This window comes from Trachemys scripta, chromosome 12, assembly GCF_013100865.1.
Source record: "Trachemys scripta elegans isolate TJP31775 chromosome 12, CAS_Tse_1.0, whole genome shotgun sequence".
In the NCBI taxonomy this organism is placed as follows: domain Eukaryota; kingdom Metazoa; phylum Chordata; order Testudines; family Emydidae; genus Trachemys; species Trachemys scripta.
In genome coordinates, this window is record NC_048309.1 from 34,741,199 (window position 1) to 34,813,287 (window position 72,089).

The following is a 72,089-nucleotide window of genomic DNA, read 5'->3' on the forward strand; positions in this document are numbered from 1 at the left end:
GACTGACCATTATTTACATAAAATCAATAAAAATATTCAAATATTACCTATGCATAATATTTCAGTGTGTTTTGACTCTATGGGAAGTTACAGAACTCTGTGACAGGACAGAGTTAAGGTTAGTTGGGTGTCCTATTTATATAATTCTAGAAATTAGCATATCTGGATTTCTTGAACATTAATTTGGAAATTCTTGGGTTTCAATGCTTATTTTCTGTATAACTAAAATAGTCATCGGACCTAGGTGATAAGTAGCAGCAAACACAGATTTGTCATGAACAAATCCTCTCAAACCAATCTAATTTCCTCCTTTGACAGAGTTTCTGGCCTAATGGATATGGGGGAAGCAGTAAATGTGACATGTCTTGGTTTTATTAAGTCTCTTGAAAGAGTCTTTCATGACAGTCTCATAATCAAACTAGGGAAATAGAGTCTCAATGAAATTACTGTGTGCATAAATGGTTGAAAACTCTTTTCAAAGAATAGTTATCAATGATTTACCGTCAGACTGGGAGGACATATTCACTGGAGTCTGTCCTGGGGACCGGTGCTGTTCAATATTTCCATTAACGACTTGGATGAAGATGTGGTTATAAAATTTACAGATGATACTAAAATGGAAGGGGCTGCAAACACTTTGTAGGACAGGATTAGATTTCAAAATTATGTTGATAAATGGGATGAGTCTGAAATCAGGAAGATTAAATTCAATAAAGAAAAGTGCAAGGTGCCACACTTAGGAAGGAAAAATTGCAAGCACAAATACAGAATGGGGAATAGAAGGCTAGGCAGCAGTACTGCAGAAAAAAATCTCAGAGTTATAATGCATCACAAATGGAATAAGAGTCAACAGTGTGATGCTGAGGCAAAAAAGGGCATATGTCATGGTACAGAGTTGTGTAAGACACAGGAAGGACTTGTTCCACTCTACGCAGCACTGGTGAGACCTCAGCTGGAGTTTTGCACAAATTTCTGCACTTTAAGAAAGATGTGATCAAATTTGAGAAAATCTAGAAGACAGCAACAAAAATAACAAGAAGTTTGGAAAACATGACCGACGAGGAAAGCTTGAAAGAGCTGGGAATGTTTAGTCTAGAGAAGAGATGGCTGAATGGGGGCTGTGGTCATAGTCTTCAAATACGTAAACATTTGTTATAAAGAGGACAGTGTTAAATTGTTCACCATGTCCACTGAAGGTTGGATGAGAAGAAATTGGCTTAGTTTGGAGGAAAGGAGATTTAGGTGATATATTAGGGGGAAAAACTAAGGCTAGTTAAGCTCTGGAACAGGCACCAAAGGAGGCTTGGAATCCCCAGCTTTGGATGTTTCTAAAAACAGGTTAGACAAACACCTTATCAGGGATAATCTAGGTAGACTTAATCCTGCCTCAGCATGGTGGGGGAAGGGGAAGGAAATGGACTTCATGACCTCTTGAGGTCCCTTCCATTCCTACATTTCTATGTTTTCTATTAAAGGATTAGCGTTTCTCAAAAAATGGTGATTTTTTTCAGCTGGATACACCTGCATCAGGAATCAAATCTAGGAGGTCCAGATAGTAAAGCATAAGATTCTACTGCCTGGGCTAAGAACATCAAAGCAAGGCCATCTGTTGAGCAAGGCCATCACAACACATCAGCCTCGCCACAAAACCTAGCCTCCACTAGAGGGGGACAGAGCACCCCATCAAGTGAGCTGAGGAGGCGTTAGGTACCTAACTCACTTAGGTGATTGTGTAAATGCCACCAAGTGCCTATCTGCATCTTTAGGTGACTAAATACAATTGGAAATGTGCTCTAGCCCCTGAGCTCTGGAGCCAGATTATGTCTTCCTCAGTTCTATTCAGATGCTTATACCTCAATTATGATATCCATTGATCTTAGTATATTTGTCTGGGACTTGCAAAGAGGCCTGTGCACTCAACTCACACTGAAAGTCATTCATTTTAATGAGACTTGGCCATTAGTATCCCTCTAACAACTTTGATGTTCTCAGCTCACATGCTTTGCTTCTACAACCTCTACATACCATACTAGTGTTTGGTGTTTCTCATCCTCTCACAAGGAATTATTTCACTACACAAATACTTCTCACTGAAATTGAGTGGTTCTGCTTGTGAAAACATCTGCAAATCAGTTGCTTTTCTTTATGCTTTTCAACAAACTCTAGTCCTCACAATATTTTTGATTTCCATCTTTCCAGCATTGGTCTTGTTTGTTTTCTAACTTCAAATTCTCAGATGGTACAAGAATTATGTCCCAGATGGAAGGAAATTTCCCTGCTGACAGTTTGGTTGTTTCAGAGAGTGTAATTGTGATCAAAAGGTGGCTCATTTGCACACTATTCAAGGTTTGCTGAGCATCCAGTGTTCAGTCCTCTCTGAAATTTCCCCCACAGTGGACTTTATCCCATGCCATTGTTATATTTCAGATTCAAGAGGAAATCAGTTTATCCAGGTATGATATGGAACTGAATAGCTTATAATGATTCTCACTTCTTTATCTAGAGATGTAAAACCTCAGAGTGTTCCCAGATTATAAACATTTTCTTTCTTATAGTTCATATTGTTCATTTTATCACTCCTTTCTCAATCCCTCCATTTAATCTCTTTTCATTCTGTTTTCAATTGATTGGTTTACAGAGGATATGAGATGACTACTGACTCTTGGAAGCAGCAGAAGCGACACATGAGGTACTGGAATACTTGGGAGCTGCCGGAGCAGTGGGGGTGGAGGTGTGGAAATAAAGAGAGACTGGTCACTATATTTGGTGTTGGGAAGGAATTTTCCTCCACGTCAGTTTGGCAGATACCCTGGGCATTTTTCACCTTCCTCTGCAGCATGGGGCATGGGTCTCTTACAGTTTTAAACTCATAGGGTCCTAGAGCCCAAGCTCCAGCCCAACCCTAGACAGCTACATTGTAATAAATCAGCGCCTTAACCCAAGCCCCACAATCACGGGGTTTTAATTGTAGTGTAGATAGATCCAAAACATATGAGTCTATGCTGGGCTCTGCCTGTCCATGTCCCAGAACCAGCATCTGGACTCTGCTACCTATGACCCTGGCCTCTTGGATAAATCCCTTCTCCTGCCACCAGCTAATACAATTAGTCCTGTTGTTTAAGTCATAGGAGCTTGTTCAGCAATGCTCAGAGTTAAGTCCATTCTGATGATGTATGATGGGAGTTTATTATAGCTAAACATAACAGAAGTAATGCAAAAAAACCAACACTTATGTGAATGGACATTATTTAAGTTGCAAAGTGAAACACTAACTCAGCAGTGAGAAAACACCAGTTGCCTGTGGAATGTGAATTCTGGCCCTTTTGGTGTGTATGCATTATGACAGAGACTTTAATTGGATGATCACATAGCCTATGTCTTCACTTGGAGTAAGGGGTCTGATTCCCAGCTAATGCAGACATACTCATACTTGCCCTGCTTGAAGTAGCATGCTAAAATAGTAGTGCAGCTGTGGAAGCATGGCCATGGCAAGAAGCAGCGTGAGCCAGCTGCCATGAGTAGAAACCTACCCAGACCTCATGGGTGATACTTGGGGTGGCTAGCTTATGTTACAATCATAGGACTGGAAAGGACCTCAAGAGGTCATCTAATCCAGTCCCCTGCACTCATGGCAGGACTAACTATTATCTAGACAATCCCTGACAGGTGTTTGTCTAACCTGCTCTTAAAAATCTCCAATGATAGAGATTCCACAACCTCCCTAGGCAACTTATTCCAGTGCTTAACCACCCTGACAGTTAGAAAGTTCTTCCTAATGACCAACCTAAATCTCCCTTGCTGGTATTTAAGCCCATTGCTTCTTGTCCTATCCTCAGAGGTTAAGAAGAACAATTCTTCCTCCTCCTCCTTGTAACAACCTTTTACATACTTGAAAACTGTTATCATGTCCCCTCTCAGTCTTCTCTTTTCCAGACTAAACAAACCAGGTTTCTTTTTCAATCTTCCCTCACAGGTCATGTTTTCTAGACCTTTAATCATTTTTGTTGCTCTTCTCTGGATTTTCTCCAATTTGTCCACATATTTCCTGAAATGTGGCACCCAGAACTGGACACAATACTCCAGTTGAGGCCGTATCAGCATGGAGTAGAGGGGAAGAATTACTTCTCATGTCTTGCTTACAACACTCCTGCTAATACATCCCAGAATGATGTTCCCTTTTTTTACAACAGTTTTACACCATTGACTCATATTAACTTGTGGTCCATTATGACCACACTATGTCACTGCTTCCCACTACCTGGGCCACAACAGCTACACTACTAGTTTTAGCACACTAGCTCAAACAGAGCTAGCATGGGTCCAACAACACAAGCTGGGAATAGTGTCCCCAGCTCCAGATGCAGACGTGGCCATATTGCTTTCTTCCAAGAGATCCTAGCTTTGCTCAGTTCACAGTACAGATACACAAGGGACAAAATTATGGTAGCCTGGGCAACTGTACATGATCTGGCATTTCCTTGCTTTAAAGTTCTTAACTTTACAAGTGAATACAACTTTCTAACTATAGATATATAGATAACACATTACCCCTCTCTACCTTGATTTCCACAACTATAAAATGAGGAGGCTAACCCTCAGCAGCACTGGGAACATAACAACATTTGAATGGCCTACTAAGTCAGACCAGTATTCTCTCTTCTGACAGTGGCCAATGTCAGGTGGTTCAGAGGGAATGAACAGAACAGGTAATCATCAAGTGATCCATCCCCTGTCACCCATTCCCAGCTTCTAGTAAATGGAGGCCAGTGGCACAATCCCTGCCCACCCTGACTCAAACCCATTCATGGACCTATCCTCCATGAATGTATCTAGTTCATTTTGAACCCTTTTTTAGTCTTGGCCTTCACAACATCCTCTGGCAGAGAGTTCCACAGATAAACTGCGTTGTGTGAAGAAAGACTTCCTTCTGTTTGTTTTAAACCTGCTGCCTATTAATTTCATTTGGTGACCCATTTCACTGGGAAGGTTTAATTAATGACTTGCAAGCAATCTGAGACACTTGGGCAGAAGGTGTTCATAGAAATACAAACTGCAAGGATTGTTGCATCTAGCACGTCTTCCTCCTCTTCTCAGTGATGGAGAACCAGACAGAAGTGAGCGATTTTGTCCTCTTAGGCCTGACCACTCTCCAGGGGCTGAAGAACTTCCTCTTCCCTTTCTTCCTCCTGCTCTACATAGCCAATGTGTTGGGTAACAGGGCCATTATAGTCATGGTGATAGCCGAGTCCCAGCTCCACACCCCCATGTACTACATCCTGGGCAACCTCTCCAGCCTGGACATCTGCTTTTCCACGGTTGCTGTGCCCAAGATGCTGTCTGGTTTCCTGTCTGAGAAACAAATCATAACCTTTGCCAGCTGCTTGGCACAGCTCCACTTTTTCCACCTTCTTCGGCAGCAGTGAGGCCATGCTGCTGGCTGTCATGGCCTATGACCACTACGTAGCCATCTGCAAGCCACTGCGCTACAGGCTGGTCATGAGCCCACAGACCTGCCTGTTCCTGGCAGCAGCCACCTGGTCCACTGGCTTCCTGCATGCGCTGATGGCCACAGTGATGACCTCCCACCTGCATTTCTGTGGCTCCAACCTCGTCCACCAATTCTTCTGTGACATCAAGCCCCTGCTGAGCCTTGCCTGTGGCAGCACCCGCCTCAAGCTGACCCTGCTCAACATCGATGTCCTTGGTCTGAGTTCCTTCGTCCTCACGCTCTTCTCCTACATCTACATCATCTCCTTCCTCCTCCTTAAGGTCCACTCGTGGGAGAGTAGGAGAAAGGCCTTCTTCACCTGTGCATCCCACCTCACCATGGTGTTTCTTTTATATATGCCATCCATTAGCAATTACATGATTTTCTTTCCCAGTTTCCCCTGTGAAAGAGACATGATACCCACCCTCATGTACTGCATCATCACCCCAGTTCTGAACCCCCGATCTACACCCTGAAAAATAAGGAGGTGAAATTCACTCTGAAGGAATTCCTAAACAGAAGACTTTTACCTGAAAGGATTTGAGTTAAATGAAGGTTTCAGGGTATGTCTACACTACGGGATTAATCCGAATTTAGATAATTCGGATTTGAGATACAGGTTGTATAAAGTCGAAATGAGTGCGGCCACACTAGCACAGTAATTCGGTGGTGTGCGTCCAAGTACCGGGGCTAGCGTCGATTTCTGCACCGTTGCACTGTGGGTAGCAAATCCATAGCTATCCCATAGTTCCCGCAGTCTCCCGCGCCCATTGGGATTGTGGGTTAAGATCCCAGTGCCTGATGGGACAAAAAACATCGTCGCAGGTGGTTCTGGGTACAGTCTCACTTCCTCCCTCCCTCCCTCCCTGCATGAAAGCAACGGACGGCAGACAACCATTTTCGCGCCTTTTTTCCTGGGTGGGTGAACACTGCAGACTCCATACCACGGCAAGCATGGAGCCCGCTGAGGTCAAGACAGCACTCATGAATATTGCAAACACCTCGCGCGTTCTCGTGGAGTTTATGCTCAGCCAGGACCAGAAAAACGAGGAGAGGAGGCAGCGGCGGCGGCAGCATGATGAGGACATGGACACAGACACAGATACAGAATTCAGTGAAACCACAGGCCCCGGTGCTTTGGAGATCATGTTGTTAATGGGGCAGATTCTATCCATGGAACCCCGATTCTGGGCCCGGGAAACAAGCACAGACTGGTGGGACCGCATAGTGTTGCAGGTCTGGGACGATTCCCAGTGGCTGCGGAACTTTCGCATGCGTAAGGGCACTTTCATGGAACTTTGTGACTTGCTGTCCCCTGCCCTGAAACGCCAGAATACCAAGATGAGAGCAGCCCTCACAGTTGAGAAGCGCGTGGCAATAGCCCGGTGGAAGCTTGCAACGCCAGACAGCTACCGGTCAGTCGGGAATCAATTTGGAGTGGGCAAATCTACTGTGGGGGCTGCTGTGATGCAAGTAGCCAAAGCAATCACTCAGGTGCTGCTACGAAAGTTAGTGACTCTGGGAAATGTGCAGGCTATAGTGGATGGTTTTGCTGCAATGGGATTCCCTAACTGTGGTGGGGCAATAGACGGAACCCATATCCCTATCTTGGCACCGGAGCACCAAGCCACCGAGTACATAAACCGCAAGGGGTACTTTTCAATGGTGCTGCAAGCACTTGTGGATCACAAGGGACGTTTCACCAACATCAACGCGGGCTGGGCAGGAAGGGTTCATGACGCTCGCGTCTTCAGGAACACTACTCTGTTTAAAGGGCTGCAGCAAGGGACTTACTTTCCGGACCAGAAAATAACCGTTGGGGATGTTGAAATGCCCATAGTTATTCTTGGGGACCCAGCCTACCCCTTAATGCCATGGCTTATGAAGCCATACACAGGCAGCCTGGACAGGAGTCAGGAGCTGTTTAACTACAGGCTAAGCAAGTGCAGAATGGTGGTAGAATGTGCATTTGGCCGTTTAAAAGGCCGCTGGCGTTCATTATTGACTCGCTCTGACCTCAGCCAAAGAAATCTCCCCCTTGTTATTTCTGCTTGCTGTGTGCTCCACAATCTCTGTGAAAGTAAGGGGGAGACCTTTATGGCGGGGTGGGAGGCTGAGGCAAATCGCCTGGCTGCTGATTACGCGCAGCCAGACACCAGGGCGATTAGAAGATCACACCATGAAGCGCTGTGCATCAGAGAAGCTTTGAAAACCAGTTTCATGGCTGGCCAGGCTACCGTGTGAAATATCTGTTTGTTTCTCCTTCATGAAAACCCTCCCCCTTTACTGACTGATTTTCTGTAAGGAACCCACCCTGCCCCTTCCCCCAGCTTTCTTTCAAACCAAATAAAGTCACTATCATTTAAAAATCATTTATTCTTTATTAATAGATTAGAAAAAGAGGGAGGGAACCCGGGTGGTATTTGGGAGGAGGATTGCTGGGAAGGAAAAAGCCACAAAGAAAAGGTTAAAAAAATGACAGCCTTTTGCTTGGGCTGTCTACTGGGGTGGAATGGGAAGGTGTACGGAGCCTCCCCCCCCCGCGTTCTTACACGTCTGGGTGAGGAGGATACGGAACATGGGGAGGGGGGAGGGTGGAACAGGGGCTGAAGCGGCAGTCTGTTTTCCAGCAGCCGTTCCTGAACCTCCACCAGACGCCGGAGCAGCCCCAGCGTTGCATCCTTCATCCTCTGGTCTTCCTGCCGCCATCTCTCATCTCGATCGTCTCTCCTCTCCTCACGTTGGTCCCTCCTCTCCTCACGTTGGTCCCTCCTGTCCTCACGTTCACTGATTTCTTTCCTATACTTTGAAACTGTTTCCTTCCACTCATTCAGATGAGCTCTGTCACTCCTGCTGGATTGCATAATTTCAGAAAACATGTCCTCCCGCGTCTTCTTCTTACGACGCCTTATCTGTGATAACCTTCGGGATGGAGGAGGGAGGCTTGAGGAATTTGCAGCTGCTGTAGGGAGGGGAAAAAAGAGAGAATTGTTTTAAAAGCTACATTTTGCAGAACAATGCTTATACTCTTTCACGGTGACCAACACTGTTCACATTACATAGCACATGTGATTTCTGTGCAAGGTCGCATTTTGCCTCTTAATGCTGAGTGCCTGTGGCTTTGCTGCTAGAGATCAATCACAGGTCTGGGCAACAGAATTCGGCTTGCATGCGGCCATGGTAAGCTTCAGCGCCGTCCGTGCTTTCCAACATACCAAGCATAGCTTGTAGAGTGCTGCAGAAGCCTGGCCAATCTCAGCCAGTTGGGGGGGGGGCAGTGTGGTGGGGCTTGTCTGGGCCCCTTCAGGCAAGTAGAGTGCTGCGGTTTTTCTGTTAACATTCAGCAGCACCAGAAAACAAACTAACCCTGCAGGAAGATCCCTGCAGGCACCAAACTACCCACCCCCCGCCGCCGACCCCCCCCCTCGCCATGAATTCTCTGGGATGATCACGGTACCCTCCCCCCACCGCGTGGCTGGTAACAGGGAAGATCCCTGCAGGCACCAAACTACCCACCCCCCCGCCGCCGACCCCCCCCCTCGCCATGAATTCTCTGGGATGATCACAGTACCCTCCCCCCACCGCGTGGCTGGTAACAGGGAAGATCCCTGCTAGCCAAACGCGAAAAACTCAGGGCCAATTTCCCATCTGCGCTTGGCTAACTGCAGGGAAGGATTTATTTTCCGCCACAGGCAAACAGCCCAGTAGGAAGGGCCACCTCTGTCCCCTTAATTAAGTTCCCGTATTTCAACCAGGTTACCAGGAGTGATATCACTCTCCTGAGGATTACACAACAAGATAAAGAACGGATGTTGCTTGAATGCCAGCAAACACCGGGACCATACGCTGCCAGGCTTTGTCAGGCAATGATACCAGATTACTTGCTGCAAGCATGGCGTGGTCAAGTGTCCTACCATGGAGGAGGGAATAAGGATGCACTGCCCAGAAACCTTCTGGCAAGGCTTTCGGAGTACCTCCAGGAGAGCTTCATGGAGATGTCCCTGGAGGATTTCCGCTCCATCCCCATACACGTTAACAGACTTTTCCAGTAGCTACAGACTTTTCCAGTAGCTGAACTGACCGCGAATGCAAAGTCAGGCAAAGTAATCATTAAAAACTGTTTGCTTTTAAAACAAGTTTTATATTTTAAAAGGTAAACTCACCTGAGGTCCCTTCCATGGGGTCAGAGTCTTGGGTACTGGCTTGGGAGGCTTGGGAGGGTACTTCAGTCAGGGTGATAAAAAGATCCTGGCTGTTGGGGAGAATGGAGTGCTGTGTGCTCTCTGCAAGCTCATCCTCCTCCTCCTCCTCCTCCTCCTCTACCCCATCGGCAGAATCCTCAGGCGTCGAGACTATCCCCGACCCAGAATCCACGAACAAAGGTGGGGTAGTGGTGGCAGCCCCCCCTAGAATTGCATGCAGCTCGGCGTAGTAGCGGCATGTCCGTGGCTCTGACCCGGAGCGACCGTTTGCCTCCTTTGTTTTTTGATAGGCTTGTCTGAGCTCCTTGACCTTCACGCGGCACTGCTCAGAGTCCCTATTGTGGCCTCTCTCCATCATGCCCTTGGAAATTTTTTCAAAAGTTTTTGCATTTCGTCTTTTAGAACGAAGTTCTGCAAGCACTGAATCCTCTCCCCATACAGCGATCAGATCCAGTACCTCCCTCACGGTCCATGCTGGTGCTCTTTTTCGATTATCAGCCTGCATGGTTACCTGTGCTGATGAGGTATCTGTGGTCACCTGTGCTCTCCACGCTGGGCAAACAGGAAATGAAGTTCAAATGTTCGCGGGGCTTTTCCTGTCTACCTGGCCAGTGCATCCGAGTTCGGATTGCTGTCCAGAGCGGTCACAATGATGCACTGTGGGATAGCTCCCAGAGGCCAATACCATCGAATTGCGGCCACACTAACCCTAATTCGAATTGCTAAAATCGATTTTGGCGCTACTCCGCTCGTTGGGGTGGAGTACAGAAATCGATTTAAAGGGCCCTTTACATCGAATTAAATGGCGTCGTTGTGTGGACGGTTACAGGGTTAATTCGAATTAAAGCTGATAAATCCGAATTAAAGTCGTAGTGTAGACCAGGCCTTAGTCTGTGACTGAGCTATGGGCTTTAGGAACCTAGATCCTTTTTTGGATCTGTGATGCAGGCACATAAAGATACAGCAAGGCACAAACGGGATTTTCCAAAGAATCCAAGTAGGGTAGGAGCCTAACTGCCACTGAAGTCAGTTTACAGCTTTCAAGGTGGAACCTTCAGAACAACAGAGCATTCTTTTACAATTGAGCTAAAAGAGTGACTCCATTAGCTGGTTTCTGTTCTCATTCCTGATGATTTATATGCTGAAGTCAATGGGAGTTAGGCATCTAGATGCTTTGAAAATCCCATTAGGTACGTATCAGAGGGGTAGCTGTGTTAGTCTGAATCTGTAAAAAGCAACAGAGGGTCCTGTGGCACCTTTAAAACTAACAGAAGTATTGGGAGCATAAGCTTTTGTGGGTAAGAACCTCACTTCTTCAGATGCAAGGTACGTAAACACTTCTACAAACCTGGACCTTAGATACCAAGGGGATAGGCATGATAGCTGTGTATAACTAAGATAAATATTTTAACTATGGCTCATGGTGGTTAAATCCCTGAACATGGTCTTTCAATGGAATTATATGGCCAAAGGGCTAACATACTCCTTGAATGTACAAAGAGCTATGGAGTAAAAGCAGGAAGGTGGTTTTAGCTCAGTATATGACACTGTAGTGGGGCGGACTGCCCCACTCCCTGAGAGTGTGGGCTGCAGCAGGCCAATGCACCTGCACAGACAGGCAGCCAATTAAAAAAGGGCTTATTGGGAGCCAATCAGGGCCCAGACTGGAGGCAGCCAATCAGAGCCAGGTTCAGCCCTATAAAAAGGTTGCTCAGGAAGGAAGCAGTCAGTCTGTCCCAGGCCTTTGACAGGGGAAGGTCTGTCCCCAGAGTAGGGAGACTAGCACCGCAGACAATATAGTGCTGGCTAGGCTTGGGGAGCAGAAAGGAGCTCTATCCCGAGGCCTGCCAGGCTGCAGGCCCTGAAGGGAAAGGCCTAACGGGTGCAAGGGGCCGTAGGGGAAGTGGCCCAGGGAAGTGGACAGATGGAGGGGAGAGAAGGAGGACAGCGAGGCTGCCGCCAGAGGGTCCCTGGGCTGGGACCCAGAGTAGAGGGCGGGCCTGGGTCTTCCCCTTCCCCCCTTGCAGTACACCCAACAATCAGCCCTAGGGAGCGGCCATCATAGACTACGCCAGATCCCTGACAAGAGGGATTAGATTTTGGGGTGTTTGGTTGTACATGGTGGCTGGGGCGTAGAGAGACTGCTGATCAAACCCCCACCCCCCGGAAGGGGGTGTGGATGGACTGAGGGGCAATGCTGGAGGGCAGTGGTCCGGAAGAGAACACCGCGAGCTGGTGAGTGACGTGGGCTCAGATGCCAACCAAGGGCGAGACAACAGGCGGGACACCACCAAGAGAGGGTGCTCCACTGGACAGAGCTAATTCCCGGAGGCAACCAGCAGGAGGCGCCAGGTGGTGAGTCCCTAACACCATTGCAGACACCTTTGAAACCATGACTGGGATCCCGTGTGTAGTCTTGATATCCACATTTCAGAAAGAATATCAAAAAGTTAGAGAGGATTCAGGGAACAACCACATGAAGGATTCAATGTTTGGAGGTCAAAGAGTTCAATGGAGTTGGATCAGGCCCACGTTTAGGGAGAGTTAGCCAGTCTCCACACTGTGTGAAGACAGGACAGGATCTAATAAAAATAGAGCTGAAAGAAAAAAAAATGTCCATTGAAACATCTTTCTTTTCCCCAACAGAATATTGGGTATTTGATTAAATGCAATTCTTTAGGGGAAATTTCTCCACATTCCTAAGGAGCTTTGCTTTTTCACTGGGAAACTGAAAACCAAGCATATTCTATCTTTCAGTTGCTGAAAACCAAACAAGTTTAATGTCCAGATTTAAAGCTTTTGAAAACATCCATTTTTGTTCCAGATCTAGATAATATGTTAAAACTGAAACTGGTAAATTTTATGTAGCCATATCTCTGGGACAGATTCTAGCCTTCGGCTGAGATTTTTGAACAAGCCCAAAGGAGTAAGGCACCCCCTGTTACATTTCAATGAGCACCCTACTCCCTTAATCGCCTTTGCAAAACACAAACCCGGTTACTTTGATGTGAGTATGGAGCAATTTGATTGAAGCTGATGTATTGTCTCCCTACTCATCCTGGCATAAACAGAGACTTCTGATTTGATTAGCAGACTAGATTACCATTGCAATCTAGCAGGCATATATTCCATTCTGGAGCCTAAAACCCAATGAACAGCTTTAGGATTTATTTCAGTGTCCAGTTAGAGGCTGAGAAAGAAAGATCAAACCACTGCAATGGATTTGCTTTGTCCCATTAGCCAGGGACAAATGTACAGACCCATAGAACTCTCCACTGTACCACACCACCTCCTCTGAAACAGAGCTCTTTTACTTTTTTTTATTAACTATTTTCAATGGCTCTTTGTGCTCAAATATCCTGGTCAAGAACCTGAGCTCCTGTAAGCTAACAGAGGACCAGGCTGGGATTTTCAAAATACCTTAAAAAGTCCATTGAAATATTCAGAGCTAATTTATTTAAACTCTTTTGAAAAGTCCTTTCCAATTGACCTGTGAAAGATCAAACAGTCAGTTTTTGCCCAAGCCAGAACTTGAATGGAGATGGAGTCTGTGCAGAGTGCTTTATTCCCCAAACTAATCTTCTTTCTAGACAGATATCTGATCTCATCTTTTTAAAATAAAACATATAATAATAAATGGGAGTTAAGTACCTGAGCAAATTTGAGAATCTACCTAGACACTTAACTGCATCTTTAGAACCTTTCATAATTTTGCCCTTTAGAAACTAATCACATTCAAAATATTGGGATTAAGGAAATAAAGTCATGTAAGTGCTTCATGCAGATTCCAGTATTTTTCAACACAGTATTAAAACTTGTTACAATTAATAGGAGTTGGGCACGTTTGAAAACACAGCTAGACACCTATTTGCATCTTTAGAAACTTTAAAATTCTAGCCCTTAGCAATCTAACTGTGTTTGAAAGTCATTGGGTTTAGGAACCTAAGTGTACATCCACAGTGCAATGGAAACCTCACAAGGCCTCAATGAGAAGGCTCCAGCCCGAGCCCGAACCTTTTACATGGAAATGTTATCGTCCTGAAGTGCGAGCAATGTGATGCTGAGTAAGCTGACCTAGGACAGCCATGAGTCTTTTTTCACAGTGTAGATGTACCCTAAATCATTTACATGCTTTTGAAAGACCCTGGCACTTTGTAAATACTGAAATGTATAGCAACATCTCCACACTTATTTTTTACCTGATATTGAAATGATCTTTAGGATGAAGAGATGTTTTACCAGATATCATTAATGTCAATTAATAGTTTTATTTCAACATCCAGGAGTCCATTTAAAATCTTATGAACCTTCCGATCGTTTCATGATCACACATATATCAGACAAAAATATGACGTCCAGTACAATCTTCACAAATATAACATTTTATAGGAAGCCCTGACCACAAAATGAGAGAAGAAGCATTGAAACAACCTGAAAGGGTGCACAGACATTCAAGGTCATGGCAATGTAAAATATAGACTTTTCCCAATACACTCAGGAGTAAAGAAATACATGCAACATGGAACTAAAAATCTTGAATTCCACTGCATGGAATGCAGAGCACATGAAAGTTATGATTCTAGTTGGGTCTGTGACATTCTATACTTTGGGGGAGTGCCCTGTAACCCCCATATTCCTCGTTATTATAGAATTGCGATCTTGCATATAAAGCATGCCATGTAAGGCATCATGGGGAAGATTATGGTCTGCTGAAACCCACTGTTACATCTAATCTATCTACTATCTGTCATTAATGCATATGAAATAATGAAAATTGTGTTATATGGCTTTCACTAAAATATGCTGTGGGTTTGGGAAGTGCCCAGATACTAGTTATCTGGAGACAATGCCCGGGCAGGTGTCAAACAACCATCAACAGCCATTGTCCAGCAAGGGAGCTACAATACAGTGACACACTTGCACAAGGCCACAGCAGGGGAATGGCTCAACCTTGCCTGGTGACTCAGCAATGCCCACCAGACATGCCTGGACTTATGTTCTCCAAGCACCTGGGATGGAGGGTATAAAACAGAACACAGTGGACCCATGCTTGGCCTTTCTCCTTCCCACAAATATGCTGCAAGAAACAAGGACACTCAGAAGACTGAAGACTCAACAGAGGGGACTGGCCCAGCTTTCATGGGTTAAACCTGTGTACTATGAACTGTAATATCCAGTGGGGTGAGAAAAAATTAATTTAAATGTTAACCAGTCTAATAGGACTGAGAGTTTAGACTGCATGCATATATTTTATTTCCTTTTGATACCTAACTCTGACTTTTATCCTATCACTTATAATCACTTAAAATCTATCTTTGTAGTCAATACATTTGTTTAACTGTTTATCATTACCAGTGAGTTTGCCTGCAGTGTTTGGCAAGGATGTTTGCTCAGGTTTGCAAAGGCTGGTGTATATCCACTTTCCATTGATGAAGTGGTGAACCAATTAATACATTTGCAATGGTCATCTTGAGCAGTGCAAGACGGTATATTCCTCAGGTACAAGGCTGGAAGCTGGGGGGGATTTGGCTGGTATCTTTTTCTGTGTGATTGATGAGTGGCTCTGGGAGCATTCATACAATCTAGCTGGGTGTGAGGCTCCACATGCAGTTGTGCTGAGTGATAATAGTATCTGGAGGGGTTTGCTGCTTGTCACTAGCAAAGTGCTGTGAGAGACAGTGGAGGCTAGAGAGTTAAAGGAGCAGGCTGCACCCAGGGGATCCCGTCACAGGGTCACTAGCAAGTATCTATGTCATCAAGGCTAAATGCTGCCCTCCCAAAACAAAGTATATCCCCACATTCCCCAAGGAAACTCCCATTGGCATGAACTAGAGACAACCTAGATGTTAACTCCCTAGCAAATACTGCCAAATTGGTTCATTCCCATATCAGTCACTACTTCTGAGTTCCTGCGAGCACTAGACATTTACTGGTGACTTTTTTTCAAGGCCTCCTTGACTTCTTTGTTTCTCACGCTATATATAAGGGGATTGACCATTGGAGTCAGGACAGTGTAGCAGAGGGAGAATACTTTGTTGAGGTCTCACAGTGAGTCAGTGTCTGGTAACATGTAGACAATGATTAAGGTCCCATAGTAGATTGCAACCACAGCGAGGTGAGAGGAGCAGGTGGACAATGCTTTCCTCCACCCACTGTCTTAACCTCGTTTGAGGATCATGTTAGGGTTGAAGTGTGAGATGGATGCCCAGGCACCTGCCTGAGGCTGTAGGGGATATGACCAGAGGCAGGAGCTATGGGGACTTTTATAACAAAAATGTGGGTGCCTAATAAGTTTAGGCATCTACAGAGTTAGGTGGCAGGTGCGCAGTGGTTTAGTGGTTCTTAGTAGCACCTAAATCTGGGACTGATTTGCTTAGCTGTGGGCTTTAGGGACCTAGATACTTTTGTGCATCTGTGATGCAGACACGTAAAAATGCAAAAAGGCACAAGTGGGATTTTCCAAAGCATTCAGGCAGGGTAGGTGCCTAACTACCACTGACATCAGCTTCTAGCTTTCGAGGTGGAACCTCTGGAACTGCAGAGCATTCTTCTACAATTGAGCTAAAAGAGTGACTCCTTAGCTGGCTGCTGCTCTTATTACTGTTTTATATGCAGAAATCAGTGGATTCTGATGCTTTGAAAATCTCACTAGGTTCATAAATACTTCTAAAAATCTGAACCTTATCTATCAAGGGGACTGGCATGAGAGATGTGTATAACTAAGAGAAGTATTTTATCTATGGCTCATGGTGGTTAACCCCCTGAACATGGTCTCTCTGTGGAATGCTGTGGCCAAAAGAACTTACATGCTCCTTGGATGTAGAAAGAACTGTTGAGTAGCAGCTGGAAGGTGGTTTTAGCTCAGTATGACACTTTTGAAAGCATGACTGGGATACTGTGTGTAGTCTTGATATCCAAACTTCAGAAAGAATATCAAAAAGTTAGAGAGGGTTAAAGGAACAACCACAAGAAGGATTCAACATTTTGAAGGTCAAAGAGTTCAATGGAGTTGGATCAGGCCCAAGTTTAGGGAGAGGGAGAGTTTTCTTCAGCCTTAGTTAGTCTCCAAACTGTTTGAAGACAGGCCAGGATCTAATAAAAATAGAACTGGAAGAAAAAAATATCCATTGAAACATCTTTCTTTTTCCCAACAGAATATTGGGTATTTGACTAAATGCAATTCTTTAGGGGAAATTTCTCCACGTTCCTAAAAAAAATGTTCTGTCTTTAAATTGCTGAAAACCAAACAATTTTAGAGTCCAGATTTCAAGTTTTTGAAAACACCCATTTTTGTTCCAGGTCTAGATAATACATTAGAATTTAAACTGAGTAAATTTTTTATATCCCAAATCTCTGGGACGGATTCTGGGCTTCGGCTGAGATTATTCAAACAAGCCTAAAGGATTTAGGCACCCAAATCCTGTTACATTTCAATGAGACTTGGGCATCCTAGTCCCTTAATCTTTTTTGGAAAATGCAAACCCAGTTCCTTTGATTAGAGTATGGAGCAATTTGATTGAAGCTGATGTCATGGCTCCATACTAATCCTGACATAAATAACAATGACTTCTGATGTGATTAGCAGAATAGATTACTGTGGCAATCTAGCAGGCATCCATTCCATTCTGGAGCCTAAACCCCAATGGACAGCGTTGTCCTATTAGCCAGGGACAGTGGTGCAGACCCATAGAGCTTGTGCAACGTTTATAACATTTACGAACTAGCTGAGGATCTTGGTTAGAAATGGGAGTTTTCCTTCTCCTAGGTGCACAGCCTGCAACAGCTGATGAGCCCACCTTCCTGAGAGAGGCACAGAAAAGTGATTTGCCCAGGCTCACGCGGCAGCAGGACTAGAGCCCCCATGTTCTGAGACCCAACCTTATACCCTCTTCACTGTACCATACCCTCACCCCTGAAGCATCGTTATTTTACATTCTTTTATTTTCTATTTTAAATGGCTCTTAGCTGGTGCCCAAATATCCTGATCCAGAACCTGAACTCCTGCAAGCTAATAGAGCACCAGGCTGAGATTTTCAAACTATCTTAAAAATCCCATTAAAAATATTTGGAGCTAACTCCCTTCAGCTGTTTTGGAATTTCTCTTCCAAATGACCTGTGAAGGATCAAACAGTCGGATTGTGCCAAAGCCAGAAATCTCTGCACAGTGCTTTAATCACCAAACCAGTCTTCTTTCCAGACAGATATCTGGTCTCAGCTTTTTAAAATAAAACATACAATAATAAATGGGAGTTAAGTGCCTGGGTAAATTTGAGAATCTAACTAGACACTTATCTGCATCTTTAGAACATTTCATAATTTGACCCTTAGGAATCTGATCACTTTGAAAATGATTGGGATGAAGGAAATGAAGTCATGGACGTGTTTCAGATAGATCCTGGCACTTTTCAATAGAGTATGAAAACATATAACAATTAATGGGAGTCAGGCATATTTGAAACCCCAGCTAAACACCTATCTGCATACTTAGCAACTTTAAAATTCTGGCCCTTATGAATCCAACCATATTTGAAAGCTGTTGGGTTTAGGAAGCTAAGGATACAGCTACACTGCAACATTGAACCTCCAGCCTGAGCCCGAAACTTTTAAAGGGAAATTTTATACCCCTGCAGCCTGAGCCTCATGATCCTGAGTCAACTGACCTGGGCCATCCATGAATCTTTTCTCACAGTGTAGATGTACCCTATGTCACTTAGGTGTTTTTGAAAGATCCTGGCACTTTTCAAATGCAGAAATAAATAGCAATTTCTCAACACACATTTATCTTTTCACCTGACATTGAAATGATCTTTAGGATGAAGAGATGTTTCACCAGAAATCATTCATCTCAATAATTTTATTTCAACATCCAGGAATCCATTTAGGATCTTACAAACCTTCTGATCATTGCAATATTGCATATGTAACAAACAAAATATATGACATTCAGTACAAACTTCACAAATATAAAATTATATTGGAAGCCCTGACAAAAAGATGAGGGAAGAATATTTACACAATCTGAAAGAATTATGTGGAAAAATTGGAAAGAGTCCAGCAGAGGGCAACAAAAATGATTAGGGGGCTGGAGCATATGACTTATGAGGAGAGGCTGAGGGAACTGGGATTGTTTAGTCTGCAGAAGAGAAGAATGAGGGGGGATTTGATAGCTGCTTTCAACTACCTGAAAGGGGGGTCCAAAGAGGATGGATGTAGATTGTTTTCAGTGGTAGGAGATGACAGAACAAGGAGTAATGGCCTCAAGTTGCAGTGTGGGAGGCTTAGGTTGGATATTAGGAAAAACTTTTTCACTAGGAGGGTGGTGAAGCACTGGAATGGGTTACCTAGGGAAGTGGTGGAATCTCCTTCCTTAGAGGTTTTTAAGGTCAGGCGTGACCAAGCCCTAGCTGGGATGATTTAGCTGGGAATTGGTCCTGCTTTGAGCAGGGGGTTGGACTAGATGACCTCCTGAGGTCCCTTCCAACCCTGATATTCTATTCTATGAAAGCACCCACAGGGATTCCAGGACAGAACTATGTAAAGTATAGACTTTTCCCAATAAACTCAGAGTAAAGAAGTAGATGAAACATGTAACTAAAAATCTTTAATTCCACTGCATGGAATGCAGAGCACATCAGAGCTATTATTTCAGCTGGGGCATTAGGAAGTATCAGCTGTAATCAACTATAAATGCTGTCCTCCCAAAACACAGTATATCTTCACATTCCCCAAGAAAACTCCCATTGACATGAACTAGGCACAAACTAGATGCTAATTCCCTTAAAGTTCTGCCAGATTGATTCATTCCCATATCAATCACTCTGTTGGAGTCCCTGTGAACACTAGACATTTAATGATGACCTTTCTCAGGGCCTCCTTGACTTCTTTGTTTCTCAGGCTGTATAGAAGGGGATTGGCCATGGGAGTCATTACTATGTAGAAGACAGAGAACACTTTGTTGAGGTTTCTATGTGTGTCAGTGTCTGGTAACACATAGACAATGATTAGGGTCCCATAGTAGACTGTAACGACAATGAGGTGACAGGAGCAGGTGGAAAATGCCTTTCTCCAGCCACTGGTGGAAGGGATTGTCCAGATGGTGGAGAAGATAGCAACATAGGATGCCAAGGTTAATAGAAATGGGGGCAGGATATATATGGAAGAGAGTATAAAGGTCACCAGTTTTATCAGGCTGGTGGCACTGCAGGAAAGTTTAATCACTGGGGTGAATCACAAAGGAAATGGTCAATTTCATTGGGGCCACAGAAATGTAATTGTGACATTAAACATGTTATTATGGTTGTTGCTAGAAATCCACTCATCCAGGACACAGGTGCTAACTTGAGGCAAATTCTGCCATTCATAAGAGCTGTGTAGTGTAGTGGTTTGCATATTGCTAAATACCGGTCATAGGACATAAGTGCTAGGAGATAACATTCATTTCCGACAAGGAAAAAAAAGAAAAAAAAAGAGTGATGCACCCGCCAACAGAAATGGTTCTGTCCCCAGCATCCTGGGCAGGATGGTCGAGGTGTAGCAGGTCTCCAATCAGGACGAGTTCCCCAAGAAGAAGAATATGGGGGGGGTGAAGGTGCTGATCAGTCACAACTAGTGCAACAATGAGGAGGTTCCCAGCCATGGTTACAATGTAGACCACTAGAAACAGCAGGAAGAGAAGGGGCTGCAGGTCAGGGAGATTTGCAAATCCCAGAAGGATGAATTCTGTGATATGTTTTATTTTCTTCTTCTCCTTTCTCCAAGTACTTTATACAGGTTCCTCCTTCATCCATTTTCCATGAGATGTATCTAGTGATATATGAAAATGTAAGGAACATTAGAAGAGTTTGCTATACACTAAATTTCCATCCATTTGATTCTAGAAAAGATCAAACCTCACAAGGAAAGCACGATTTATAAGCTTTCCCAGAGCCATGACATGGCTATTATCCCAGACGTTAGACAAGATTTTGGAATAGTTTTTCCCTACTTGCCCACCACAAAATCAGCTAGATTGTTAATGTATCATTTTTCTGCCCCCAGCTTCTTTCATTCACAGTTACCTAAATCTAAAGGCCAGATGGGAGTGTACGTTGCATGCCACAGGGCTTCCTTTAAATAATTCCTTGTTGAACTAAAGCAGAAGGGACTACTGGCATGATCTAACCTGAGTCCTGTATGCGAGGAGCCATAACACTTCCCCACTTACTCTGAATTTACCCCCAATACCTTGTGGTTAAGTAAGCCATATGTGACAAACTGGGACATATCTGCATTATTTTGTATCAGTAAAGTGCATAGCTGTGTATTTTAAATAATGATGGATTGCTTGTGATGTGGGTGAGATCAAAAGGGGTTGTTAGAGGAACCAGACAGGAAAGGCAAAGCACACACACTATGACCATGTCAATATCCAGCAGGGATACACAGTTGTTTACCAAGGCTGAGAAAAAAGAGATTAAAAGAAACTGTCCAAGTAAAGGATTCCCTATGAGACACAGAGAAAGGGTCTTCAGGGATTCAACTATCCCTCAGACTCAGAAATGGGATCTGGAAGAACCTGAGCTATGGATAGAGGAGTTAAGCGCAGGTAAAACAAGAGACATTTAGGACTCTTTGTTGTTTGAAGAAGCTCTTCCTATGTCCTGCAAATACAGCACAGCATATCTGTGGATATCTGCTTTATATCCACAGATATCTGCACCTGCAGATGTGAATGCGGATATCTGAGGACCAGCTTTGCGGATCATGGATGGAAGCAGATCCAAATTTTATATCTAAAGCTGTGCAAATCTGCTGACATCTGCTTTGTATCCCTGAGTCATTTTTGCAGATGAGATGCCAATACACATTTTGTATCTGTGCAGGACTTGACCTGCAAGCTCATTCTGTCACTGGCTGAGGGAGGGAAATCTATAGCAAGACCAAACTCCAGTTAGAACTGCTAGGGTAACACAGCTGGCACCAAAGGGGTAGTAATCTGGTGATCCAGAGAATGGTTGGATCTCAGGATCCCACCCAAGAGAAGGGGAAGCTTGGGCTTCTCACTTCCAAGTGCCGTGCTGGGGAAACTGGAGGAAGTTCCAAGAAGGAGCAGCCTGCCCAGTGAAAGTGACTGCAAATCCTGCAGAAATGCAGCCAGTCATGATTTTGAAGACATCGAAGGTGGAGAATCCAGCCCCTCCTTTGGCACTTTATTCTACTTTATGAATAAACTTTATGAATTGTCATGTCATGTGTGCTTTATTTCTAAATTGAATACATCTGGCTTCAGCTTCCAGCCACTCGTTCTTGTTTTGTCATTCTCTGCTGGATTCAAGGGCCTTTTAGTAGTATTTGATATTTTCTCCCCAGGAAGCTACGAATCCACTGAAGTCAAGTCACCTCTCTAAAGTCTTTCTTATCAGTTGAATAGTTTGAGCTCCTTTACTCTCACTGGAAGAGATTTTCTCCAGCACCTCCCTGCACTGCCCCTCCCCCACATTTTTGTGTCACTTTTACACCCTCTCCAATTGTTCAACATCCTTTTGTAAATGCACACATAGACCAGTACTGGATGCAATTCAGTCTTACCAATGCCTAATAGAGGTCAGATCACCTCCATACTACTATTCATCTGTCCTCTATTTATACATTATAGGATCGCATTAGTCCTTTGCTCCACAGTATCGCACCTGGAGCTTAAGTTGTGTTACTTGTCCCCTCTGACCCCCAAGCGTGCTGTGATAGTGGTGAGGGTCACACACACGAGCTTCCCCAGAGAGGGACAAAAATGTGATGGCATCATGCTAGTGCCTGGGACTAGGCAGTGACAATGACCAACAGCACAGATGGGAAGATGACTCTGCTCAATGCACAAAGGGAATACCACGAACAAACTCCCCAGATCCCTCTCACTCTTATCATGTTAGTGACTCTCTAACAAACCCGGGGACACTTTCCATCCCCAACCCACAACATAAACCAGATCTTATGTTTGAATTTGCTGGGGTGGAACTGTGGGAGGATTCTGTGCTGCAGAAATCACAGCCACTCTCCGCGGGGTCTCAGTTCAATGATATTCGGAGCAGTGATGAGCCATAGCAAGGGGAGAATGCAGAATGATACATCGCTGTAAATGCACAAGGAAACTGTGTACTGGAGAGGCAGTTCAGCCTGTTCTGCTTCCCAATCTAACAGGTGTTTCTCCCTAAGATCCCTAGTATGTGACCCAGGATTGGTCGATTTACCATTAATCCTCACCATGAAGTGGCGACTTCTCCATTGATGGTGGCTAGGTGTTGGGATCGGGGTCCATATTCCACCATCGCTCTTCTCTCCTCAGTGTCTCAGACAATCCCATTCACTCTGCAAGACACCTATAGTTTGCAGCTGGGCTGCACTGCTCTTGCTTTCTCGCTTCATGCACACACTTGGATATATCACAACCAACCTTAGTGCTGCCTGCTCTGGATTCTTACTGGGGCTACAGGGAACAGCAACTCACCCTGGCTGTTATTGGTCTCTCATTTGAGACTGCTGATAATGATCATTAGTCGATAGCCCTCATGGAAGGTATTAAATCCTATTTTGTTTATTGGAACAACATAAACATCAAGGCCATTGCAATCCCCTCCGAAACCTCCAGGGAATCTCCGTTTTTGGAATACCCTGTGTGCACGTGGGCCAGGAGTCGAAGGCCTGGGCACATTTAGATATACACTTAGACACTTATCTGCATCTTTAGAACCTTTCAAAATCTGTCCCTTACAAATTCAAATAATTTTGAAAATCACTGGGACTTGGGAACTTTACTCTTTTAGGTGCTTTTTCCAAATTCAATTTTGAAATGCAGAATTAATTAGCAGTTTTCCCACACATATTTATTATTTTTTCACCTGACATTAAAGTATTCTTTAGGGTAAAGAGATGTCTCACCAGAAATATTTCACGTCAATTAATTGTTCTATTTCAATAACCAGGAATGCATTTAGGATCTTACACACCACTAATCATTTCATGACAACATGTATAACAAACAAAAATTGTGAAGACCAGTGCAATCTACCCAAATATAAAATTATAGGACACCTGATATCAAGGTGAGAGACTAAATACTTTAATAATCCAAATCCACCCGTAGGTATTCAAGAACACTGCAATGTAAAAACTAGACTTTTCACAACTCAGATCAAAGATGCAAACAAAACATGAAAGTAAAACCTTGAATTCCACTTGAATGCGAAGAATAGGAAAGTTAAGATTCCAGCTAGGGGAGAAGCAAGCTTCAACTCTTAAAAAGTGGGAATGCAGACATCCCCAAAATTAGCATGTCCTCATATTCGCCAAGAAAGCTCCCATTGTCATGAGCTAGGGACAGTCTAAATGCTAACTCCCTTTCTAGCTCTTCCAGATTCATTCATTGCCATATCAAACACTACTTCTCAATTTCTATAAGCTCCATACATTTGCTGATGACTTTTCTCAGGGCCGCCTTGACCTCTTTGTTTCTCAGGCTGTAGATGAGGGGATTGGCCAGGGGAGTTAGGACTGTGTAGAAGAGAGAGAACACTTTGTTGAGGTCTCTAAGTGTGTCAGTGTCTGGAAACATATAGACAATGATTAGAGTCCCATAGTAGATTGTCACCACAATGAGGTGAGAGGAGCAAGTGGAAAATGCCTTTCTCCTCCCAGTGGTGGATGGGATTCTCAGGATGGTGGAGATGATACAAATGTAGGATGCCAGGGTTAATAGAAACAGGGGCAGGGTATATATGAAAGAGAATATAAATGTCACCAGTATGATCAGGCTGGTATTACTGCAGGAGAGTTTAATCACTGGGGTAAAATCACAAAGGAAATGGTTAATTTCATTGGGGCCACAGAAATGTAACTGTGACATTAAACATGTGACTATGGTAATTATCATAAATCCACTCATCCAGGACACAGCTGCTAACTGCTGGCAGATTCTGCCATTCATAAGACCTGTGTAGTGTAGTGGTTTGCATATTGCTAAGTACCGGTCGTAGGACATAAGTGCTAAGAGATAACATTCAACTCCCACATAAAGACCAAGGAAATAAAATTGAGTGATACAGCCAGTAACAGAAATATTTCTGTCCCCAGTCAGGAGGCTGTCCAACACCCTGGGCAGGATGGTGGAGGTGAAGCTGGTCTCCAAGCAGGACAAGTTCCCCAGAAAGAAGTACATGGGGGTGTGAAGGTGCTGATCAGTCACAACTAGTGCAATGATGAGGATGTTCCCAGCCATGGTCACAATGTAGATCACTAGAAACAGCAGGAAGAGAAGGGGCTGCAGTTCAGCATGATTCCCAAATCCCAGGAGGATGAATTCTGTGATATATGTTTCATTTTCCCCTTCTCCTTTCTCCATGACATGCATGTAGATTGCCTCTTCCTCTGTTTCCCATGAGATTATCTAGTGACAGATAAAAAGTCGTGAGCATTGAAAAAGTTTACTGTGCAATCAAACACAGTAAATTCCCAGCCATTTGATTCTAGAAAAATTCGATGTGCATAAGAAGAGCGTGATTTATAAGCTTTCACAGAGCCAGACACTGCTTCTCTCCCCCCCACCCCCCGACTTTGTGCAAGGTTTTGGAATAGAGATTCCTCATTTTCCAGCTACACTGTTTATTTATCACTCTTCTGCCCCAAACTTCTTTCTTTCATATATGCATAGATGGAAAGGTCAGCCGGGACGGTATATTTTAGGCCTTAACATTTTCATGAATTCATTCCTTTTTGAACTAAAGCATATATTTTAGAAATATAGCCAGAAGACAATACTGTAATTATGGAGGCTGTGGTCCTGGATATCATGACCCATGGCACTTCTCCAGTTTACTCTGCATTGAGTTAAGCATATGTAACAAGCTTGGAAATATCTGCATTATTTTGTATCAATGCTCTGCATAGTTCTATGCGTTAATTTTATGATGGACTGGTTGCTAGGTGGTTAAGATTAAAATGGGTTCTTAGGGGAAGCAGACAGGAAAGGCAAAACAATAACCTAGATAAGGAATTTCCCAGCAAACACTTATATACAACAATACGATCATTTGGCAGCAAAGTTGTGCAGTTGTTTTACTAAGGCTGGGAAGAGGGAGATCAAAAGACACTGTCTAAGTAAAGGATTCAACATACGGCACAGAGAGAGGGTGTACAGGGATAAAAACTATCCCTCATACTCAGAAATGGGATCTGGAATAGGATGAGCTATGGACAGAGGAATTTAGTTTATGTAGGAAAAGAGGCAACAAGGAGTCTTTGTTGTTTCAACCCATTTTCTTCAATGCTGTGTTCCCTTTAGCAAATAAATACTACTTTGTTCTGAAGAAGCTGATCCTGTGTCTGTCCAAACTCATTCAGTCACACGCTCAGGGAGGAAAATCTATAGCAGGGCCAGACTAAAGTTAAACCTGCTGCAGTAACGCAACTGGAACTAAAAAGGTGGTAAACTGGGGATTAGAAGAATGGTTGGACCTCAAGATCTCACCCAAGAGAAGTGAAAGCACAGGCTTGTCACTTGAAGGGGTGGGCTCGGGGTAGTGGACAATGGTTCAAGAATGGAAAGCATAACCATGGAGCATGAGAGCAAATCCTCCAGAATGGCTGCCAGTCTTAATTTTTAAGATGTCAGGAGGTTGATAATCCACAACTTCCCTCGGCACTTTGTTCCAGTGGTTAACCACCTTCCCCATTCATAATGTCTGACTTATTCCTCAAATGATTTTTTCTGGTTCTTGTTTTGACTTTTTCTGCTGGATTAAAGAGCCCTTTAGCCCTGGTATTTTCTTCCCATGAAGGTGATCATCATCTGTAAGCAAGTCACCTCTCAATCTTCTTTCTGATAAGTCATGCCATTTCAGATCCCTCACTCTCACTGTAAGGCATTTTCTCCATCCCCACCCCCATATTATTATGACTTTTTCTTGCACTCTTTCCAGTTTTTCAATGTCCTTTTTAAAATGTGGACACAGAAAAAGACTGGATACCATTTGGTCTCAAATGCCTAATATGGGTTACATCACCACTCTACTTCTACTCACCACTTCTCAGTTTATACAGCACAGGATCCCATTAACCCTTTCTGTACCAGCATTGCACAGGGAGCTCCTGTTGAGTTCCTTGCCCACTCTGACCCCTAAACTTGCTGTGATGGTCGTGAGGGTCACACTCATGAGCTTCCCCAGCGAGGGACGTGAATGTGATGGTATCATGCTAGAGCCTGAGACTACGCAGTGACACTGACCAACAGCACAGATGGGAAGAAGACTCTGCCCTGTGCACAAAGGGAACTCCCCGAACAGACTTCACCGATCCCTCTCACTCTTATCCCCTAAATGACTCTCCAACAAACCCTGGAACATATTCCACCCCCAGCTGCATCTTGTAACCCAGCTTATGTGTGTGAGTCTGCTGGCAGGGAACTGTAGGCAAATTCTGTTCTGCATTACTCACAGCCACTGTCTGTAGTGTCTGGGTTCAGCCATATTAGACATATCAAGGGGAGAATAAGGAATGATACAGAGCGGTTAATGCACAAGCATATTGTTTACCAGAGAGACATTTAATGCTGCTCTTCTTCCCAATGGTACAGCCTTTTCTCCCTAAAATCCTCAGGATTTCACCCAGGAATTATCAGATTTACCTTTAATCCCCAGCATGAAATGGGACATCTCCATCAGTGGTGACTGGGTCTGAGGATCAGGACCTGGATTTCACCATTGTTCTGCGCCCTTCAGTGTCTCATGCACTCTCACTCTCTCTGCAAAGACACCGTCATTTTCCTACCGCTGCTCTTGCTTTCCTGTTGGATGCACTCTGCTGTGTATATTACACAGAACCTTAGTGCCGGCTGCTCTGGATTCTTACATGGTTTATAGGAGACAGCAGCCTCATCCTGGCTCTGGCTGCTGTTTGGATCTCCCTTAAGGCTGCTTAAACTTGTCATCATGGAAGAATTGAATCTGTGTTGCTTGTTAAAACAGGGTAAACATCAAGGCCACTGCAATCCCCATTGAAACCTCCAGGGTATCTCCTTTTTCTGTCTTGCCCTGTGTGCATATGTGCCAAGAGACACCTTGAATACTGGGGGTTGTTCATCTTACTAAGGGGGGATATGATAGAGGTCTATAAAATCATGACTGGTGTAGGAAAAGTGAATGGAGAAGTGTTATTTACCCTGTCACACAATTAAAAAAAAACCAGGGGTCACCTGATTAAATTAATAGACAGCTGGCTTAATACAAATCAAAGGAAGTACTTTTCCACCCAGCATACCTCTGGAATTCATTGTCATGGGATACTGTGATGGCCAGCAATGTAAGTGGGTTCAAAAAAGAACTGGATAAGCTCCTGGAGTACAGGTCCATAAATGGCTATTGGCCAAGATGGTCTGGCATGTAACCTCATGAAGGGGCAACCCTAAACCTCTGATGCCAGAAGCTGTGAGTGGAAGACAGCGGTGGATCATTGCAACTGCCCTGTTTTGTGCACTACCCCTGGAGCTCCGATATGGGCCACTTTTAGAGATATGATACTGGGCAAGCTGGACCATGGTCTAACCTAATATGGAAGCTCTTTTGTTCTGAGTCTAAAGCCCAGAACCGCAAAAAGGACTTAGGTTACAAACCCCAATTTTAGGCACCCAAGTTCCACATTTAAGCACCATGTGATCTAGAAAATTCCTCTTTGGCTTCTGCCCAACCCATAGGCTCCTAAGGAACCTACATTTCAGCCTCTGCACACGGGCACTGCTGACTCTAGTTGTCCTGACACCTACTCCATGCCTAAGCTCTAAAACAATTCTCAAGCTGGGGGAAGATATCTTGGCTTCGGGTCTAATCCAGTAGGCTTTCTCAGAGCACGGCTACCTACACACAAAGTGGAGGAGGAAGCAGCTGACCTGCCTTTTAATAACTTTTAGGCCAGCAGTGAGGGTACTCACCCATCTCTGGGAGATTCTGAATCAATCCCCCCCTCTGACCGATGAGGAGGGGCTCCCCATGTGTCAGCAGAGTATCTTAGCCACTGGACTAGATGATACCCTGAAGTGGGGTGCACTCTGTCTAGCCAGGTCTCCTACTGAAATTCTTTCACTTTAATTAAATATTAAATGGTCCAGAAAAAGAAGTGAGAACCATTCTAGGTCTTCTGAACAATGCAAAATACCGATATGAGAATCTGAGAAGAGAGGCCAATGCATAAGAATTCTGATTCGCATTTATAGTGAGGCCCCTTTATACATAAACAGAATCTTCTCCTATTTTAATGCCCCTTAACACCCCCAGAATGGTTTCAAGTGACCTGAGTGTAAATGAGAAACAGGCCCAACACTATAGTTGACTACTCGCTACATACATACTGGTGTGGTAGTTATATGGAATTTTGACAGGTACCTTCTAAATATTTTTGATGATAACTGGACAGGCCCCTCTACAAAGCATTTTGATGCAGAAACAAGCTCTTTTCAATGTAATTATATATTCTGTGTAAATGTATATGATGTATGTTGTGGGCTAAAACAAAAGTGCTTAAACAGCTCCATCAATGATTGTAGGGAACAAATGCTAGAGCTAGGGAGGGGGAAATCCCACCCCCCTGAGAAAATGAAAAATGTTTTGATTTTCAGATTTCTTGAGAAAAAGTCAAAACCAGACAGTTTCCATGAAAATTTTCATTTAGTCAAAAACCCAGCTTTCCATCACAAAGCAGGTTTAGTGGATTTTTTTTTGACCAGCTCTATTCATTAATCCTTTCGATATCATTATAACTGAAGCAGCTCAGCATGCTTCTTCGACATTCTACAACAGAGCAGCAGTGTTTCAGAAAGCTCCCGAATCTACCTCACACTCGGTGAAGAAGGGGAAAGTCAGGCAGAATGGCATCCAGAGCCTAGAATGAGCTAATCCACCTTGTCACACATGTACTTGCAACAAGCCAATGCCATGTGATCTGAGTCATATGTCTAGATTGATTTTGCCCAGCTTAGTGTTGGGTTTGCCTTACCCAGCTTCAGATGGCAATTCTGTGCCTCGGGGTCATGCTGTATTTCAGGCAGCCAATACCACACCTCCACACAGTCCCATTCCCCAAAACATCAGGCGCTACACCCCTAACATAGAATATGGGGACAGATATCCACCCCAAAATAACTTCCTGTAGACAGGTTCTCTAGATACCCAGTATGCTAGTCACACTGTATAGGAGTGCACTCTGAGAGTTATCCCTTTGAAATCAATGGAAGAACGGGTGTAGTAAGGCATTTCTGAACATCAGTAGAGTATTAACATCTGACCCTCATCTAATATGGTGGTGGGGGATATGACAGTATGTAGGACAGATTAGATGGATAGATACTGAACTGAAATGTCTTAATATTTACTCCGTGCTTTTAAGATCCATGGAGAAAAAGGTGCTTAATGAGTTAAATCACCAGCCCTCTGGACCATGATGTAATGTTAGCCCTGAGCTTACACTGGTAAATTTACAGGCACAAACTAAATTGATCATTCCAGGTTTAAATTGATACAAATGCTCACCCAGGGGACTAACTAAATCAGTTTAAAAATGCAGCTTTAGTTAAACTGTTTTAAAAACCATTTGTAGTTAAACTGCTGTAACTTCTGTATGGATTCAGCCACGCGGAATTAACGAACTCTTCTTTTTCTTTCCTTCTTTCTTTCTATCAAGAGTAGGACAAGAAGTAATCAGCTAAATTTGACACAAGGGAGATTTAGGTTAGGTTCACCTCTACCGCATTATAACACCACCCAATATAACACGAATTTGGATATAACGCGGTAAAGCAGCGCTCTGGGGGGGCGGGGCTGTGAACTCCAGGGGATCAAATCAAGTTCAATATAATGCGGTTTCACCTATAACACGGTAAGATTTTTTGGCTCCCAAGGACAGCATCATATCGAGGTAGAGGTGTATTAGGAAAAATCTTTCTAACTCTTAGGATAGTTAAAATCTGGAACTGGTTACCTAGGGAGGGTGTGGAATCCCCATCACTGGAGGTTTTTAGAACAGGTTGCACATACACCTGCCAGGGATGGTCTACGTTTGCTAAGTCCTGCCTCAGCTTTTGAATTTGCTCCCCACACTTATCAAAAACAACTCAGATCGGATAAACTTTAGGGCATGGTACAAATATATAGCAGTGAGGGGTTCAATCTTACCAGGAAGGCAGACAATCCCTGACCTTCTAATTCCTTCTGCTTTTCACAATTTAAATGGTTTCTGATACATTTAATTTAGGGCTGTCGATTACTCACAGTTAACTCACACGATTAACTCAAAAAATAATAATGATTAAAAAAACTAATCACAATTAATAACACTTTAATCAAGCTGTTAAATTGAAACTTGTTAAATATTTTAGATGTTTTTCTGCATTTTCAAATATAGTGATTTCAGTTACAACACAGAACACAAAGTGTTCTCTGCTCACTTTATATTATTATAATGTAAAATGATAAACAAAAGAAAAAGTATTTTTTCAATTCACATCATACAAGTACTGTAGTGCAATCTCTTTATCGAGAAAGTGTAACTTAGAAAAGTAGATTTTTTTTTGGTTACATAACTTCACTCAAAAACAAAACAATGTAAAACTTTAGAGCCTACAAGTCCACTCAGTCCTACTTCTTGTTCAGCCAATCGCTAAGAGAAACAAGATTGTTTATATTTACGGGAGATAATGTTGCCCACGTCTTATTTACAATGTCACCAGAAAGTGAGAACAGGCATTCACATGGGACTTTTGTAGCCGTCATTGCATGGTATTTACATGCCAAATATGCTAAACATTCATATGTCCCTTCATGCTTCAACCATCATTCCAGAGGACATGCTTCCATGCTGATGACACTTGTTAAAAAAATAATATGTTAATTAAATTTGTGACTGAATTCCTTGGGGGAGAATTGTATGTCTCCAGCTCTATTTTATCCGCATTCTAACACATATTTCATGTTATAGTAGTCTCGGATGATGACTCAGCACATGTTGTTTGTTTCACTGCAGATTTGATAAAACGCAAATATGGTACCTGTAGGAATGCATAGCTCCCGAATTGCCAGCCCACGGGCGCGGCAAACTGCTCCCATGGCAACGAGGCAGGAGTGACCTTCAATCCAGCGTTTGTGTTTGGGAAACTTATTTGGCTGATTTGATTGTTTCCTCGCAGCTGGCATTCACGCGCTCAAGAGATGGGTTCATTATCTTATGTGCATGTATACTGCCTGGCTTTTCTATGCGCAGGAATGTAACCACTAAGAAGTGTTGTAAACAAAGTAAGGAGAGAAATAAAAACCCCAGGAAAAGTTTTCCTGGAGGCTTTTTGCTTGAGGCTTTTAAAGCTCTCTGGCTACCACAAGCCTGGTGTTCTATTTCCTTTCCTGTGTCATCGCCACAGGTACCAATGTGAGATTTCTAAAGATAGCTACAGAACTGAACCCAAGGTTCAAGAATCTGAAGTGCCTTCCAAAATCTGAGAGGGACATAGTGTGGAGCATGCTTTTTTGAAGTCTTAAAAGAGTAACACTCTGATGCAGAAATTACAGAACCCGAACCACCAAAAAAAGAAAATCAACATTCTACTGTTGGCATCTGATGCAGATGATGAAAACGAACATGTGTCGGTCTGCACTGTTTGGATTTTTATCAAGCAGAATCAGCATGGGTGCATGTCCTTTGGAATGGTGGTTGAGGCATGAAGGCACATATGAATCTTTAGCGCAACTGGCATGTAAATATCTTGCAACACCATATTCAATAGTGCCATGGGAATGCCTGTTCTCACTTTCAGGTGATATTATGAACAAGAAGTGGGCAGCATTATCTCCTGCAAATATAAATAAACTTCTTTGTCTGAGCAATTGGCTGAACAAGAAATAGGACTCAGAGGACTTGTAGACTCTAAAGTTTTACATTGTTTTATTTTTGAATGCAGGTTTTTTTGTACATAATTCTACATTTGTAAGTTCAACTTTCATGACAAAGACATTGCACTATGGTACTTGTATTACGTGAATTGAAAAATACTATTTCTTTTGGTTTTTTACAGTGCAAATATTTGTAATAAAAATAAATATAAAGTGAGCACTGTACACTTTGTATTCTGTGTTGTAATTGAAATCAGTATATTTGGAAATGTAGAAACCATCCACAAATATTGAAATAAATGGTATTCTATTATTGTTTAACAGTACGATTAATTGCATGATTAATCACAATTAATTTTTAATCATGTTATTAATCATGATTACTTTTTTTAATCGCTTGAAAGCCCTAATTTAATTCAAATGAATTGGCTTTTTGCAGTAATGTTACTATAACCTAACCCAGAAATGACCAGATAATCACAGATTTCTCTTAAATGCTCATCTCTTAGTCCTCCTAGCTCCATAGGAAGATTCTCTAACCCACCGCCAGGTTATTAAAGATTTTTAGGCACTTAACTCCCCCACAAATTAGGGGGAATTAAGTGCCTAACTACCTGTTTACTTCTCATTCCCCGGGGGGGGCTGGTGAAAAGGGAGAATGGAACACCCACTGCATTACACTGATTTAACAGGCACATATAACTAATTCCCCAAATCACCATCACTTAAAAGTGATCATTAAAATCAGCTGTCTCAAGGCAGGCTGGGTTAGGAGGCACTATGCCTTGGTGTAATGTATGCAGTCAAGCAGAGCAGCAGAAAACAGGTGTCCCTCTGGGTGCATGGAGACATCTCGGCAGATGGAGGCAGACCCTGTGAAGGGACTGAGGGAAGCAGAGAGACAGTGAAAACCAGCTCCATCTCCCCAAGCCCAATCCGCTTCTGAGGAGCAGTTGCCACTTCACGGTCAGGATTAAAAGTAAGTGCTGCAATCCTTCAGACAAATCCTGATGCTCTGACTCATTTGCTCACTGTTTTCTCCAGTAAAACTCGCACTGAGCAGGATCAATGGGAGCTTTGCCTGAGTCTGAACTTCAGGATCTGTGCTTTTTTTTTTACTGTTGGGGTTATTGCTTAGCTAAATAGAGACATTTCATTTTTGCTATCCCCTACAGTGGGAGATAGGGGCTTTCAGTACATTTTAAGAGGCATTCATGGTGCATGGAAAATCCATGCAGATCAGGAAACAGCAGCCTCCTCTGTCACTATAGCACGCACATTAACAGCACAGTTCCTGCTCTGTCTCACAGCCGATTCTCCTCTTGATATGTATCAGAGCACCTCCTGATATTGCTGCACTGCAAGGCTGTAGAGAGGGGCTGGGAGCAGTGAGTTATGGCTACTCCATAGCAGCCGGGACACAGCAGAGACTTGGCTTGCAGTTCCAGTCCCCTATCAGATGGGCTGCAGTGTGCAACTGGAGGCAGAAGGATACTCAGGGTTTCCCTGGTCAGTCTGTGGGAAGCTGAGAGGGGCCAGGAAGGAATTTTCCCCTGGTTCAGATTGGCAGAGACCCTGGGAGGGGGGTTCACCTTCTCTGAAGCATGGGGCACTTGCAGGTTTGAACTAGTGTAAATGGTGGATTCTCTGTAACTTGCAATCTGTAAATCATGATTTGAGGATGTCAGTAACTCAGCCAGAGGTTATGGGTCTGTTACTGGAGTGGGTGGGTGAGGTTCTGTGTCCTGCAGTGTTCAAGAGGTCAAACTACATTATCATCATGGACCCTTCTGACCCTGAAGTCTATGAGTGAGCCGTGCATGTATCTGATGGGGATATTTCCTTTCTGCAGGGCTCCAGTCAGATTCAGGTTTGCCCTCTTTTCTGTGACACTGATCATCCTGGGGATAGATTGCAAACCATTTGCTCCCCAACCAGTGGGACAGGACGTCAGTGACTCTGGTTCTCAGTGCCGTAGGGCAGGGTCTCTCCTTTTCCCTTCACCCCTGCAGGAGCGTGGGAGGAGAGCAGAGAGGCAGCTAAGATGCACGGAGCTTTCCTTGAGCTAGGGAGAATGTAAGGAACAGACCCTCCCCTACTGCATGGATGTGGCAGAACATAGCAACATGAACCTGGAGCCCCCTCCTGCCCCCTCCCTCTCCGCCAGCTCCTGCTGCTTCCCCAGGCCCTGAAAGGAATGACTGAGCGACGAGAGACTAGTTCAGCCTGGGTGGTTTGCTGGGGTGTTTCCTTCTTCACCCCGCAGACACCTGTGCAGGGCCCTGGAGAATAAGGAGCCTGGTGGGAGAACGGGACAGAAGAGCAGCCAGTGTCCAGGGAGCACTGGACAGATACAAGGCACAGCGCACTACCCCCGTGGATGGGCAGAGGACACAGAACAAGGAATGGCTGCTAGGAGCACTTGGGGGGCAAAGTACATGTATCAGAGCTGCTTAAACAGGGAACATTGCTTTATTTAGGGGTGGGGTGAAAACAGCTGCAAATTTCAAAGTCCTTTTGGATCGCCCGTTTTCAGTGAGGAAGCTACTGAGCCCTGTTGAAAATCTGGCCCCAGTTTTGATTGCCTAGCCTGCTTTGGGGGAGGGATAGCTCAGTGGTTTGAGCATTGGCCTGCTAAACCCAGTGTTGTGAGTTCAATACTTGAGGGGGCCACTTAGGGATCTGGGGCAAAATCAGTACTTGGTCCTGCTAGTGAAGACAGGGGGCTGGACTCAATGACCTTTCAAGGTCCCTTCCAGTTCTAGGGGATAGGATATGTCTATGATCATCAGCCAAGAGTTCCTTTGAAAATCTATGGTTTTTGAAGGGCTTTTAAAAATGTATTCACTTCTAAATAAAGTAGCCCATGGGAATTCACTGACTGTGTCAACAAATTGCCTAAAAAAACCACTGGTGGCACAGGCAGGGGTTTGGCCTAACCACATGAGTATGTATCCATGGGGTTAGGTGGGATTGTGCCTGGGAGCTAGCCTGAGCAGCAGGGGTGCTGGAACAATTTGTATAGTGGGGGTGCTGAGAGCCATTGAACCAAGCTGTAAACCCTGTATATAATGGAAACCCCTTCAAGCCAGGGGGTGCGGTAGCACCCCCGCACCCCTAGTTCCAGCACCTATGCTGAGCAGACACCAGTCGGCATTAGCTGGAGCAGAAATAGCAGAGATTGGTCTATGCGAGCTATCACACCTTTGACACGAAGAAATTAGTAGCACGCAAACAAGGGGTTATCCATCCATGTGGATAAAAAGGATGCCCACAGTTACACTATCTAAGATTGAAAATTTACAAAGCTCTCATACTTCAGGAGACAGGCCAACAAGTAACAGGCTTGGGGTTAGAGAGAAATGTTCCATATATGTATGTTAGAGCACAATTGTCCATTTGGTGATCTTACACACTGATTTCCAGCATTTGCTCGTGGCTACTGTCAAACATAGGGTACAAGACTGGATGTAAGAGTGGGCTGGTTGGGTGTGAAAATTGCTATATTTCTTGTTTCTTACAAGTTTGCAACATATTAATTACTTGACTCTGTAAGAAAATATAAATCCTCATCTTAGTTTGCTCTTTGGATTTTTAAAGCTAATTGCTTGAATATTTATTCTGGTTTATTCATGCTGTATGTTCTAATTATTTTTCATAATTTCTTATTAAAGTAGCTATATTGCATGGAGAAAAGAAAATGTGGAAATCAAACGTCGATCACAGAATTCAATCTCCTGGATTTCAGGAATCTTCATGGATTGCAGATTCTTCTCTTCCTGCTGTTCCTAGTGATCTACACTGTTACTATGGCTGGGAACATCCTCATTGTTGTGCTAGTTGTGGCTGATCAGCATCTGCACACCCCCATGTACTTTTTCCTGGGGAACTTGTCCTGCTTGGAGACCTGCTACACCTCCACCATCCTGCCCAGGATGCTGGCCAGTCTCCTGACTGGGGACAGGACCATCTCATTTAGTGGTTGTATCATACAGCTTTATTCTTTTGGTTTCCTAGTGGTGACTGAATGTTTTCTCCTGGCAGCGATGTCTTATGATCGGTATTTAGCGATATGCAAACCCCTGCACTATTCAGCCCTTATGAATGGCAGGTTCTGTCTCCAGCTAGCAGCTGGGTCTTGGGTAAGTGGCTTTCTGGCTATTACCATAATTATATTTTTGATGTTGCAGTTAACGTTCTGTGGCCCCAATGAAATAGACCATTTCTTTTGTGATTTCATTCCACTTCTTAAACTGTCCTGCAGTGACACGCAACTGATTTCAATGGTAAGTTTATTCCTTTCCTTCTTTGATACATTTCCCCCTTTTCTACTAACGGTGGCATCCTACATATATATCATCACCACCATCCTGAGAATCCCTTCCACCACTGGGAGGCAAAAGGCCTTTTCCACCTGCTCATCCCACCTCATCGTGGTGACCGTTTTCTATGGAACCTTAGTCATTGTCTACATGCTACCAAAAAACAACACACTGAGAGACCTAAATAAAGTGTTCTCTGTCTTCTACACTGTCCTGACTCCTCTGCTCAACCCCCTCATTTACAGCCTGAGAAATAAGCATGTAAATATGGCCCTGAGAAAAGTTCTTAGTAAGTTTGCTGGATCCAGTTCACAGCAGGTGTAAACTATAGTCAATGAAACTGTGCTGATTTACTCCAGCTGGTTATCTGGTCCGGGGTGATCACCAGAATTTGGATGGGTATAATAAGATGAGGATTAATCAATCTGTTTTAAATGCTCTGATGGGGGCTGCATGTTGATGATTCCATACTTAAACCACATGATGCATCATAGGAGACTGTGAGCATATAGTGAGTTCTGAGGCAGCTCCTTCAACTTTAGTGCCTGTGTCTGGCATGTGAGGCCTTGAAAGTCTCTGGGGTGCAGGCTTCCTGGAATACAACTCATGTCCCATTGTCTCCCCCAAAGTGGAGAATCTGAATGGATCTAGGCTGTTCTCAGTTGTAGCAGATGACAGAACAAGGAGTAATGGTCTCAAGTTGCAGTGGGGGAGGTTTAGGTTGGATATTAGGAACAAACTTTTTCACTAGGAGAGTGGTGAAGCACTGGAATGGGTTACCTAGGGAGGTGGTGGGATCTCTTTCCTTAGAGGTTTTTAACTCAGGCTTGATGAAGCCCTGGCTGAGATGATTTAGTTGGGGATTGGTCCCACTTTGAGCAGGGGGGTGGACTAGATGACCTCCTGAGGTCTCTTCCAACCCTTATATTCTATGATTCTAAATCTGACCAAATTGCACAGGACAAGATCTATGCCAGGGCTGAGGATGCTGAATATATATAACTAGGTGAAAAGGTAATTGACCTGATGGATGTCCATAGTGTCTGTGTATGTAGCATTTTACAATTCTGTCCAATTTCCATAAAAATGAAAAAAAAAGTATCTAATTTGTTGTCTCTTTCTTTTAATGTACCTATGACAGTCTGTGAATTTACATGCATTCATTATCAGATAGGTGAGGAAATACCTTTTTATTGGGCCAACTTATGTTGGTGGAAGGAACAAGCTTTTGAGCTATACAGAGCTTTTCTTCAGGTTGTGCTATCAAGTCATTTTCAGATATCAGTTCTGGAAAAAAGTCAACAAGCAAAACAAACACACACAACCCAAACATAGTATCTTCCTTCTCATCTATATTATCAGATTCCAGGATTGTCACTCAGAAGCCTAGAATGTCTATTGAGTCAGTGTGAACGGATGGAAACAGCCGCAAGATTGGTAGAGAGCTCTTTTTGTTTGGAATATCACCACGTTCAGCCCTCACTGGTATTTATGGTTTGGTCTCATCCCATTTTTAAGTTCTTAGACATTTTCAGCTTTTTTTACACATAGGACTTCATGAGAGCTTAGGATTTCAACTACTAGTCTGTAAATAATCCATCCGTTCAAACCATTGTCTACTTCCACAAGCTTTTAGCCTGTGGTGTACTTGTCTAAATGGAAGGCTTTTGCTTAAATATCAAGAAGTGCCAACCTAGCTGTAAGTAAAATATAGGATCAAATGTCTCCTAACACCTATGAATTGTGCAAATAGATGTCATGGTCTTGATACAGGAGTGACTTGGTGGAATTCTCTGGCTTGTTCTATGCAGGGGGCTAGGTCATGCTGGTCTTTGATTCCCCTAAAATCAGTGGATGAAACCCTGATCTCATTGAAGTCAGTGCCATTGGCTTTAATGGGGACAAGTTTTTGCCCTGTGAATTTACCACCCACTGGCAGGAACATGCCCTATTGAACAAGGTGCAGGAGAATCCAAGCCAGGTGCAACTATGCTGTGCTGCCTTTGCAATGGTGTTTTCTGTGCAAATATTTTTGATTCAGTGCTTCCCAGTGAGGGATGGTCTGCAATGGTCCAGGCAGGAAGATGGCTCAAGATGTTTCCCTCATCAGCTTCCCCTTAAGGGTGGTTAAGGTAAAATGCCAGAACTATGGGCTCTGTTGACTCTGGGTTGGTCCCAGACAGTCTACAGAGCTGGTTTTATTAGGAGGGACCAAAGCCTAACAAGACTTGAAGAAGCCTCCAGGGTTTGAAAGGACAGCCTTTTTGAAAGGGGCACTGAAGGGGAAGAGCAGGGCTGTCTAAAGCACCTAGGCTTGCAATTACAGCATGGCATGACTTCAGGTAAAACAGACATGCATACAGGTTGCTTTCTGTTTTCAAATCCTTTCTAATCTAACACTTTGTTCCAACTGCTAAACAAATATACTCTATTTTAAGGAAGCTACTAGTCACAGGTTCCCAGAGGGAGGAAACTCAAGTGCCATGGGTATGTCTACCCTGCTGCCGGGTGTGTGCTTCACTACTTGTGCTCTAGTTAGCTCAATAAAAGTAGAAGTGAGGATTCCATCACAGTGGTTTCAGAGAAGGCTGCACAATGGAATACATACCTGGGGTGGGAGGTCAGGTGGACTTGTGCAGCCTATGCTATCCTGTCCTTGCTTGTACTTTTAGTGCATGAGCTGGAGCACAGCTAGTGCTGATATGTCTACACGAGCTGCCAGTCACATCCCTGGCTGACGGAACTTCAGAGGGTGAGAACTCTGAGATTCCACCCTGAGGCAGGTTAAAAAGACCTGAGAGGCAGCCAGCCCCATAACTATGGGCTGGTCTACACTGGGCGGGGGATCAATCCAAGATACACAACTTCAGCTACGCGAATCTTAACGAGACGCGATATATCGACTCCAGATAAATCGATTGCTACCCGCCTATATGGCTGGTAGTGAAGACGTACCCTAAGACAATGGGATTTTCCAAGTTACTCAATGGAGTTAGGAGCTGAACATTGGGTACCAAAGAGAGTTGGATGACTAACTGCCTTAAACTCAGTGGAAAATCCCAACCTTTGCACACAATGTAACTAGCACTATGTTTTCTAGTGCTGCAACTTTCTTCCTTTGTAATTGGTCTCCTGCCCTGCAGTGGGATGCACACAGGGGAAAACAGGAGGTGGATTCCTCAAAGCTTATGGTAAAGGTTCAACTGAGCCCAGACACAATAGGAGTAGTTCTTAGATGTCCCGGTGAGGTTTGGGGTTCCATTGTGCTGGTTCTTGAATACAAGTAAAAGTAAAAGGCCCTGTCTGAAAAGAGTAAGGTCTAAAGCTCCAATCTCAGCAGCTGATTCCATGTCAGAGGGTCCCTGCGGTTCCATGTACCCCACTAAGATCAATGGAGCGCTGATGGGAAGAGTTTGCAGTGGGGGACTGTTGTAAACACTCAGAGAGAACAGACCTCCTGGGGAACAGTGTGTCACTCTCTCTCCTACGCATACATGCTCATCTATCCCTCTTCCTATCCCCATTCCTCCTCACTTATCTAGCTCCATATATACCTACCTACCTGTTCCCCAACTACTTGTTTATCTAGCCCCATGTATACCTACCTACCTAACTGTTCCCCTATCAACTCATCTATCTAGCCCCATGCATATCTACCTACCTGTTCCCCTAGCTACTCATCTATTTAGTCCCATACATACTCCTCTATCTATTTATCCCCATACAAGTGTTATGTCTGCTCTTACTTTTTCAGTGTATCATCTACTAGGGTTGCTAGATTTTTTTTGTGTTTGACAGATAACTGGGTTTCTGATAAACTGGATGCTTCTGCAGAAATCCTTTATTATTTATTAATATCATCATAATTATTGTTTATTATTAGTGCCTCACAGGACCCAGACAGGTTCAGGACCATTTGTGCCAGGTCCTATTCAAACATAGAAAGAGACAAGCCCTGCCTTGAAGGTATTGGGGTATGTCTGCACTGCAGCTGGAAGCCAGCCTCCCAACCTGTGGAGACAGACTTGTGCTACCAGGGCTTGAGCTAGCACGCTAAAACTAGCAATGTGGTTGTTGCAGCAGTGGTGGAAGCTTGGGCTACTCACCCACACTTGGACCCACCCAAAGGAAAATTGGGATTTTGGGTAAAATAAAATAAAAATGTCTGTTTTCCTCAAAGAAAAGATTTTTCTCAAAAAAAGGGAAAAAAAACATCTCTTTTGTGCTGGGCTGAGCTGGGAGTGGAGATCAGCTTCTTGTCCACCGTTTTGCTCTTCTCAGCCTGGAATAGAAAAAGTCACTTAAGGTCTGAACAGTAAGTGTACCCTGTCATGCCAAAGGCTAGGGGAAAGAAATGTCCTAGGATCTGCACATAGCTTGGCATTGGAGCTTCTCCATCCAAAGGAAGATCTCTCTAAGGAGATGTTTATATCCTTAGATTGGCGTTTGGTTGCTCAGACTAATATCCCTACACCGTATGGGTGAAATTTTCAAAGCCATCTGTGGGATTGATCTATCAATCTGTCTGTCTGTCTGTCTGCATTAGGTACCTGTATAACCCTCATCACTGCAGTATCTGAGCACCTCACAATGCTTTGATGCACAAAGACGCGAGATAATGGAATTTCTCGGCTTGTCTGTCTGTTGGTCCACCTCTCTGCATGCAATGCAGTAATGTTTGAACACCACATCTGATCCAGTCCAAAACTTCAGGGGATGTTCTAGGCCTCAGTGGGCAGAATTGTAATGTTGTTGGATGAAAATTGGAAAGCACAAAAGGGGAAAATGGGGGATACACAGAGTCCTGACATCTGGTTACAAGACCCATCCTCTTTAACTAGGGCTTGGTCTACACTTAAAAAATAGATCGACTTAGCTTGGTCACTCAGGGTTGTGAAAAATTCTGAACCCTGAGTGGTGTAGCTAATTCAGTCTAACCCACAGTGTATGCACAGCTTGACTGATGGAATAAGTCTTCTGTTGACTTAGCTACTGCCTCTCAGAGAGGTGATTTAAGAACATCAATGGAAATCTTCTTGTCAATGTAGCAAGAACCTGAAGGGGGGTTCCAAAGAGGATGGATCTAGACTGTTCTCAGTGGTAGCAGATGACAGAAAAAGGAGCAATGGTCTCAAGTTGCAGTGGGGGAGTTTTAGGTTGGATATTAGGAACAAACTTTTTCATTAGGAGGGTGGTGAAGCACTGGAATGGGTTACCTAGGGAGGTGATGGAATCGCCTTCCTTAGAAATTTTTAAGGATCAGGCTTGACAAAGCCCTGGCTGGGATGATTTAGTTGGGGATTGGTCCTGCTTTGAGCAGGAGGTTGGACTAGATGACCTCCTGAAGTCCCTTCCAACCCTGATATTCTATGATTCTATAGCAGCCACTTCAGTAAATACTCAATGGAAGCCAATGGGAATTGGATTCAGTAAGAAGGAGGAGGGAATGTGACTGAATATGGAGTAAGGATGGCATGTGTAAGGACCTAAAGATCTTACACTATGGAAATTCAGATGGATGAAAGAGTAGATAGCCAGATAGATGCATTCAACCAGGGCCGATGCAACCATTTAGGTGATCTAGGTGGTCGCCTAGGGAGCTAGGATTTGGGGGGTGCTATTTTCTTCAGCAGTGACCACGGCGGCCGGATCTTCGGCCACCCCGGTCACTGCTGACATTTAGGCGGAGAGAGCTGGGGCAGTGGACCACGGGGAAGGCTGCCTGCAGCAAGCGGGGGGGCGTCATGCAGAGGAACTCCCCGCCCCAGCTGACCTCTGCCCCGCCTCCTCCCCGAGCTCACCGTGGCTGCTTCACTTGTCCCACCTCCCAGGCTTGCATGCTCGGGGAGGAGGCAGGACAGGGGTGAGCTGGGGCGGGGGAGGTGCCTCAGGGTGGGGGGTGGGGAGCTGGGGTGGGGGAGGTGCCTCAGGGCGGAGGGGGGAAGATGGCGCAGGGGGGCACCTCAGGGTGGGTGATCGGGGACGGGGGGGGGCGCAAGGTGGAAGTTTCGCCTAGGGCGCAAAACATCCTTCCACCGGCCCTGCATGCAACAGGAATAATAAAACCACATAATAATTTCACATAGACTCTGTGGAAAATTTATTGGTTCACCTCTTAATAGAAAATCATCAGTAATTTGAACTCCACCTTCACAGTCAATTTTCTTGCACATTTGTTATTTTAATCTAAAGCATTAATGGAGTGTCTGCCTTCCAAAGAAATCAATAAATTCTCTAACCCCTTTGCTTAAAGCCTTTTTAACTTCCTTGTTTCTCAGGCTGTAGATAAGTGGATTGGCCAAGGGAGTCAGGACAGTGTAGAAGAGAGAGAACAGTTTATTCAGGTCTCTCAGTGTGTGGGTTTTTGGTAACAGATAAACAAGAATCAGGGTCCCATAGAAGATGGTCACCACAATAAGGTGAGAAGAGCAGGTGGAAAATGCCTTGTGCCTCCTGGTTGCAGAAGGGATTCTCAGGATAGTGGTGATGATGCACATGTAGGAAGTCAGGGTTAATAGAAAGGGGCCCACTGCTATTAGGGAGGAGAGAATAAAAGCCAGAAGTTCTATCAGTTCAGTGTCACTGCAGGAAACATTTATCAATGGGGTCAAATCACAAAAGAAATGGTCAATTTCATTGGGGCCACAGAAAATCAAATGGGACAACAAAAATATAATTATGGAATTAATTACAAAGCAGATTATCCAGCAGCCAGTAATGAGAAGTAAGCAAAATCTGCCATTCATCATCATTGTATAATGCAGGGGTTTACATATTGCTAAATACCGATCATACGACATTGCTGCTAGGAGATAACATTCTGAACCTGCGAGGCAACCAAAGAAATAATATTGTACAAAACAGCCAGTAACAGAAATGGTTCTGTCCCTAGTCAGGAGACCAGCCAGCATTCTGGGCAGGATGGTGGAGGTGTAGCAGGTCTCCAAGCAGGACAAATTCCCCAAAAAGAAGTACATGGGGGTGTGAAGATTCTGATCAGTCACAATTAATGCAATGATGAGGATATTCCCAGCCATGGTCACAATGTAGATCACCAGGAACAGCAGGAAGAGAGGGGTCTGCAGTTCCTGGAGACTCCCGAATCCCAGTAGGATGAATTCTGTGATGGATGTTTGATTTCTCCATTTAGTGTTTACCATGGGTCTGATTTCCTAAGAACAAGGAAATGAAATGAAAAATGGAAGTGAATAATATAGGCAAAAATCTCAATTGCCATCCATACATTTTCACAGAACAAAGTGATTTTTTCTAAAGGGTAACTGTCGAAATTCTCTTGCCGTGTGTATTGTACTCCAGAATAAATATTGGTGAATCCTTGACAGAAACCTCATAATTAAGAAAGAAAGAAAGAAAACATGCCTTACTGAAACTCACTATCCAGATACACTTCAGGCTGGAAAGCTGGTTAATATTTCATAGCCCATCAACATTGTCATACACTTTCCCTGAAATATAGGTAATAACCACTGACTCATCGTTATCATCTTAAACTATGAGAACAGAGTATGTAGGTCCTGGCTCTCTTTCCCTTGTAATACGATGATGTTCATCTCTTACGTCAGCCTTTCATTTATATTGATGTGCATCGAGTCTGACTAGGACTTACAATACAGTAGTGGCTGGAGCATTGGAGTGGGCTGAAGAGTGCTGGATGCTTTTCACAGCTTCCCTGGTGACATTTTTTTAATTTGATTTTTTTTTCATCTTGAATATAGGATTTTTTCCTTTTAACTAGAGTAACACATTCTGAGGTCCCTATTCTGATTCACTCCAGAAATGAGTAAAAATGGCGTGTCTGTCCTGATGGAAATTCTGATGTTTCCTATTTCTTTTTTGTTCCTCTGTTGCGAAGAACAATCAAGATTTTGAAATTCACCATGTAATGAAAATTGCAAAATATTTAATTTTGGAATCATCAGCTGGACTTGATGGAAACATATATCAACCAGCTCTATTCATTTCTTACTCTTACTCAATTAAAAATTACATTTGAGCAAAAACAAAGTAAGGACTTCAGGATTTGAATAGGAGTCAGGTATGTAGGTGTGATGTTATCTGATTAAAATATGACCATATAGATCATTGTTGCAACCACTGTTATATATTTGCAGCAAATATTGTACAAAGATTGTTGAGTGAGGGGTCTATGAAAAGATTATGATTTGCTGGTTATGATTATGCTATCTCTATGCATGTATCATTTTTGTATTTGAAGTTATAAGTATTGGCTGTATACTTGGATTTCAAATGTGTGCTCCTGGGGTACCACCCACAAGGTAGCTAGCCAGCATATCTTGGAGGGACTATTCAAATTGAGTGGCTCATCGAAAGAACATTTAACTGACAATGGATCATGGGAGACACCCATCTCCACTTAATGGAATTTCCTGCTGTGACTGGCGAAATGCATGGACATGGGACTTTCCCACATGACTCCAAACTCCATCTTGTTGCTGTAATTTTCCAGTAAGAACAATGGAATGCCCTCCACATGGCAAAAGCTATAAAAGGCCATGGAAACCCCTAAATTTTGTCTTCAGTCCAGCTTCTTACCTCTGGAGGAACTTTGCTACTAACTGAATCTCAGAACAAAGGACTGGATGACCCATCCAAGCTGTGGATGTGTTCCAGAGACTTAGAATCATAGAATCATAGAATATCAGGGTTGGAAGGGACCTCAAGAGGTCATCTAGTCCAACCCCCTGGTCAAAGCAGGACCAATTCCCAACTAAATCATCCCAGCCAGGGCTTTGTCAATCTGGGCCTTAAAAACCTCCAAGGAAGGAGACTCCACCACCTCCCTAGGTAACGCATTCCAGTGTTTCACCACCCTCCTAGTGAAATAGTTTTTCCTAATATAGAACCAGGACCTCCCCCACTGCAACTTGAGGCCATTGCTCCTTGTTCTGTCATCTGCCACCACTGAGAACAGCCGAGCTCCATCCTCTTTGGAACCCCCCTTCAGGTAGTTGAAGGCTGCTATCAAATCTCCCCTCATTCTTCTCTTCTGGAGACTAAATAATCCCAGTTCCCTCAGCCTCTCCTCATAAGTCATGTGCTCCAGACCCCTAATCATTTTTGTTGCCCTCCGTTGGACTCTTTCCAATTTTTCCACATCCTTCTTGTAGTGTGGGGCCCAAAACTGGACACAGTATTCCAGATGAGGCCTCACCAATGTCGAATAAAGGGGAACGATCACGTTCCTCAATCTGCTGGCAATGCCCCTACTTATACAGCCCAAAATGCTGTTAGCCTTCCTGGCAACAAAAGCACACTGTTGACTCATATACAGCTTCTCGTCCACTGTGACCCCTAGGTCCTTTTCTGCAGAACTGCTACCTAGCCATTTGGTCCCTAGTCTGTAGCAGTGCATGGGATTCTTCCGTCCTAAGTGCAGGACTCTGCACTTGTCCTTGTTGAACCTCATCAGGTTTTTTTTGGCCCAATCCTCTAATTTATCTAGGTCCCTCTGTATCTGATCCCTACCCTCTAGTGTATCTACCACGCCTCCTAGTTTAGTGTCATCTGCAAACTTGCTGAGAGTGCAGTCCACACCGTCTTCCAGATCATTAATAAAGTTATTAAACAAAACCGGCCCCAGGACCAACCCTTGGGGCACTCCGCTTGAAACCGGCTGCCAACTAGACATGGAGCCATTGATCACTACCCGTTGAGCCCGACGATCTAGCCAGCTTTCTATCCACCTTACAGTCCATTCATCCAGCCCATACTTCTTTAACTTGGCGGCAAGAATACTGTGGGAGACCGTATCAAAAGCTTTGCTAAAGTCAAGGAATAACACATCCACTGCTTTCCCCTCATCCACAGAGCCAGTTATCTCATCATAGAAGGCAATTAGGTTAGTCAGGCACGACTTCCCCTTGGTGAATCCATGCTGACTGTTCCTGATCAGTTTCCTCTCCTCTAAGTGTTTCATAATTGATTCCTTGAGGACCTGATCCATGATTTTTCCAGGGACTGAGGTGAGACTGACTGGCCTGTAGTTCCCCAGATCCTCCTTCTTCCCTTTTTTAAAGATGGGCACTACATTAGCCTTTTTCCAGTCATCTGGGACCTCCCCTGATCGCCATGAGTTTTCAAAAATAATGGGTAATGGCTCTGCAATCTCACCCGCCAACTCCTTTAGCACCCTCGGACTTGACTTAAGCCAGCAGTTTATTCCACCACTGCTACAAGCCTGAACCAAGAATTTTGCCATTACTGTATATAATTGATTCCTTTAACCAATTTTAACTCTCACCATTCTTTCTTTCTTTCTTTCTTTCTTTCTTTCTTTCTTTCTATAAATAAACCTTTAGATTTTAGATACTAAAAGATTGGCATCAGCGTGATTTTTGGGTAAGATCTGAGTTATATATTGACCTGGGTGTGTGGCTGGTCCTTTGGGATCAGAAGAACCTATTATTTGATGAGACTGGTTGTAAAGAACCACTCATCTATGAATCCAGTGTTTTTGGTAGTGATATAAGGACTGGAATACCTGAGGAAACTGCCTTTATGTTTTCTTGTTAGCCAGTACAGTGAAACAGGAGTTTACTTTTGTGGCTGATTTGGTATATCTTATAAAAGAATAACCACCAGTTTTGGGTTGTGTTTGCCCTATTTTTCAGCAGTTCGTCCTGAATTTGGCATCCTCAGTTGTGACTCACTAAGGAATGGTTACAGTAGGTGCTTTTGAACTCATAGAAATGATCATAGAAATGTAGGACTGGAAGGGACCTCAAAAGGTCATCTAGTCCAGTCCCCTTCACTGAGGCACAACTAAGTATTACCTGTACCATTACTGACAGGTTTCTATCTAACCTGTTCTTAAACATCTCCAAGAACAGAGATTCTACAAACTCCCTAGGTAATTTGTTTCAGTGGTTAACCACTCAGACAGTTAGCAAGTTTTTCTTAATGTCCAACCTAAATCTCCCTTGCTGCAATTTAAGCCCATTGCTTCTTGTCCTATCATCAGTGATTAAGGAGAACAACTTATTAAACTCATCTTTATAACATCTTTTATGTACTTGAAGACTGTTATCATGTGTCCCCCTCCCCCGAGTCTTCTCTTCTCCAGACGAAACAAACCCAGGTTTGTTTGTTTTTCAATCCTTTCTTTGTAGGTGACTATTTGCATCTTTAGACACCAAAATAACTTGTCCAATAATGAGCAGTGACAAGTTTTTACTCTTTGTAATTCTGATTCACAGAACAGAAGGGAAAGTAATTTTCTTATGATTTTGTTTGTATTCCCTCTGGTCCCCAGATGTCTAACACGTAAGATCATAGAATCATAGAATAGCAGGGTTGGAAGGGACCTCAGGAGGTCACCTAGTCCAACCCCCTGCTGAAAGCAGGACCAACCCCAACTAAATCATCCCAACCAGGGCTTTGTCAAGCCTGACCTAAAAAACCTCTAAAGAAGGAGATTCCACCACCTCCCTAGGTAACCCATTCCAGTGCTTCACCACCCCACTAGTGAAAACGTTTTTCCTAATATCCAACCTAAAACTCCCCCACTGCAACTTGAGACCATTACTCCTTGTTCTGTCATCAGGTACCACTGAGAACAGTCTAGATCCATCCTCTTTGGAACCCCCTTTCAGGTAGTTGAAAGCAGCTATCAAATCCCCCCTCATTCTTCTCTTCTGGAGACTAAACAATCCCAGTTCCCTCAGCCTCTCCTCATAAATCATGTGTTCCAGCACCCTAATAATTTTTGTTGCTCTCCGCTGGACTCTTTCCAATTTTTCCACATTCTTCTTGTAGTGTGGGGCTCAAAACTGGACACAGTACTCCAGATGAGGCCTCACCAATGTTGACTAGAGGGGAATGATCACGCCCCTTGATCTGCTGGCAATGCCCCTACTTATACAGCCCAAAATGTCATTAGCCTTCTTGGCAACACGGGCACACTGTTGACTCATATCCAGCTTCTCGTCCACTGTAACCCCTAAGTCCTTTTCTGCAGAACTGATTCCTAGCCATTCGGTCCCTAGTCTGTAACAGTGAATGGGATTCTTTTGTCCTAAGTGGAAGACTCTGCACTTGTCCTTGTTGAACCTCATCAGGTTTCTTTTGGCCCAATCCTCTAATTTTACGATACTTATACTTTGCTTGTCCCATTAAACCTATTTCTTCCAGCTGTTTGCTGCATAAGTTATCAACGTTTTCTCTCCTTTGCATTTCCTTTGATTCAGCTCTGAATTTGCCCCACTGTATTCAACAATGTCAAAAATTAAGCAAAGTAAATTTGTCCACATGTAGCATAAACACTAAGGAGTAAAAAGAATTATTTAGAACACCAGTATAATGATGAGACTAAGGTGTTCAAGATACATCTTAGATTGGCCATACAATAACATTTTTGGAGAATGATGTCCACTTGGTCATGCTATAATCTCCTTCCAGTGACCGAGTCCCACAGTCTAATTACACATTGTGTGAGGAGGTATTGCCTTTTATGAGTTTTGAAATTTGCTACCTTTCAATTTCATTGAATGTTCTTTTGTTCATGTGCTGTGACACAGGGAGAACAGGAGTTCCGGATCTCCCTTCTCTAGACCATTCATAATTTACAATGGATGCCACTTAATAGCAATCCTAATAGTAACGACTTTTGTTTTAATGTTAATGGGATATGAATATTGGCAACAGGTATGCTGCTTACCAACAGTTTTTTTGGAGGAAAGGCCCCAGCTGCAGGCAGGTTTCTGAAGCTGCAGTCAGGGAAGACAAGGCCCAGAGCTTTGTTCCCTGGCTTTTGCTTATTTGCAACTCCCAGATAATAGCAACTTATTCCTGGGAAACAAGAGGTTGCTAATAAGCGGTATACACTGTATTTCGGGACTGAGTAAACACTGACTAAGGAATTCAGTATTTCACTCTATGATTTCTCAGTGGCTGTTCTCAGTGGTGGCAGATGACAGAACAAGGAGTAATGGTCTCAAGTTGCAGTGGGGAGGTCTAGGTTGGATATTAAGAAAAAAACTATTTCACTAGGAGGATGGTGAAGCACTGGAATGGGTTACCTAGGGAGGTGATGGAATCTCCACTCTTAGAGGTTTTTTTAAGGCCCAGCTTGACAAAGCCCTGGCTGGGATGATTTAGTAGGGGTTGGTCCTGCTTTGAGCAGGGGGTTGGACTAGATGACATCCTGAGATCTCTTCCAACCCTGATATTCTATGATTCCTCTATGATTCTATGATTTCACTGCAGCTAACAACCATGGAAAAGATTTATGTTACCTTAATTATCTGCTTGAATTTCTGATGCAACCTCTTCAGTCAGGATTTCAGTAACTGGGTTGTATTTCCCACATGCCAACCATTTTCCTGATATTCTTCATACAATTGTGAAAAGACATTCCTGAGATGATGCATTAATCTCTCTCTGCTACTCCATTCATTTTGTTGGATGCTCTTAGAAAACAACTAATGTTGTCTTCTCTTCATGTTTATATGCATTCTAGGATCATGGGGATTTTTCATTGATGTCACCAAGGAATTAATTCTATGTTTATATCAGAGTAAATGTAAACAACACCGTTAATTGATAATGGCCAAGCTCAGTAGACATCCCTATTCACAAAGGGAAAAAGTTAATTGTAAATTATTCATCATTATTCATAAATTATTCATTTACCAACATAGCAGTTAAAATATATATAGATGGAGAAGTTATGCATGCAAAACTATAGGGATTTTGTCATATTTTATTTTATGGTTACATTTTAAAATAGTTTATATTGATTAATAATTAATTGGTTTAACAAAGAGAAGGTTGAGGGGTGACTCGATTACAGCCTATACGTATCTACAAGGGGAATAAATATTTAATAATGGGCTCTTTATTCTAGCAGGGAAAGGTAAAACATAATCCAATGGGTGGAAGTTGAAGCTAGACAAATTGAGACTTGAAATACAAATACATTTTTCATGGTAAGAGTAATTAACCATTGGAACAATTTACCCAGGATAATGGTTGAGCCTTCATCAGTAACAATTTTTGGGAATGGTTGGAAGGACTTTGATCTACTGAGGGTCCATAAGATTGATGGGTCACCTCAGGTACGCTTTTAACCTGTGTATAGTAACATTTATTGTTTTCTCCCATAGGGAAGGTACCTGAAAGGGAGCAGAGATTCAGCTAGTTCCATGACTCAGTATCTCGGATTTCATTTTAAAATGTTTTAGACCAAAGGAAAAGATAAAGACATGAACTGCAGACTGTCTGAGGGAAGGAAAAAAAGTTCCTGTGCAACGAACTCCGACTGCTGCCCACCCCATCGTGTTTCTGTGAGATAGCCTGCAGCCCACTTTGGGACAGGGATTGGTGGACCAGGGAAGAGTGATCTCCACCATGCCCAAAGAGGAGTTGTGGTGGGTCCTGCACCAGTCACATAGATGCCACTGCTACCCGCAAAGGATGGGTAGGACCACAGTGCATGGGGCATGGCCAAACAAAGGAGTGGGCTCACGGGTGACCTCCATGTGTCGGTGTGTCCGGGGCTCTAGATTCCCTTAACCTGGACACAACCACAATGTGTTACAATGTAGATATTTCCAGAGTCAAATCTATGGACATGGAGACTGGTCTACTCTCTCCCTCATAGGTAAGCTCCCTTTAGGTTACAGGGGACAAAATGGGTTGGTATCTGAGCCACTTTCTTGTGGACTGGATTCCCAGTGGAGGCTGATAGGACCTAGAGACCCAACTTGCATTGCCATTCGATTAGAGCTGGGTACCTAACTCCCATAGGGTCCTTCAAAAATAGTAACCATACACCATGGTGAGCAGTATAGAGAAGGTCGATCGGGTGCTCCTATTTATTAGAGATGGTCAGAAAAAATAATTTTGTCATCAATAAAATGAAGAAAAATTGTTCATTTTAATTGGAATTTTTGTCAAAAAATGAAAAATGCAAAAAATGAAAACTGTTTTTTTTTCTCTCTGAAAACTGCCAAGAACTGACTATATACATTCTATCTATCTGGTTATGGTGACACTTGCCTCGGGTGCTCTTAATGGTAAGCCACGATGTTACCTCTCTGCCTCAGCAAGGGAGAGCTTTGCTGGACCCTCATCTCCCTGCCAAATCAGCAAACTATTTGAGATTCTGCCAGTCTTAATAGTGCCTTGCAGGTAATCTTCAGTGAGCCCCAGGTCCTCAGCTCCCACAGGGATTCTCTCTGCAATGTCTAGTTCCTGTCACTGGACAGACACAGATGGTATCATGTTTGCTGCCTGCAAAAAGACAGTACACCCACCGGCCTCTTGGCTCACTGAGGACATGCTGTTTAACTTAATACATGGCACTGAGATGGTTTATAGTAAAACTGAGCATGAGTTTATTAATATAGAACCTACATTTAAGTGATACTAAGCAAGGACAAAGAGACAGAAATTGTTACAAACAAAGCACAAGTAAAAACACTCATTCTAGTGTCTAAAACTTAACAGGATAAAATTCTGGTCTCAGGTGATTTCTCACTTCTAGTCAGTTCTCAGCCTCTTACACCCACATGGTTCAAGGTTCGACTTTTCACAGATTCCAAAAGCACTGGCTCCTTTTGTCCCTTAACATAACTAAGGGGGTTTCTCCCCTTTTTCTGATAGCCCCGCAAGCCTTTGAAATATATTCCTCCCAAGTGCACACCCCAGGAAGAGTTCTTCTGTCCCAGATGCCATGCCGTCTTTCTGCCTTCTTCTCCTGTTGACTCAGATGCAAAGGTAACTTCCATTGTCTCTGATCTCACCTTGCTCAATTGACCTCAGAGACAGGCAAACAGGCAGAAAAACATTTCTTTGTCTGGAACAAACTTCTTTGTTTGCTCTACTTGGATTGCTTGGTCTGAACGTATTTTAGGAACATATTTCCAGTGCACTTACATGACTCTTTACATGCTAACCATACATACATTGTGCAGTAATATTAATGACCATAATGTCACCACTTTTTATATGAGACCTTACAAGACACTGTTCAGCTAAATATTCTGACAACATAAAGGCAACCAACAATTTTCAGGTTTTCTGGTGGAAATTGGAATATTTCTGAGGAAAGTAGGCAGGATCAGAGAAAATTTCTTCAATCAAAATACTATTTTTCATTGAAAAAAAAATTAATGGAAAATTTTGGACCGACCAGCTATATACTCCTTTTCATAATGTCTAGACAAAAAAACTACATGAAGAGGGAGTTAAGTAGGAGAGCACAGATTGTTGACTTATTATAAGCTATATTAAAGTGATGGTATCATTATTGAAAAGCCAAGTGTTAGAAACACAGGAAATTCAGAATTAAGGTTAAATTGAAAAGAAACACAAATACGTTAAGGTCTGGAACTGCACAATTAGCACACCCAAGCAACCTTATTTCTGCTCTTAATGACACCAATCTATAGCCATTTGGTTGTGGTGAAGGCTTTCAGAGTTTGTGATCCCAGGTTATATTAAACTGACTTTTAAAAGAAATTATTCCCCCCCCCCCCAGTGCGGCATCATGGTAAAAAAGAGGGTGATAAAACCTGCTTTTGATGAAAACTCAAACTAGCCTTAACTAAGGGACCATGAAAGACGTATGCTGGGAATCAAGGGGACATTTAAGGAAACAATTTTAAAACATTTCTCTAAAATTCACTTTACTTTCAGAATTCATTGTAGGAAGTATTACTGAGGCAATGAACTTAGCAGGAATGAAAAAGGACTAAACATGTACATAGACAAGAATAGCATCAGTTACATGACAGCATTATTAAAAGAAAGTCAAAACCTAAACCTGCTCTTTTTTCCCCCAGTTTCCTGTTTTCTAAATTCAGTTTCATTTTTATTAAAAAATGTACATTTTAATTGAAAAATCATTTTAATCAAAACATTATTTTAAAATTTGACCAGCTGTATTGTGATGTATCTGGAGTTAGGCCCCTTTTAACAACAAGCTACTGGAGTAGATGGACCACTGGTCTGACCAAGGATGGCAAGTGTTATGTGCCTGTGTTTTCTCTCAGGAAAGCCCTAATTTTTCTGACATCTTTACTGAGTACGTTTTTAACTTCTTTATTTCTCAGGGTATATATGAAAGGATTGGCCATGGGGGTCAAGACAGTGTAGAAAAGAGAAAACACTTTGTTCAGGTCTCTCAGTGCATTGTTTTTTGGTAACAGATAAACAATGATTATGGTTCCATAGAACAATGTGACCACAATGAGGTGAGAGGAGCAGGTGGAAAAGGCCTTTTGCCTCCCGGTGGTGGAAGGGATTCGCAGGATGGTGGAGAGGATACATAAATAAGATGACAAGGTGAGTAGTAATGGTGGCAGAGAGAATATGGAAGAAAGTAGGAAAACCACAAGTTCCATGAGGTGGGTGTCGCTGCAGGAGAGCTTAATAACCGGAATTAGATCACAAAAGAAATGGTCAATCTTGTTGGGGCCACAGAAAACTAACCGTGACAACACATATAATATAATGGAATTACCCAACAAGCCACTTATCCAAGATGCAGCCACTAGCTGGAGGCAGAACCGGCGATTCATGAGGGCTGCGTAATGCAGTGGTCTGCATATTGCTAAATACCGATCATAAGACATGGCTGATAAGAGATAAGACTCCGAGCCCGCTAGGAGACCAAAAATATAATTTTGTATGAAACGCCCACAAACTGAAATAGCTCTGTTTCCAGTTAGGAGACTCTCCAGCATCCTAGGCAAGCTGTTTGAGGTGTAGCAGGTTTCTAAGAAGGACAAATTCCACAGAAACAAGTACATGGGAGTGTGTAGGTGATGATCAGTCAAAACAAGCAGAATGATGAGGATGTTTCCAGCCACGGTCAAAATGTAGATGACTAGAAACAGCAGGAAGAGAAGGAGACGCAACCGTGGAAGATTCCCAAATCCCAAGAGTATGAATTCTGAGATGTATGTTTGATTTTCCCATTCCGTGTTTGCCATGGATTGTGTCTGTAGGATAAATGAAGAAATTATAACCTTTGAAAATATAGTAAGAAAGGAATACAACCATTTGTGAGTCATACAGAGAGATAGGTACACAGTTAGACAGACAGTCTGGATTTGGGTAGGTTGAAACTTTTCCATAAAATGCTATTTTTCAATGGTAAACTGAGTTTTCAACTACATGAAAACTTCTGCAGAAAGTATCTGTTTTCCTTTACCCTTAAAACTAATATTTTTCAGCAGATAACTTTTTTTCAATTTTTCTATGAAAAGTTGCAATGTTCTACTGAACATTTCTATGAAACGATTCCCCCCCCCATTTTTGTCAAAATTTTCAGTGGAAAAATAAAATTTCTGATCAGTTCTAGATTTAAGTGAAGAAAGAAAGAAAGAAAATTTAGTGACATTGAGTGAGATTTTCAAAGTCTAACGCTGTTCCTATTAATGTAAATGGATAAAATTCCCACAGATTTCTGTGTGAGCAGAGTGATTTCAGTGCTGCATGTTTTTTGAAAATCCATTCTGAGCATGCGCGTGGCCATTAAAATTGGATCTCATCATGATAAATTAGATTACTTGTACAAGAAAAATAGTATTATTTTAGTAACAAATTCTTTGCCAGAGAAAATGAGCCAGAAGTAATTATTGACAAGAATATCATAAATTGGCAACTTTAATTTTATTAATCTTAAAGATTCACTATTACACGACCAAATAATTTGTGGTATATAAGACTCACACCTACTTTGGGATATTCAAGATGGGAGTTAGATTTAGAGGCCACGTGAAAATCCTCTTATAGTGTAAATTGATATGTCTCTAGCAATTCACACCAGCTGTGGTTCAGAGCCTGGAGAACTGAGGGAAATAGAGTTTTGAAAGAAGGAAGGATGGTCCAGTGGTTAGAGTGCTAGGTTTGAATTTATGAAACCTGCATTCAATTCCTCTTGGTGCCATGGATTTCCTTTGTAATTGGCAGCAAGGTATTTAGGTTCTTTTTACCTCATTTCTCCTTGGGCAAAAAATAGAGATAATAGAACATCCCTACCTCACAGGAGTGTTCTGAGGCTGAATACATGAAAAGATGGAGGTGCACAGATACTGTAACAAGGGCCAGAGAAGAACCTGAGATAGACAAGAATATAGAAAAGCTTACAACAACAAATAGCTCCTATTGAGTTAAGAGTGTCTAGGGGGAGAGAAGACAGGACTAGCTATGAATGTGAACTGTGAGAGGCCGGGTTGTATGAGGGAGAACAGCTTTTGTATCCTGTATGGGGCTTGTCAATTTTTTTCCATAAAAACTTTGTTTCCTAAAGAATGATTGGGTTTTCAGCTGACTAAGAAATTTCATGGGAAGTGTCTGCTTTGCTCAAAATGTTCATTTTTCCACTGAGAAACTGAAAGAACAGAAAACTGAACATTTCCATCCAAAATATTTGTATTTTGTCAGTTCTCAGCCAGAAATGTACAGTTTTCGGCTGAAAATGTACAGGTTTGGGGCAAGTTTTGGCTAACAACGGTTGAGTTGTCAGTTGCCAAAAAATAATGGTCAGTTTTTGGGTGTTAAATAGTTTTAGTTAAAAATTTCAGGAGAAACAAATGTTTTCTGACCAATTCCAATCCTGTTCTAAGAAGTAACTACGGTTTGTTTAATAAATCCAGTTCTTGCCGTTTGAATCATACCAGTTCAAGGGGACATTGAAACACTCAGTTTAAGGGATATATCTTTCTCCTACATACACACCACCAACATCACATTCCCTACTGCCATCACATTTAAACAGACCCAACCAATAATAAGTTCTAAACAAAGTGCTGGGAAATTTGAGGTCACCCCAGGTTTGTAAGGAATTATGCCTCCACAATCTATGAGAATTATTTAAGGGTGTCATCAAGCATGCAGACAAGGGGGAGTCAGTGGATATAGTGTACCTGGACTTTCAGAAAGCTTTTGAAAAGGTCCTTCACCAAAGACTCTTAAGCAACGTAAGCAGTCATGAATCAGTAACAGATTGAAAGACAGGAAATAAAGAGTAGGAATAGTCATTTTTCACAGTGGAGAGAGGTAAATTGCAGGGTCCCCCAAGGATCTTTACTGGGGCCAGTGGTATTCAACACATTCATACATTATCTGAAAAAATGGGTAAACAGTGAGGTGGCAAAATTTGTAGGTGGTACAAAATTACTCAAGATAGTTAAGTCCAAAGCTGACCGCGAAGATTTACAGAGGGGTCTCACTAAACTGGGTGATGTGGCAACAAAATGGCAGATGAAATTCAATATTGATAATTGGAAACTAATAAATTCATTAGGAAAAAAAAATAATCCCAACTATGCATACAAAATGATAGGGTCTAATTTATCTGTTACACTCAAAAACAAGATTGTGGAGTCATTGCAGATAGTTCTCTGAAAACATCTGCTCAGTGTGCAGCGGCATTCAAAAAAGTTAATGCAATATAAGGAACCATTATGAAAAGGATAAATAATAAAACAGAATGTATAATAATGCCACCACAGAAATCCATGGCACACCCATACCTTGAATACTGCATGCAATTCTGGTTGCCCCGTCTCAAAAAAGATATATTAGAATTGGAAAAAGATGCAGAGAAAGACAACAAAAATGATTAGGTGTATGGAACAGCTTTCATACAAGAAGAGGTTAAAAAGACTGGGGCTGTTCATCTTAGAAAACAGATAACTAAGGGGAAGATATGATAGAGGTCTATAAAAATTATGAATGGCGTGTAGAAATTGAAGGAGGGGAGTGTAATTTACTTCTTCACATAACACAAGAACTTGGGGGTCACCCAGGCAGAGGTTTAAACTAAACATAAGGATGTACTTCTTCACACTGTAAACCTGTGAAACTCATTGCCAGGGAATGTTGTAAAGACCCAAAATATTTTCTGGATTCAGAAAAGAATTAGATAAATGCCAGGAGGATAGATCCATCCATTGCTTAATAGCCAAAATGGTCAAGGACACAACCTCATGCTATGGGTGTCCCTGAACCACTGACTGCCAGAAGCTGGGACTTGATAATGGGGATGCATCACTTGTTAATTGCCCTGTTCTGTTCATTCCCCTCTAAAGCACCTGGCATTGGCCACTGTCAGAAGACCGGATACTGGGCTAGATGGACCATTTGTCTGACCCAGTACAGCCGTTCTTATGTTCTAACAGCAGTGGCAAAGAACTATGCTACCTGGATCGCCATTTGGAAGTTCTCATGCAACCTCCTCTCTCAGGGTTTCCATGACTGGGTTGTGATTTCTGCAGGATGTCTGCTCTCCTGATATTCTTCATAGATCTTGCTCCCTTGTTTAAAGAGACCCTGCATACTCCTAAGAAGATGCACTCACATGCCTGCACCTCTCCGTTGATTTTACTTTTTATCATTACAGAAAAATAGAAGTCTTCTGTTCTTCATCTTTATATCCGTTTTAGGAATAGGCAGTACCTTCTTTCATACCATTGATGAAAGGGACTTGACATCATTGTGACCAGGGAATTAATTATATATTTATGCTGGAGACAATATAAACAACACTGTTAATTGCTAATGGCCAGCCTTAAAGAATTGCTCTTTTGCCTAAGAGAAAATTTTGCTGATGGTTGAATTATTCCCCATCTACGGAAAGTGGTGGGGAGGGGGAAAAGGGGGTGAAAGAAATGTATAGTCAACAGACTTTAAATATGCAGAAGTTTGTGTAATCTTTCTCAAAATTGTTATTTCCATTGGTCTTAGGTCACCAACCAGACATTATCATCAGAGCTGGTCTAGATTTTTTTTTCATTGAAAAAATTGGTTTCATTGACGATTAAAGGAGTTTTTGAATCGGTTCTTCAGAATCTTTGAAAACAACAAAAATGAAAATGGAATAAAACAAACAAAACAAAACCCACAATAAACAAAACCTGTTTGCTTCAAAAATTATCATTTTCTCACCACATTACAAGTTCCCACCATCTCTTTATACCTCTCTTTCAACTTACAAAAGTTAGAAAATTGTAACTATTGGTATGTTTATACTGTAAAGAAAAACCCACTTCAATTGACTTGGGCTTATAGAACTTGGGCTGCGGGGCTAAATAGAGCAGTGTAAATGTTCTCTCTCAGGCTGGAGTGTGGGACTGAAAACCTGACTGTGGGAAGGGTCTGGGATCCCAGGCTCCAGCCTAAGCCCAAACATCTACACTGCTATTTTTAGTCCAGTAGCTCAAGCCCCGGAACCCCAAGTCAGTTGACCCAGGCTCTGAAACGCGCTGCCGCAGGGATTTTTTCTGCTGTGTGGACGTACAGTAAGTGACGTGCCCAAGGTCAGACAGGAAGTCTGTGGCAGAACAAGGAATTTTACTTGGGTTTACCAACTCATAGCTAATACCTTAGCTACCCCTCCAAACCCTATAGCGGCTGCATGATGGATTATTCCATTTGCACGTAACAGACTTGAGTCTGAGGGTAATTAACCATCAGAACATAGTTAACCACTTACCAGTAGATGTGGTGTATTTTCCATCTCTTCAAATCAAGAGTGGGTGTCTCTTTCTAAAACATATGCTTTAGCTTAACTACAAGTTATGGACTCACTGGGTCAAATTCTCTGGCCTGTTCTATGTAGGAGATCAGACTAGATGATAATAAGGGTCCACTCTGACATTCAAGTCCATGAGATTATTAAGCCATTCAGTGAATTAGTGCAAATAACAAATCAGGATTGGCCCACGAATAACTCATCAAGAGAAATGAAGTTCTAAATTCATTGGAAAATTCATTTTAAAAAAATCAGCCATATCTGTCATTATTGCCCATTAGTTTATTCTCATTATCACCTGCGCAGTCTATCTCTTAATAGACACGTCAGTGGACTATTAATAATGAATATAGAAAGATAAAGAAATTGATATTCGTGATCTCATAATGGTTTTATGTTTTATGAACATTGAAGGAAAACTTTTCTTTTCTTTTCTTTTCTTTTCTTTTCTTTTCTTTTCTTTTCTTTTCTTTCACTGGAATAACTATTTGCAGAAGAAATTGACTCTACATCTAAGCAAAATTACCTGTATTTTCCTCTGTGTTGCATACAGCACTGAGCACATTGGCAGATGTCTATAAAGAATAGTATTAGGAATAAAATAAATAAAAAGACAATTTTTCATTTTGGCTGAGATTCTGAAATGACCTTAAAGAGTTAGGTGCCCAAATCTCACTGAAATTCAATGAAACTGAAATTGAAATGTAATTGGAGTTTGTTCTCTAAATTTCTTAGGTTACTTCAAAATTCCCAGACTATATTTATAATTCAAATGAGCTTTAGCTGAAAAGCTAAGACAACTCTATCTATCTAATATAACAGAGCAGGAGATGCTGCCAGTACAAAGTAAAAATGCAAAATGTGAATGATGTAGGAATGTATTTATGCTTTCTCTTTAAACTAGTAGGAGACCTTACCTTTCTTTATGAAGATGTGGGTTGCTTTAGGATACAAAATACATTATTGTAACTCCCAGGCCATTCAGCAAGAAAGACTAAGTAATCAAAATCATCTCAATCATTATAAAGTAGCTGGATAAAAGCCACTCAGCTCTGTGTTATTTTTATGTCTGCTACTAAAGATACTAAGTGTTAATGTAATGCAAAAAATAAATAATAATGTTAATACCAGAATAGAAAGATAAGTAGGCAGCAGTCTGTGTGACAGATAATATAAAACAGAGCAGGGAAATAATGCAACAGTTGATACACAAGCTTATCTGTTTCAATAGAATGTAAAAAAAAAATTGATGCCGATTAACAGAGTTTCATGGCAAATAGGTCTTGTCAAACAATCTTTCTTAGACAAAATTAAAAGTCTGGTTCATAAATGTAACTATGTGGACATAATATGCTTAGAGTTCTGGAAGGTTTTTCACTTAGTACCAGACAATCTGATTAATATATTAGAAGTATGCAAATCAATCTCACCCATATTAAATAGACTAAAATATGTTTGACATATAGCTCTCGAAATATAGTTGTTAATGGGGAAGTACTAACCAGTGGATGTGTTTTAGTGTTTTCCCTTAGGGATTGGTTCTCAGCCCAACACCATCCACTATCTTTACCAATGACCTGCAGGAAAATAAAAAATTGTTGCTGACACAGTTTTCAAATAATGCAGTTTCGGCGAGTGGGGAGTAATGATGAGGTTAGGTCACTCGTACAGAGTAATCTGGGTTGCATGGTAAGGTAGGCTCACTTGATGCTCACAATGTTCCACATGCATTTTAATACAGTCAAATGCGAGGTTGTACATTTAGGAACCAGGAATGGAGGACTTGCATAGAGGACATGGGGCTGTATCTTGGAACACAAGGGGGACTTTGAAATGGACCAAGTGGTCATAGTAGACAAACAACCAAACATGAATTCCCAGTGAGATGCTGTGGCAAAAAGGGCTCACATGATACTTGGATGTTTAAACAGCAAAAGAGATTAAATTCATCTTAATGGTTTCTCAAAGGTGAACCAAAATGACCAGGCCCATGCTAGGGGACAATACACAGTTTGTACGTCTCGGATTCAGGGTATAACTGCTTCATTGTAACTTAAGGGAATTAACTCTGATTCACCAAACTTGAATAAATTTATTGAGATTTTTTCTCAAGGTCTCCTTAACCTCTCTGTTTCTCAGGCTGTAGATGAGGGGATTGACCAGGGGATTCAGGACTGTGTAGAAGAGAGAGAACATTTTGTTCAGGGCTCTCAGTTTATATGTTTTTGGGAGGACATACACAATCATAAGAGACCCGTAGAAGGATGTACAATGAGGTGAGAGAAGCAGGTGGAAAATGCTTTTTGCTTTCTGGTGGTAGTTGGAATTCTCAGGATGGTGGCTACAATAAAGATGTAGGATGCTAGTGTTAAGAGGAATGGGGGGAAGGTATCTACGGAAGCAAGAATGAAAGCCATAAGTTCCACCAAATACGTATCACTGCAAGAGAGTTTTAACAATGCAGTGAATTCACAAAAGAAGTGGTCAACTTCATTGTGGCCACAGAAAGTTAACTGTGATATCAAATATGTGAACATGCCAACAATCACAAAAGAACTGATCCAAGACCCAGCTGCTAGTTGGAGGCAAAACCTGCCGTTCATAAGGGTTCCATAGTGCAGTGGTTTACATATTGCTAAATACCGATCGTAAGACATCTCTGACAAGAGATAACATTCTGCAGCTAACAACCCACCAAAAGAATAATATTGTACAAAACAGCTATTAACAGAAATGGTTGTGTCCCCAGTCCGGAGAATGGCCAGCATTCTGGGCAGGATGGTCGAGGCATAGCAGGTCTCCAAGCAGGACAAGTTCCCCAGGAAGAAGTACATGGGGGTGTGAAGTTGCTGATCAGCTACAACTAGAGCAATAATGAGGATGTTCCCAGCCATGGTTGCAATATAAATCACTAGAAACAACAGGAAGAGAAGGGTCTGTAATTTAGGGAGATCCCTGAATCCCAGTAGGATGAATTCTGTGATGGCCATTTAATTTCCCCATTCTGTGTTTGCCATGGATTCTATCAGAGGAAAAGAAAATAAACTGCAACGTCAGGGGGAGAACATCAAGTCATTTTTTCAGTGTAATCCCTCAATCTCATTCCAGAAATACTCAGTCCCCCACCTCCCCTGCTGGTTATGTTTTCAAGATCCCAAACAATGGCGCAACACTGACCCTCTTCGTCAGATCATATATATTCTAGTTTCCCACTTTTTCCAAGGTAATTCTCTCTCTATCCAACCCATGGAAAATTATAAATGTTGAAAAAATGCTTGAATTCCTTTTACCTACATACAATGTTGCTTGCCTAGTAACCCACTTACTGTTATTCGTATTGCTACTAGAGTATAGTATAATATACGATGCACACAGCTGCTCTTCCCATATAAGAGTTACCAACAGACTAATGTCTGCACTTAATTATTACTTAGTCCCTGCAGATTTCTATTTTGGCAATCTAGAGTTCTTAGATTCATAGATTATAAGGCCAGAAGGGGCTATTGTGACCACGTAGCCCGACATGCCTTATAGGCAGCAGTGTGTGTGTGTGCGTGTGTGTGTGTGTGTGTGTGTGAGAGAGAGAGAGAGAGAGAGAGAGATTTTAGACATTTCCTTTTTTTTTCCCCCATCACATTTTTTTTCTTCTTCTTTAGACATTAACATTTGTCTCTCTATAGGATGGTCAAGACTTTTTTTTTTGGATGTTCTTCTTGATACATCTTAAAGGAAGGGGGTGGAGTCTCCTTCCTTGGAGGTTTTTAAGGCCCGGCTTGACAAAGCCCTGGCTGGGATGATTTAGCTGGGAATTGGTCCTGCTTTGAGCAGGGGGTTGGACTAGATGACCTCTTGAGGTCCCTTCCAACTCTGATATTCTATGATTCTATGATTCTATGATCTGATTTCCAAAAAGTGCAACTTCAAGTTGTTTCAATCTGGGCTTCTTAAAACTTAGACATCCCAAAATTACTAGACACTTGAATATTTTCCCAATAGCCCACTCACTGTTGTTGGTGCTACTATGAAGCTGCTCTCCCCATGCCTGAAAGTAATTCTGTCACTTCCAGTGTGAATGAGAATAGAATGGAATCACTCCTGAGTTACACTGATTGGAGAGAAAAGAGAAGCAGACACGACAATTTAAATATGTTTTGAATTATTTTAGCTAAGGTTTTAGCTCAGTGTTCATTTGAAAATTATTTTGACAGTCTAAACTAATGTGAGAAATAAGAGAGAGAGATAACATAAGAACTGCCATACTGGGTGAGACCAAAGGTGCATTTTGCCAGTGCTTCAGAGGGAATGTACAGAACAGGTAATCATCAAATGATCCATTCCCTGTCACCCATTCCCAGCTTCTGGCAAAAAAAGATGTATGGGAATAGATAGATAGATTAGATTAGATAGGTGGGTGTGTATGGGGATAGATAGATAGATAGATAGATAGATAGATAGATAGATAGATAGATAGATAGATAGATAGATAGATAGATAGATAGATGTTCCAGAATTCTCTCTCCCATTCCTTTCTGGCATGATAAGCTTCTTTTAATGTAGTGTCTCATAATAACTTTTCATTCTTCTGCATTTTAGCCTAATCTATGGGATTACTCAGCTAAATTAACTATTCCCATTAATTGATGTTTGCAGAAATTTGAGAGAGGAAACATTGTAAAATATAGATAGAATCATAGAATATCAGGGTTGGAAGGGACCTCAGGAGGTCATCTAGTCCAATCCCCTGCTGAAAGCAGGACCAATCCCCAACTAAATCATCCCAGCCAGGGCTTTCTCAAGCCTGACCTTAAAAACCTCTAAGGAAGGCGATTCCACCACCTCCCTAGGTAACCCATTCCAGTGCTTCACCACCCTCCTAGTGAAAAAGTTTTTCCTAATATCCAACCTAAACCTCCTGCACTGTAACTTGAGATCATTACTCCTTGTTCTGTCATCTACCATCACTGAGAACAGCCGAACTCCATCCTCTTTAGAACCCCCTTCAGGTAGTTGAAAGCAGCTATCCAATCCCCCCTCATTCTTCTCTTCTGCAGACTAAATAAGCCCAGTTCCCTCAGCCTCTCCTCATAAGTCATGTGCTCCAGCCCCCTAATCATTTTTGTTGCCTTCCGCTGGACTCTTTCCAAGTTTTCCACATCCTTCTGGTAGTGTGGGGCCCAAAACTGGACACAGTACTCCAGATGAGGCCTCACCAATGCCGAATATTCCTAGCATTGTAAAGGGAAGTCTTGCATTCGATAAGGGACTGCTAAGATCAATTAATACATTATTTCTATTCTCACGATCCATGATTTAATTTAAATAAAAAGAGTGGACATGTTGTTTTACCTCTTAATCTGTTCTGCACAAGGCTAAATTTTTAATGTGATGTTTCTCCTCAGTGACTCAGAGACCTCAATCTTTAATTCAGCTTCTGTCCTCATCCGCTTCATGCACTTCAACTGTCTCAGAAAATCTCATTATGCTTTTCTGCTTGGTCCTTTCAGTCTTGTACCCTGCTCCAAAGAGTGACAGACTCTTTCATCATTTATCCTTTGCTGTGTCTCCCCTGACTTTTCCACTGAGGAGCACTTTAAATTACTCACATGGCAATACAAATAACATGCTATTTCTCAAAAGCGGTACAAATGCCAGTGGGGATAGTGTCAAACTGCTTCCCTCCAAGGAAATCTCCTTCCTTACCAGGCTCATGTGATGAGATCACAGGTGACTATGAAATAAAGACTCCAGAGTCTAAGGAGAGAAGCCCGCAGGAAAACTATTACGCAGACTTTTCACGCAGTTGCAAGAAAAGGAGACTGGAGAAAACAGAGTGGAGTCCATCCCCCATATCTGCAGGGTGGGTGCAGAAGGATGGAAGTCATTGGGTGGGATTTTCAGAGACCACTGACTTTGCAGTGGAGTTATGCTCCTAAATCACACAGGTACTTTTGAAAATCCCACACAATTTTCAGAAACCTAAGGGAGTTAGGCACTCAACTCTCATTGCCTTTTGATGGAATTTAGCTGCCTAACTCCCTAAGGCTCATTTCAAACTCTCAGTCTTCAGTCCTAGACTTCTATGGAGACACAAGTGTAACTTAGTGACTTTACTTTTTTTCTTTGTCTAGGCTCTCATCTGCCCATCATCACAGTGGCATCTGGGAGCTTTGCACTCATTCATGGATTTATTCTCCCAGCACTTAAGTGCAGCTGGGAAGCATCATTATATGCACGAAGAACCGAGGCAAAGAGAGTTTAAGCAGCATCTACAATGGGTTGGAGGCAATGGAACCTAGGTCACTTGTGTCTCACTCTCTTGCTTTAACTTTAAATTCATCACTCCTCTGCTTTGACTGAGGGTTTGAGCCCTCCCTCCCCAATTTGCCTTGGGTTTACATTGTGGTGGTGATCGTGTGTGAGTGCACATGCATCAGGGGGAGGGAGGGGTTGTCTGATTGGTTTCCCAAGTGCTTTTAAAATGAGGAAAGAACAGCCTTAGCCAGGTTGGCTCTTCACCATCTGTCCTGCTGGAAGGTTCTCAGATGAGGTCTTCAGAACCACACACATGCCATTCTCACCTCTAGATTGGCCAACTGCAATGAGCACTGCACAGGCCTGCCCCTGCAATCCACTCAAAATAGCATCCACAATGCAAGGGAATCCTTACCTCCCTCCGTGTGGGTAGTGGGTACAATATTCATAGGTATCTAATTGACCTAAGAGCCGAAATCCTATTGACTTTCACTTGGATGTAATCATCTAAGTCATTTAGGGCCAGATTGTCCAAGGTAATCAGGCACCCAAAAATACAGATGTTTAAAGTCTGTTGGGATTTTCAAAAATGCCAAGCAGGTTAGGTTTGCTTTCAATGGGAGTTAGGCAGCAAAGCTGATTAGGTGCTTTTGAAAATCCTATTAGACTCCTATCTGCCTGCTTAGGCACCCAAACAGCATTCACAATCCAACACTTTTAGTCCCTTTTGAAATTTTTCTCTAATGTCAATAACTTGATCCTGGTCTGTAACCTTTGAAAATATGTTGTTTTGTTTGTTTGTTTTTAATATTTTCTTTTCACTGTTTTAAACTTCAACATAGAATGTAAATAAATGGTTTTATACATCAAGAAAGCTGTGCATCAAGACTGTATGAGAGTGAAAGTCAATAGGACTTGTGCTCCTAACTCACTTAGGTGCTTTTGAAAATGCCACCTTTAATTTAAACTCATTTTGTTGAAGGTAGGCACTTTCAATACCTGTGGGTATAACTGCAGATAGATTCTAGAATCCTGGGCATCATACAGTCCTGTGCAGGATTATTTCTTGTTGGACTGCCATTACTGGTTTCTCCAGTTTACCATTAACAGCCTATTCCGTAGCTGAAGATATCTCACTATCAGTAATGTTCTCAGTAGAATTGGCTGAAATTTTCAGACAGAAATATTTTCAGACTGGAAAATGTGGTTTCATTAAAATTGCAATTTCACCAGGGGAAATGTCAATTTGGATTGTTATTTTCTATCAGGAAGCAATTGTTGCATCTGTCCACTGAAGGTAGGACAAGAAGGAGTGGGCTTAATCTGCAGCAAAGGAAATTTAGGTTAGATATAAGCAAAAACTTTCTAGCTCTAAGGGTATTTACGTTCTGCAATTGGCTTTCAAGGGACTTTGTGGAATCCTCATCATTGAAGGTTATTAACAGCAGGTTGGACACGCAGCTGACAGGGACGGTCTAGGTACACTTGGTACTGTTGGTCTGGACTTGATGATTTCTTGAGGCCCCTTCCAGCCCTACATTTCTGTGATTGGCTGAACTTTAAAACATTTTTTTTAAATCAAACTTTGGAAATTAAATTTCTAAATGTCTGTTTGAAACACAAATTTTTGTTCTGAGCTGACATTTTCATAGATTCATAGATTCATAGATTCTAGGACTGGAAGGGACCTCGAGAGGTCATCGAGTCCAGTCCCCTGCCCGCAAGGCAGGACCAAATACTGTCTAGACCATCCCTGATAGACATTTATCTAACCTACTCTTAAATATCTCCAGAGATGGAGATTCCACAACCTCCCTAGGCAATTTATTCCAGTGTTTAACCACCCTGACAGTTAGGAACTTTTTCCTAATGTCCAACCTAGACCTCCCTTGCTGCAGTTTAAACCCATTGCTTCTGGTTCTATCCTTAGAGGCTAAGGTGAACAAGTTTTCTCCCTCCTCCTTATGACACCCTTTTAAATACCTGAAAACTGCTATCATGTCCCCTCTCAGTCTTCTCTTTTCCAAACTAAACAAACCCAATTCTTTCAGCCTTCCTTCATAGGTCATGTTCTCAAGACCTTTAATCATTCTTGTTGCTCTTCTCTGGACCCTTTCCAATTTCTCCACATCTTTTTTAAAATGCGGTGCCCAGAACTGGACACAATACTCCAGCTGAGGCCTAAACAGAGCAGAGTAGAGCGGAAGAATGACTTCTCGTGTCTTGCTCACAACACACCTGTTAATACATCCCAGAATCATGTTTGCTTTTTTTGCAACAGCATCACACTGTTGACTCATATTTAGCTTGTGGTCCACTATAACCCCTAGATCCCTTTCTGCCGTACTCCTTCCTAGACAGTCTCTTCCCATTCTGTATGTGTGAAACTGATTTTTCCTTCCTAAGTGGAGCACTTTGCATTTGTCTTTGTTAAACTTCATCCTGTTTACCTCAGCCCATTTCTCCAATTTGTCCAGATCATTTTGAATTATGACCCTGTCCTCCAAAGCAGTTGCAATCCTTCCCAGTTTGGTATCATCCGCAAACTTAATAAGCGTACTTTCTATGCCAATATCTAAGTCGTTGATGAAGATATTGAACAGCGCCGGTCCCAAAACAGACCCCTGCGGTACCCCACTCGTTATGCCTTTCCAGCAGGATTGGGAACCATTAATAACAACTCTCTGAGTACAGTTATCCAGCCAGTTATGCACCCACCTTATAGTAGCCCCATCTAAATTGTATTTGCCTAGTTTATCGATAAGAATATCATGCGAGACTGTATCAAATGCCTTACTAAAGTCTAGGTATACCACATCCACAGCTTCACCCTTATCCACAAGGCTCGTTATCCTATCAAAGAAAGCTATCAGATTGGTTTGACATGATTTGTTCTTCACAAATCCATGCTGGCTGTTCCCTATCACCTTACCACCTTCCAAGTGTTTGCAGATGATTTCCTTAATTACTTGCTCCATTATCTTCCCTGGCACAGAAGTTAAACTAACTGGTCTGCAGTTTTCTGGGTTGTTTTTATTTCCCCTTTTATAGATGGGCACTATATTTGCCCTTTTCCAGTCTTCTGGAATCTCTCCCGTCTCCCATGATTTTCCAAAGATAATAGCTAGAGGCTCAGATATCTCCTCTATTAGCTCCTTGAGTATTCTAGGATACATTTCATCAGGCCCTGGTGACTTGCAGGGATCTAACTTTTCTAAGTGATTTTTAACTTGTTCTTTTTTTATTTTATCCACTAAACCTACCCCCTTCCCATTAGCATTCACTATGTTAGGCATTCCTTCAGACTTCTCGGTGAAGACCGAAACAAAGAAGTCATTAAGCATCTCTGCCATTTCCAAGTTTCCTGATACTGTTTCTCCCTCTTCACTAAGCAGTGGGCCTACCCTGTCTTTGGTCTTCCTCTTGCTTCTAATGTATTGATAAAAAGTCTTCTTGTTTCCCTTTATTCCCGTAGCTAGTTTGAGCTCATTTTGTGCCTTTGCCTTTCTAATCTTGCCCCTGCATTCCTGTGTTCTTTGCCTAGATTCATCCTTTGTAATCTGTCCTAATTTCCATTTTTTATATGACTCCTTTTTATTTTTTAGATCATGCAAGATCTCGTGGTTAAGCCAAGGTGGTCTTTTGCCACATTTTCTATCTTTCCTAACCAGCGGAATAGCTTGCTTTTGGGCCCTTAATAGTGTCCCTTTGAAAAACTGCCAACTCTCCTCAATTGTTTTTCCCCTCAGTCTTGATTCCCATGGGACCTTACCTATCAGCTCTCTGAGCTTACCAAAATCTGCCTTCCTGAAATCCATTGTCTCTATTTTGCTGTTCTCCCTTCTACCCTTCCCTAGAATTGCAAACTCTATGATTTCATGATCACTTTCACCCAGGCTGCCTTCTATTTTCAAATTCTCAACGAGTTCCTCCCTATTTGTTAAAATCAAGTCTAGAACAGCTTCCCCCCAGTAGCTTTTTCAACCTTCTGAAATAAAAAGTTGTCTGCAATGCAGTCCAAGAATTTGTTGGATAGTCTGTGTCCCGCTGTGTTATTTTCCCAACATATATCCGGATAGTTGATGTCCCCCATCACCACCAAATCTTGGGCTTTGGATGATTTTGTTAGTTGCTTAAAAAAAGCCTCATCCACCTCTTCCCCCTGGTTAGGTGGCCTGTAGTAGACTCCTAGCATGATATCTCCCTTGTTTTTTACCCCTTTTAGCCTAACCCAGAGACTCTCAACACTTCTGTCTCCTATGTCCATCTCTACCTCAGTCCAAGTGTGTATATTTTTAATATATAAGGCAACACCTCCTCCCTTTTTCCCCTGTCTATCCTTCCTGAGCAAGCTGTACCCAGCCACACCAATATTCCAATCATGTGTATTATCCCACCAAGTTTCAGTAATGCCAACAATGTCATAGTTATATTTATTTATTAGCACTTCCAGTTCTTCCTGCTTATTCCCCATACTTCTCGCATTTGTATATAGGCATCTAAGATACTCGTTTGATCTTTCCTCCCAGTTTTGTCCTGACCCTCCTTTCTCTCTGCCAATATAGCCCACACTCCCTCTTGTTTCCGACCCATCTCCCAGGTCTCCATGTTCCCCACTTACCTGTGGGCTTTGCTCACCTGTCCCCGTCGAACCTAGTTTAAAGCCCTCCCCACTAGGTTAGCCAGTCTGTGTGCAAATAGGGTCTTTCCCCTCCTCGAAAGGTGAACGCCATCTCTGCCTAGCAGTCCTTCCTCGAATAGCATTCCATGGTCTAGGAAGCCAAAGCCCTCCTGGCGACACCATCTTCGCAGCCAGGCATTCACCTCCATGATGCATCTGTCTCTGCCCGGGCCCCTACCTTTGACAGGAAGAACTGAAGAGAATACCACCTGCGCTCCAAACTCCTTCACCCGTACTCCCAGAACCCTGTAGTCACTCTTGATCCGCTCAGTGTCACACCGCGCAGTATCATTTGTGCCCACATGGATGAGTAGCATGGGGTAGTAGTCAGAGGGCTGGATAATCCTCGACAATGCCTCCGTAACATCTCGGATACGGGCTCCCGACAGGCAGCATACCTCCCGAGATGAAATGTCAGGGCGACAGATGGGCGCCTCCGTCCCCCTCAGCAGAGAGTCTCCGACCACCACTACCCTACGTTTCCTATTCGCAGTGGTGGCAGCAGACCTCCCAGCCTTAGGGGTACGAGGCTTCTCCTCCTTTACTGTAGGGAGTGATTCCTTCTTTCCTGTATCAAGAAGAGCATAACGGTTACCTATTACCATGGCAGGAGGGTTCGGAGCAGGGGTGGAGCACTGCCCGCTGCCAGAAGTAACCAGCTGCCAGTGTCCACCCTGAGCCATCTCCTCCTCCACCAGTGGTGTATCAGCAGTGCTGTGTACTGGGACAGCTACCTCAGCTGTCTCCACATGGACACTGTTGAGGAATTGCTCGTGGATTTGGATGCTCCTCAACCTAGCCACCTCCTCCTGTAGCTCTCCCACCTGCTGCCTGAGAGATTCCACCAGCAGGCACCTCTCACATTGGATGGTCCCCCCAGCCTGGATATCAGTAAGTGGAAATTGCAAGTTACAGTCTCTGCAAAACCACACCAGGATCTGGGTAGAAGCATCCATGCTCAGGCGCTCTGTCTGGCTACAGGCACAGGTGGAGGAGACAGAAGCAGTGCTGGCACAGGTGTTGCGGGTCTTCCTAACCATCGTAAGCCTCCCTCTGTCAAACTCACGTCTGCAGCCCCCTGTCTGCTGAAAGGGTTGTTTAAACAGGAAGTTTTGAATGTAGTTGGTTTATAGGTATTAAGGGGAATAAAGAGAAAACAGAACCGGCAAGGGACCCTCGCCCCCTTCCTGCTCCCCTTCCAAACGCCCTTGCGAAACTCCCTGTTAGCAGCCCCTGGTCGCAAAAGCTCCCTGGTCGCTTGTGCACTGCTTTATAAAGCCCTGGCCTGTATGAATGCCCCGCCCACTGATTAAGGCTCAGCCACTTACCAGAGGCTTCTAGCTTTCAAACCTTCCTTTGAAGCTCACAGCTTCCAACTGCCAGCCACAGCACACGGTCCTTCACGGTCCTTTGACATTTTCAGTCAAAGTGCAGATTCAAAATGGAAATGTCATTCAGAAATGTTGGCATCTTTTGCTTAACATTTCCGAATCAAAAATATTGGGAACTTTTCATTTGGTGAAAAAAATTCAATATTTTGATTTTTCTCCAGATTTTGGATGAAAACAGGTGTTGAAACAGTGGGGTTTCCAATGGGACAAAAATTCTGTTCCCAGCCAGCTCCAGTTTTCAGCCTAAAGATTCCCCCTTATTCTAACTCCTTTCTGGACTATGTGAAGAACCCCAAAACACCAAGGGAACAAGTATCATCAGTAGAGCTTGGAGAT

The 72,089-nt window shown here is 42.8% G+C and overlaps 4 protein-coding genes and 1 pseudogene across 4 annotated transcripts; 2 read left to right on the forward strand and 3 right to left on the reverse strand.

The window, feature by feature from the left end:
* Positions 1-5,096: 5,096 nt before the first annotated feature.
* LOC117886265 lies at positions 5,097-5,964 on the forward strand (annotated as a pseudogene).
* An 18,136-nt stretch (positions 5,965-24,100) lies between these two features.
* Positions 24,101-25,069, reverse strand: LOC117886105 (olfactory receptor 1020-like). Its single transcript, XM_034787743.1, has one exon. The coding sequence runs from the start codon at positions 25,067-25,069 to the stop codon at positions 24,101-24,103; it is 969 nt and encodes a 322-aa protein (XP_034643634.1).
* Positions 25,070-36,265: 11,196 nt separating this feature from the next.
* On the forward strand, positions 36,266-37,228 carry LOC117886106 (olfactory receptor 10A7-like). The gene has a single exon (XM_034787745.1). The coding sequence runs from the start codon at positions 36,269-36,271 to the stop codon at positions 37,226-37,228; it is 960 nt and encodes a 319-aa protein (XP_034643636.1). The 5' UTR covers positions 36,266-36,268.
* A 5,870-nt stretch (positions 37,229-43,098) lies between these two features.
* Positions 43,099-44,064, reverse strand: LOC117886107 (olfactory receptor 1020-like). Its single transcript, XM_034787746.1, has one exon. The coding sequence runs from the start codon at positions 44,062-44,064 to the stop codon at positions 43,099-43,101; it is 966 nt and encodes a 321-aa protein (XP_034643637.1).
* A 9,852-nt stretch (positions 44,065-53,916) lies between these two features.
* Positions 53,917-54,522, reverse strand: LOC117886108 (olfactory receptor 488-like). The gene has a single exon (XM_034787747.1). The coding sequence runs from the start codon at positions 54,520-54,522 to the stop codon at positions 53,917-53,919; it is 606 nt and encodes a 201-aa protein (XP_034643638.1).
* Between the last annotated feature and the right edge of the window lie 17,567 nt (positions 54,523-72,089).

Coding starts and splice junctions, on each gene's coding strand:
- LOC117886106 (XM_034787745.1), top strand. CDS start 36,269: ATGGAGAAAAGAAAATGTGGAAATCAAACGTCGATCACAGAATTCAAT.
- LOC117886107 (XM_034787746.1), bottom strand. CDS start 44,064: ATGGTAAACACTAAATGGAGAAATCAAACATCCATCACAGAATTCATC.
- LOC117886105 (XM_034787743.1), bottom strand. CDS start 25,069: ATGCATGTCATGGAGAAAGGAGAAGGGGAAAATGAAACATATATCACA.
- LOC117886108 (XM_034787747.1), bottom strand. CDS start 54,522: ATGTCTTATGATCGGTATTTAGCAATATGCAGACCACTGCATTACGCA.